This window comes from Gossypium raimondii, chromosome 3, assembly GCF_025698545.1.
Source record: "Gossypium raimondii isolate GPD5lz chromosome 3, ASM2569854v1, whole genome shotgun sequence".
Taxonomy (NCBI): domain Eukaryota; kingdom Viridiplantae; phylum Streptophyta; class Magnoliopsida; order Malvales; family Malvaceae; genus Gossypium; species Gossypium raimondii.
This window is the reverse complement of record NC_068567.1, coordinates 38,875,468-38,947,556: the sequence shown is the minus strand read 5'-3', so window position 1 is coordinate 38,947,556 and position 72,089 is coordinate 38,875,468. Positions and strand designations below refer to the sequence as shown.

Here is a 72,089-nt window from a genome sequence, read left to right as displayed (position 1 = left end):
GTGTTTCCCGTACAGTTCGCATGGCTTCATGGATCCATTGATCTTATACTCCTAGAAAGGAAGGAAGAGCCTAAGAATTATTTTTATACCTTTTGTAAACTAAAGCCTCGTCTATGGTCCTCTAAACCTTTAGGGGATCCAGAAAGTGGTGTGAACCCTCTTATGATAACTAATGGTGTTGATAATACACTTAGTGGTGATGCAGGCTAGTTCACGCTATTGAGGATAGCTCAAGAGAATCCACAAGTTTATCGAGGGAGATTGACTAATAAATGTAAGTTCGATCCGTCATGCAAAATGTGTGAGGTGGTCCCTTTGGTACTTCTTCTGGGAAGGAAGTCCAAACAGTAGAAAAAAATAAAAAAAACTACAGCTGGAGCTGAGAATGTTATTGTAAGTAGCGAAGATGAAGATAGTCATGTAAGTGAGCTTCATCAAAAGAAATAGAATGATTACACTGCAACATCTGGTGATATGGCCAACATTGTTATAGTCCTTGCTGTGATTCCTTCTCCCTTTGGTTCTCTTGTATCTCCACCTCCACCAAGACCACCTACAGGGGATACTTTTGTTGGTCACGGTCCTCTCGGATTTTCAATGAGATTTATGTCCACTGGTGGTGAGACACAAGAATTGTTCCCATGGTGCAAACACCGAAGTATACAGAAATTTTCCTATGGTCCTAGTGAGGCAAGAAAGCAGTTGAGAGATTGCATTCCTCAAGAAGTGAAGGAATGTGTTTTTCATACTGCCTCATCCAACTTTGTGAAGAAACCAACATTAAAAGAGCTAATATTATCTCTTCAAGTGGCTTTGGCAGAAACTGGTATGGTAAGTGTACAGATCATTAAAGGCATTAATGAGGAGAAGGTAAAGAAGGTGGAATTTGAAAATGTTCAGCTATCCACTATGGGGGCTTTGGAGAGGTCTCAAGAGTTGAATAAGTAGCTGGATGAAGAAAATAGGAAACTGGTAGAGCAACATAAGAGGTTACAAGATTGCTTTTCTCTCATTGAAAAACACATTGAGAAATTGCATGGAGAAGTTTCAAGGGAGTGAACTGATAAACTTGTTTTGGATGCGACCATAAAAAGCATGGAAGAGAGGCATAAGCTTGCGATGACTAATTTGGCGAAGAGTAATGAAGATGGTTTGGAAAAGTACAAGGCAAATACCATGCAAAGCTTTCAAGATTATTAGCTAGATTTGAAATCTAACTTGTTTGCATTCTCAAATAGTTGGTGGTCCCTTTGATGCTCGTAGGGTAAAGTTCGATGCCCTCAGTGACCTCATAGGTGCCCAGCTGGATTTCAATGTGTACTTTCCTTATAGACCTTATTGGGAGAAATTTGAAGAAGAATGGAGGAATTCTAACAAGCTTTACTTTGCTGATGATCCTGCTGAAACATGCGTAGCTCCTATTGCTGGGAATGAAGGGGATGGAAATGAAAGAGACGATGAAGAGCTTGCCGACCCCCAAGATTCCAGTGCTAATTTATAATTTCATTACTTTCATTGTACTTGTTTTCTATCTATTTTGAAATGGAAAATCTATGTTTGCTTTTAATTAAAACGACGTGGTGTTTGATTGTTAATTTATTTGAGAAAATTACGTAACCAAGTTGCCACAACAAATGACATAACAAATATTATTTAAGCAATGATTAGGAAATCAAATAACACAAATGAGATCATTCATGATGTCAAATCGAATGAACCTAGGCTGTGATCTTAAATTAGCAAGCTATTTAGAGTAGCGATATTGAATCAGCTAACTCAAAGAAAATTTTTCATGATATCAAATCGAATGAACTTAGGTTGCGATCTTATATCACAGAGCTATTTAGAGTAGCGATATTGATTCAGCTAACTCAAAAAAAATTGTTCATGATATTAAATTTAATGAACATAGGCTGTGATATTAAATCAACGATTCTTAATGATATCTGCTGCGATATTAAATCAACGAGTTGTTTGGAGTAGTGATATTAAATTAGCTATTTCAAAGAAAATTGTTCATTATATTAAATCAAATGAACTTAGACTAAATCAGTGGGCCTTAACATTATTAACCGTGATCTTAAATTAGCAAGCTATTTGGAGTAGTGATATTGAATCAACTATCTCAAAGAAAATTGTTCATGATATTAAATCGAATGAACTTAGGTTGCAATCTTAAATCAGCGAGCTGTATGGCGTAGTGATATTAAATTAGCTAACTCAAAGAAAATTGTTCATGATATTAAATCAAATAAACTTAGGCTGCGATATTAAATCAACGAGCTATTTACAGTAGCGAAATTGAATCAACTAACTCAGAAAATTGTTAATGATATTAAATCGATTAAACTTAGGCTATGATCTTAAATCAACTTGCTGTTTGGAGAACTGATGTTAAATCAACTAACTCAAAGAAAATTTTTCATAATAGATAAACTACATAACATTTCCAAAGAGAATATCTTTATTGAATAAATTAACAGGTAAATATTGAGTATACGGAAGCTTAAAAACAAGTCGATAATGAATAGTGATCAAATTGAATCAAATCAAAAAGTTGAGAAAAATTTGAAAATAGGGGTCACACGGCCGTGTGCAAAAGCTTAGCCTATGTGTGATGAATCAAACGGTCATGTCATTAACCATGTACGAGAGCTCAACCTGTGTGAGATACGCCACACGGCTGTGTCCTTAGACCATGCAATTAACTGTGACTGTATGCACCAAAAGCACCTAAATTTTTACAGACCACACGACTGTACCATGAGCCCATGTATGGGACACGACTGTGTGCCAAGCCGTGAGTACCTGGAAAATGCCTTTTTAAGCAAGATATTCAACCATGACCACTTAAGCCACATTTCAACCTATTTACATAACCTTTAAGGTCAACAAGAATCAAAATGACCATAACAAATATAACACATCCTTTGTACATGCCAAGACCAGAAAGAACAATTCACCAACACTTGAGTTTAGGATTGCCGCTAGATGCTAGATCGATAATCAGTTCTTTGATTATTAAACATAATCATACGCTGAGTAAAAATCACTAGTATTTCTATAATCTGAATATTAAACATAATATGATACATACTAATGCATGAGTTAAATGTAATGAATAATATGCACATTTTACATGTACTTTCACATTTTCATAGCTTCAATTTCTAACCCAAATCAACATTAACATGGATCATCACCCTTTCAACTCAAATTCATTGAAAAATCAACATTAATGTATCATTTCATCTCAAGATTCATTGTATGCAATCTAAAGTTCATATTTAAATTTATTTTAATTCATTTCTAAGTTGTAATCTCGGTTTCCAAGTTTAATTTTCCCTATTAACATGACTCAGACTCGGACGGGTATATGGATCCAACCAATACAGCAATTTGTCACCCATTGTCTGACAGATAAATCAATAATAATGAATTGCGCCCTGTGTTGGCCGATAAAATTGACAATAAATGTACCCAGCACTGGTCGATATAACCGACAAATAGGGTGCCCAGCACTCCTCGACATATAGACGTAAAACTCTAAACTCTTCTTATCCTATGACATGCCAATTATTCTCGACCCTGCCCAAATAATTAATAGGGTAACAACTTCTCACATTTCATTTATAAAAATTTCTTCATTTCAAATTCGTAACCACAGTCAACCAATCCCGTTTTCCACGTATATATAATAGCATGTTTAATCACAACATTAACACAATTTCACATTTCAAATAATATCTAATATTTCTGAATCTATTCAATTCAAACCTTAATAAAAATAACCATTCCAATCACAAAATTTTCAATTCATTGAATTAATTTTAACTCACCTTATGAACTTACCACACAATGCAATGAAACAATTGAGATAGTTCGGATTATAGACACACAAACTATGAACTCTTAACTATTTGTCGACAACCTTGTCTTTCCTTTCTTTTTCAATGAGTCCAGGTCGATGTTAGCTACAGATTAAATCAAATATAATAAATTAACAATACACAACCAAATTCACATTCAATTGCTAAATTATACAAATTTTGCATAATATTCAATTTAGTCCCTAAAATCGAGACTAGCATAACTTTCAAATTTAGCTTCCAATTTTTATATCATTTCCACTCTAGTCCTAATTGAGCCTCCTATTTTTTCATTTTCACAACCAATTTGAAAATTTATTCACTTCAGTCCCTATTAAGTAAAACCATCAATTTAATTTACAATTTAATCCATTTTCAACTCTAAACATAAAATCTATCAAATTAATCCCTAGAAATTCAACTATCCAACAATTTTAACATCCTCAAATTTTAACAATACTTAAAATTATGACATGGGTCGAATAGTTTAAACTATTTGGATTCCGAAAACATAAAATTTACAAGAAAACGACCAAATTTAACTAACCAATTTCAAAACCAAAGATGAAACCCTTGATGGACGAGCTTCTCTTTTTCTTCTTCTTCTAACTTTCATGAGTTTGGAAGATTAAAGAGATTTTAATTCTTCTTCATCCCACTCAATTGTTTTGTTTTTATTTTATTAAATTTCTTATTAAATTTTTTTAATCTTTATCTAATACTTAGTTAAACTAATTTTTTTATTACAAACATAATAAGAAACCGCCACTAATGTCTTAATGGTAAAATTACTATATAAATCCCTTACCTTGAATTTTAATTATAATTCCTTAAGCGAATTTCACTTTTATCACTTATGTGATTTAGTCATTGTACTTAAATTATGCACTAATTCAACGAAATTAGCTAATCAAAATTCAATTTGCTTCTAATATAACTCCATAAATATTTAATACAAATATTTACAAGCCTGGTTTACAAAATTAGGGTTCCAAAACCACACGTTCCAACACCGCTGACATCCAAGTCATTACAAAAAGAGAGTAGAACATTCATACATAAAATTTTTTTTAGATGGCATGCATTCCATGTGCTAGGTAGAACAAGGCCATCCATTTTTTTTCTATTTTATAAGCTTTATAGCCTATTTTTTTAACAACTTTATAGGGTCCCTCCTAATTAGGGGTCATTCTTCCTTATTATGGTGCTAGGAAACTGGCTTTATTGTTCACAAAACAAGATCACCTACTTGAAACTGCTAGTTCTTCACTCTGGAATTATAGTACCAACTGACTTGTTGAGCTCGCATAACATTCCTGATTTCTTTTGTTTCCCTAACCTAATCAATGAGTTCTAAGTTGAATTGGATGGCCTATTGGTTGACATTTTCATCAAAATAAGATGTCATGTGAGATCCCAGGCCTATCTTAGTAGGAATTACTGCTTCTAGTCTACAGATACAAGGATATATTAAATGTAAATAACAACTTTGTACATTGCAATCTTATGTTGAACTTTAGCCAGCTCTTATTTGTTTTGGTGGTGAGTTTTCCCTTGCAAACCTTGTACAATAGGGGTAATCCACTTTCTTCTTGGTTCAGATTGAGCACTTGATGAGTGTCGCAGCTTGGGGTGGCTCTATGCTTGATATACAATAATTTGATATGGCAAATTAGGCTTTCCTAGTATACCTAAGGAGCATATTCTCTAGAAAAGTAGCATTTTTTTCATAGTTTTTGTAATTTTTAAATTTTAAGTTAGTAAGTGTTAATGTATTTTTTTTTACACATTTTGTGACCAAATTTGGCCAATAATGACATTAGGGACCTAATGTGTGGTTGAGGAATGTGTTGGAGGTTGAGAACGAGTGGAAACATCACCAAAGGCAAGGGTATCGCGATACCTCCAACAGTGTGGAAGATTGGAAATCACCCTTCAGTGGCATCGCGATATCCACTTTGGGTATCTCTATACCCACTCTTCAAAGAAGATTTCAAGGCTTGAAACTACCTGAGGTGTTGTGATATCCTCTTCTAGGTATCGTGACACTAACATCATGAGGGGGACAAAATTAGACAAAAAGGGTAGTCTTTGTCGACCTGATCCACCAATCACCCAAGGCCCGTGTAGGGGTAATTTTGGCTACAAAAATCCATCAACATTCAACTTAAAACAACCATTTTTTGTTGAGGAGGATAGAGACACACATTAGCTTAGTTTTCTCTAGGTTTTCTCTTAGTTTTTCTGTAATTTTTCTAGGGTTTTCATTTCTTCTTCTTCCTTCTTAGTTTGAGAGTTTATTTTTTCGTATTTACTTTTTGTTCTTGATGTTCTTAGTGTTAGTTAAGTTAGTTATCATTGTAGCTTAGTTTTATTTACACTTTCAGTCTCTGTACATTGGTTGTAAGATATTTCTAGCTTTAGTTTAATGTATTTCAGTTTCTTTTACTTTCAATCAACTAAAGTTTGTTCCTTTTATATTTATTGTTTTAGATTTTCTTGTTGAATGCCTTTAGTTCCATGAACTTTGGGTTTTCTTGCACAAAAGGTGGTTGGTTGATGGAGATGTGGGTAAGCTGATTTTTGTACGAAGTACTCAATCGAATACACCTAAAAACTTAGGAAGTGATGCCCCTAAGGGAATAATTAGGCAAGTAAGACCAAGAGGTAATCTTTTTGTGCACCCATTCATTAGTCCCAGATTAGTCGGTGTGATCGAGAGATAAATTGGATTAATTCACCTTAGTCGGTAAAATTAAGATCGAAAGATAAAATGGAGCCACTTAGTAATTTAAGCAATTTAAGTCCCTCGTTCGAGAACTGACAAACCACATTGAAATCAACCAACCATCGTTAGTCCTTTATTGGTTAATTTCTTAGTTTTGTAGTCTTTGCAATTTAGTTCCTAAATTAGCATATTTAATTTTTCTTGCAAAATTTTCTTGTTATGATTTGTCATACTATAAAATCATATCAATAGTTGCTTAGACTCTATAGTGTACTGCTATCTATCACTCAATCTCTATGTCCTTTGGGTTCAATCCTTGGAATACTCTGGTGTTCAATTGTAACACTACAAATATTACAACAGGCATGTACGCTTGCAGTAAAACCGTATTTTAAATTTTTTTATAAAAACCGTTTGTTTTATGTGCACGTGCAAATATGGTCAAAGTTGTTGGCGCCATTATAGGGGAGGCGGTGCAAGATTGAGTAATTTTTAGTGTACATTTTAAGTAATGATAAGTAGTAAAAGTATGATTAATATATACGACTTCGTATTTTTATTTTAATGAGCTTTTTAACCTTCTCTTATTGATGATTGATCGGGAGTCATGCTTGATGCTGACTACAGGTAGCTTGAAGGATTTTTTGTGTTTGGTGTGGATAGTTTGATATCGCTTTGCTAGGATTGTAACACCCTAAGCTCGGCCTAGACGTCCAGACCAAGTTTGGAGAGTCACGTCATCCGTACTAAAATTCATATTATCATAACACAGTAGAATTGAACCATTCATTACGTAACATTCATCACAACAATAATTTAAAACATATAACCTTCATAAATTCCATAACATCATAGAACATAAGTCCTTAATAGTAATGCTTAAAAGAAAAGATAATTGTTTAACTGAGCTTCTACGACATTGACCCGATCAAGATTGGAAACCAAATGAAATCTATTCAATAAAAGGGTGAGTTGTGAACTCAGTGCGTAAAAAGGAATGTAATTCAACAATGATTGGTTATAAAGAAATTCTAGTTCAGAGATTTGGTTTGACATAGAAGTATGTTCAGTCTAGATTCAGAGTAGAGATGTTACACATGTACATATATACAATTTTAGTTCAAATATGGTTTAGATCTGATTCAGATGCAATATCCCTATTTCCATCCGCTACACACCATCTTCGACCATCCCAACACACCACTATGGACATTTAATGCCCATCCATCCCTGCACACCTTGAAAGTGTTCATTGACACTTTCATAGAAATGCAACTTAGCTGTTAGATTAATATGCGACAAGCGCTAGAATCAGAGTAATACTCATTGTAGCATAGCCACTATTTCAATACAGACTTCTTCCTTATTCACAACCTCCCAACACATGCCAATGCAGAACACAAATACTCGTAACATATGATCAGTCATTCTAACTCATTATACAATTAACTAACATAGTTCCAAAACATAGTAGATATTTAGCAAAATCAACCCACCGCTAAGATTATGTCAAAAGATTCAACGCAATTCCAACTCAATTCATACACTCACCTCAAACAAAACAGGAGAAATCAGAATAACACAATGGATTAATATCTCTTTCAATATCCTTGCCTAAACAAAGTAACCAATCGGGTGTTGAATAGAACGTCAAGTAAACGAACAAAAATCCTGTTTCGACAGAAAAGTGCTAACACAATGAAAATTGCAAACGAAAGAAAATCACAACGAAACTTACACAATATCGACCTTTCAGGCAACAAGGCTTCCCAATTCACATAAAATAAATTGCAGAAAAGAAGGAAATAAAAAGAAAATGAGCATCAAAAACAAGGAACTTAAAAGTTTTTAGAAAAGAAAAGAACGATAACATTTCCTTTGAAATTTTTAAATTAACCACCACCCCTTTCGAAATTTGCAAAAAATATATTTCCTACCGTATATGATGGGATTCGAACTTGGAACTAGACAAAATACAGACATATGCTTAACTAGTGAACTAGCAGGCTTATTCTTAACACTGATTTGCCTAGAATTGCACTCAACCACCTAACACATGGGTAAGGGTATATTTTTAAAAATAACAAAACTTTTAGCAATGCAACTCGAACTCCAAACCTTAAACCCAGAAGTAGAGCACAGAACCACAGATAGATAAATTAATTACGACAGATTCTCACAATTAAACTCTTAAATTTTTGGGGCGTTACAAGGATGATTATGGCCTTTATGGGGGATGATGATACGATCCTTGTTATGATTCGTATAGTTACACATGTTGGGTAGAAAATGAAAACAAAGAATGGAAAGGTAATTGCTTGACATATGACCCATACGACACTTATCCTTGAATTTCTTACGAAGACAGGAATGCATATTGGAAAGAACCTAAAAACAACCACTATCAACCCAATTGGGGGATTTCTTTTGAAGATGGTATGTCTGAATGGAAGGAAAAGATGCAAGCCATCAAAATCAACTTGACTTGGTGTTAGAGGCCGTCAAACATCGAGTTAAGGGGCAAGCTCTGGAGGACGAGTGTGTCAAACTGGATGTTGCCAAGGTTGAGAAAGAGGGCTCCTATACCATTATAGAAATAACAGCCTTGAAGGTTAATTTTCTGTAATGCCTTCAACTCGACTTGATTCACCGGGTCTAGGTTTCGAGTGTTACATTACTATTACAAACTTATACATGATTAAGACATACAAATTTCCAAAGGAACACATCTTATTTAGTAATACTGGTCGTCAAAGTTACATTTAGGCGTACTCTATGTACAGAACCGACAAATATAATTACACATCACATTGGCTTGTAATGTTTCCCCTTATTCAACCTCTAAATAATACAACTGACTTCATTTATTGACCAACACAATCTATTCACTCTATCAGGCTTTCAAAAAAAAATTGAGACTTGTACAAAAATGTTTCTATTAGACTCGACATGCTCGTGTAATCCCCGCTTTGTATGCATGAGTGCCCACTTCGCCATTCCTTTAGTTAGGCCTTAATGTTGTCCCTCCTAGCACTTCTTTTACCTCAGACATAAAACGTAGAGGGGTAATTTCGATATAACTTAGTGAGAAAATGCTCTTTTACTTGAGCCCTTATTCAAGGATTTCATAATTTGTTTCTCGATCATAACTTTGTCCCTATCGATTGTACAGATTTTTCCATAACCTTCCATATTGGCTTTTCCTTCAAATCTAATCCACACTTGCCAACTCTTATAATACCGTGTACGTCATTCATTCAAAGTCTGCCCATCGGTGTTGTCTTCAGATGATCATCATGAGAGTCGTTCTTCAGATTAAACCACGAAGGCATTCCTTTCCAAAAATAGCCACAGAGGCCTTCCTTTCAGAGTCTCGCCACGAAGGCGTCCTCTTAACAGAACTTGCCACAAAGCATTCATTTAGTTAAGATAGCCACAAGGGCATCCATTTAACATAGATCACTAAAAAGGCTTCCATTTAATAGAGATCTCCACAAAGGCTTTCATTTAATAGAGATCTCCAAAAATACTTTCATTTAATAGAGATCTCCACAAAGGTTTCTATTTAACAGAAATCACTATAAAGCTTTTCATTTAACAAAGATCGCCACAAGGTATTCCATTTAATACAGATCGCCACAAAGACTTCCATTTAACAAAGATCGCCACAAATGCTTTCTTTTAGAAATAGCCACAAAGGCTTACTTTTACTGAAATTGGTGTTTTTCACTATAGGGATTTCCCTAAACTTATTGTCGTGAGGTTTGCCTCTCATCGCTGGTACTCACCCAACTGTCCTTTACATATTCCATATGATTTCATAGCATAGTCATGGTCTTAGACTATATGGTCTTCAGAGTGTCATGACCATGGACTTGTCCTTATCAGAGATTTATGTTTTTAGACCCGTCGAAACCCTTTAGACGACTCTGGAGACAGACACAAACATTTCATGCAAACTCATACTTAACAGACTTATTCCTTTTCGACTTCTTCATAACAGATGCATTCATGCTTACAGATGTAATGCACTTCATTTCAGACTCCTTCAAACCGTGACTAACTCATGATAGACATGTTCAAACTTTCAGATATATATGCATGCATACCATTATTTTCATTCTCAGAGTCATAGAGTCATGCTTTACTAGTTTCAGTTTCATGCTTTAGTCACTTAGCACAAAAATATCTAGACTACAAACATACATGTAAGAGTTAGTCTTAGAGATTCCCCTGGTAACCTTAGTAGCAGCTTGGGCTCTAGTTTTAAGTTTTTCTCAGAGATTGCAGTGAGTACTACCTCGGTAAGAAGAAATCACTAATTAAGCTCAAGATTTCTACTCTAGTTTAAGGAATACTTTCTCTCCATTCTTCGAACTAGATAATAGTAATATTTTATTTTTGAAGAAAGCGTTTATTCTATTTTTCTTTAGGCTCAAACTGAAAATACTTATCAGAGAAGGAAAAGAATAACTCTCTTTTTAGTCCTGGTCACCCAGATTTATATAACCCTCATCCATATGAAAACTTGACACGTGTTACAATCCAAATCAAGTTGTCGTACAGGTGGTTCACAACTGTAAGGAAACGTGCATGACAATCCACCTATATATTCATATAGATATTTGTGATTTCATTTCATGGTTTATTCCTGACTACTTGTTAAAATGTAACCAAGATCATATCAGATAAGTTTAACATGCAATGCCTTTCGATGGTATCCCTAACACTCAAAATTCCATGACAACTTACTAAGTTCCTTTCTTAGAAACCCTTCATTACTCCTAAGCCAACTACTCACCTTACCTTTTTTCGCCAAAAGCATCGTTGGACGGATAGTACCACGCCAACCTATTATCTTCAGAGGCTTTTCCCAATGGCGTACTCGTGAACTTCAACTCTTAGTCGAATCTAACATCTCGCCTTCTTAGGACATGTTTTGAATTTTTTGCAATATTAAAATATCAAGGCTTCAGCCATATCTTAATTACTTCAGTGCACTTTTTATTCTTACTTTTAGCTCATATCTTTGCCCCGCCACGTACTCTGGCATACACTAGCCTTTCTATTCATCTCTTGTAATTATACGGGGTTCGCACTCTATGTGCCATCGAAGCTTTTGGGTGAATCCTTCCTAATCAAACACACTTCTTGACCACTATGTGCCAACCTAGTGCTCGCCAACATCAAGGCGTCATAGGCGTGCTCAAAGGGTTCTTATCTTAGTCTAGTTCTAACACTATACCTTCTTGAAAATTATCTTATCTACCTTATATATCTAAACAGTATCCTGACACTAAGGTTTCACCGGTCAGGGTGTTACAAATACTCACTAATATTGAACTAAATCTTCCACATCTTTTGAAGAAATAAGGAATGTGAGAGAAGGAGAAATAAGAAGGTGAGCCCAATAGATAAAAATGGGTGTGAAAGGAAACAATTTCATGCACCTAACTATTTCTAGTTCTTGAACCATTTTGAGCCATATTTTCTTTAAAATCCTACTGTCCTAAGCTTCACAACATTACAAGCTTAGAAGACCTATGTGACTTAAGCATCCCCTTTGCATGAATTTTCTGGAATTGTTAATAATTAACTTGGTGAATGTTTTTTATTCATATGATTGTATCTACTAAGTATCTGTATGACTTAAATTGATGGTAATATGATTGACCATTTGGTCATTTGGATCACTTCTAAGTTTTTTAGTTATTTAACTTAGTGAAATGGACAATTTTACTTTGAAAGTTTTCAAGTTATCAATTTATCAAGATTAATTTGCATGTGAGATAGATTTGATACAAATTTAGTAGTTGCCTACCATGTTTCTTACTAATTAAAATAATCCAAAGGACATTGTCTGCTTGTTGTGTGTTTAGACTTGGTTTGCTTGAGAACAAGCAAAAAGATAAGTGTAAGGGTATGATCTACCACGACCGATCATGTTATTTGTATCCCTTTTCATATAATTATAGCTTGTTTAATAGCAAGATTAAGTCTATTTAGTAATAATTTATGTTTTTACAGTTTAAGGAGTCAATTTATTACTTTTAATAGTTTTTATAGTATTTGATATCTAAATAAGTTTATATGGATATGTAGCATGTATCAGGAGCTAAAAATACAACTTCTAGATGACACTGCTATCGATGTCGTGACACTAGGCCATGAAAGTCACAACATTGAAGATAGACGGAAGAACAAAATTTTTGGGAGAAATTATCGCAAATGTTGCAACATTGAGACCTAAAAGTCACAACATTAGTTCCACATCGCGACGAGGAAGGTACTCTACGTCGCAATGTTGCAACGATTCTCCGAGTGTGGCAGTTCAAGGTCTTTTCTAAGTTAAAGCCTTAACTGTTATATTAAATGGAGAGGTATTTTAGTCTTCAAATTCTCGCTTATATAATTAACTTTGTAATCATAATTAAAGAGAACTTACTCAAAATCCCTCTATTCTGAAGTTTAGACGTTGCGAGCAAAGAATGTTTCGAACACGTGTTGTTATCTCAATTTATCAATAAGCATTTTTTATTTGTTCTCTTTATTTATATCTCTTTCGTAAATTTAATTAATTGAATGCTTGTATAATAGAAGAATAAAATATGTGCTATTACTAAAATCTTGCATGGTTGTTTGAGTAATTGATTATATAATTAAATGTTTATTTATCTAAAATTGGGTATTTATTCAAGTTTGCTAAATTTCTCAGTATACTAGAATTGACTAGCCTAGTAGAATAATTAGACAGATGAGACCAAAAGCGTATTCTATTGTGTAAGCCTTTAGTAAACTTGAGTTGAGTGGTGGACCAAAAGGGTATCCGTATGGCTGAGGGAGACCAAAAGGGTATCTTAGGTAGTAACTCTTAGCAAGGATGAGACTGAGAGGGTATTCTTAATTAAGATGGTAAATCAATCAACTAAAGTAAACACTGGCTTAATTGATAACTAGTAATTCAACCAACTTTGGCTAAGTAGGTCACATCGTTTAAACAAGGAATAGGAAGTTTCCACTAGTTTTAACCTTAGGTTTAGTTTTTATTTAATTAGTCTTCTTGTAATTTTAATCTTGGATTTGCAATAATAATTTGTAACTTGACTATACTAGTACTTGTTTTCGGATACCTGATTTAGTAATAGCTTTCACCAACTTAGTAATCCCTTGGGTACGATCTTCAAAATACTTCTTGTAACACCCCATACTCAGTCTGGTCATTGGACCCGAGCTATAGGATGCTACAACAAATGACAAAATAGGAGAATGCAAATCATAAATCAAAAGATCAATTTAAACATTTAATAATCTCATACATATACACAAATCATGTTTTACAGATAAAAATGTATCAAAATTGAGCTTATAATCTCTAGAGTTGATTCGAAATCAAACAGGTACAATTTTGAAACTTTTACAAAAAGAATGGTAGATGCGCAAAACAGGGGTCACACGATCGTGTGCTCAGGCCGTGTAACTCACTGTGATTGTGTGGTTTAAATTACCAATTTTACCAGAAGATACACGACTGTGTGGCTAGGCCATGTATCAATTGAGAACCCTATGGCTCAAAACAATCCTGCATTTCAGGGGTCACACGGTCGTGTCACCAGCCCGTATGTGACACACTGTCATTTGCTAGCTCGTGTGGTACAAAATATGCCATTAACTACCTAATTCATGCCAAGACAAGCCAATGGCTCAAATGGTGCATATTTTGCCATTTAAACCTACATAAAACCAACTAATACTTGTACAATACATGCATTTAGCCAACTATAAGCCCATTCAACCATACCACATGAAATGGTCACATTGCCAAGTTTAATAACTTAGGTATTCATCAACTACTCAAACAAAAAACGTCCATCATTTTAACATTTTAGACTTAACCAAAACATGTCATTTATCAAATCCTAATTGTCAAATCCCGAAAACTGAGCTAGTAGAAATGGGCATTAGACTGTGGGCTCAAGAGAAAAATTCGATTTTATGTCATAGAAGCTAAAATAGGATAAAATAGATAATTAGTTAATAATAGTAAAAATAATAATGGTATTAATAATTAGGGCAGTAGTAAAAATTAATAGAGACTAATTTGGAATAGTGGTTAAAGTAAAGGTTAAATGTGTAAATTAAAACTAGTTGTTAAAAAGGGAGTTTTTAGAATAAGGGAGAAATTTGGCTATAAAAACCCAATTTTTTAAAAAATAGTTGGCTATAAAAGCCAATTTCCTTCCCAATTTCTCTCCATGCTTTTTCATTTTAAAAATTTGTTAGATTTAGATTGAAAAATTTTCTCTCAAAAATTTTTGCATCTGTTATATTTTCTTAGCATCCAAACACTCTTTATTCTTTCAATTTTGCAAAATCACTCTTTCTTCTCCAATTTCTCACCTAAACTTAGCTCGTTTTTGTCAATTGTGCAAAATTGTGGAGATTTTTGAACTAAAGGTAAATCTATTGTTTTCTTATGTATTACAGTCCGTTTGGTGCTACATCATAGGCATATTGGGTACGTAGATAATTGTAACCATATACATATAAAATAACAGCAATGGAATGCCAACCCTCATGCTTTATTTGTAAAGTCTCTATCCCTTAGTAATCAAAGCCCAAAGATCTATGAACTAGCCAGTTTTTGACTAGCCAAACAGACAAACGACCCTGTATCTTTTTATCTCTCCCGCACTTTTCTTTTTTATTTTTCATTTTTATAAGATAAGTATTTCGCATTTATGATGAAATTGAATTTATGAAGATTAATTCGTTGTCTGTTTAAAGCTATCTTTAATTTGAATTTCCAAATCTAAGTAATGAAATTAAAGATCTATAGAATCAATTTTCCATAAAAATGGTGAGTCTTATAATAATGAGCTAAGAGATGCTTTAAAAATTTTTAGTATATTTTGAGGACATTAAGAGGTTTGCAAATTCAATTTATCAAAATATTTAAATAATTACATGAATTAAATGGTTTTCTTTTGGGAATGAGGATGAACATTGGTTTTTCAAGAAAAGTAGTGTCTAGTAAAATTGAGTTGAACTATTAGCCTAGATCTATAATTAGGCACAAGTTAGGGATTAGGAGGTAGAAATTAAGGATTTAATTAAGTTAAAAAGAAGAAATTAAGTGAAATAGATTGTACAAAATAAGTCGAATAAGTATGTGTGAGTGGAGAGCCTTTGTATGAACACAAAGAGATAAGTTAGATTGTTTTTGAATGCTTAGTAATATGTATATTTTTGTGCGAAGCTGAAAATGTTCGTGGAGCCTCAAAAAACTGAGATAGAGGCAAGCATAAAGTTGTCTAGTTTGACGAGTCATGGTGAGCTAAAGGTGAGTGCATTTGTATGCCATATTTTAGCAAGAATTACGAGATCTAGAAAGTCGAAGTGAGGCTTGTGAACCCTCCACTTATGGTATGCAAACCTCGAAATTTTCCTAGTTCAAACTCTTGGATATTTTTTTGAATTGTTGAGTATCCATGTTGTGCAAATTTAAAAGGTATGTGTATATATAATATATACTTATAGAGGTTTTGTTATTTATATATAACATATATGGGTTTTGGTGTTATATGTATTTATGTGCATGGGTGTTATATGTGTAATATATTTGCATATGTTTGTTATATACATAGTACATATATATGTATGGTTCTACTATACATAATATATATGTGTGGGTTTTATTATATATAATATATACGGTTATAGGTTTTGTATTATCTAATATATATAAATGTATATGGGACTTTAATGCATGCTAAAGTTAATGTGACAAAGAACACTAAATAAGTATGTATATATATGTAATATATATTCGTATATGGTTATGTAGTACTTGCAATTGGACATAAAATAAATAATATAATGCGGACTTTTATAACATGTGAATTCTGTTGATAGTGCACATCTATGCATGCACATTTATGCATGCACAAATCCATAAGTGATTTATGAGTTTTATGATATGGCAAGTTCTGATTAGTGCAAAATTATATTATTGTGACATGCTAAGTGCGAGTTCAACAGTAGAGGGAGCCAATTATATTTTGAAATAAAATGTGATTAATTAGATATGTTGGCAATGCGAACACTTGAAACTGTTGGATATCATTAGCATGCCATCGGATTAAGAGTACTCACCCTTTTATTATGTGTTTGGAATTATGGTCTGCAGATAGCATTGGAGAGATAAGGGAATGTCGAGCATAGCTTCATTCACCGTAGATAACATGGTGTGTTTGGAGAGTGTGAGCATCCATGCTACACTTACATGGAGATAATGAACGACTTTATAAGTCATGTGTTGTGTTTTGGAGATCCGTTTATCCAATGAGTATATAATTTGACTATGTTTCATATCATGAATTACTAATATATCATCGTGATGAGTATGTAATCTGTGTTATATGTGAATTGTTAAAGTATGTGTAAATCCTAACTTGTCTATTTGTGTTATACATGTGTACTCATTGAGCTTCTCAAATCTCACACTCCTTACTTTACCTTGTAGATAAATAGATTGCGGGTTAGTGAGGAGGGTGACAATTTGGTGATCCATCACAAGGCCTTTTTTTAAAGTATGTTGAGCTTTTAAAATCTGAAGTGCAGGCAATGTGGGTCGTTCCAAGGGTTTAGTACTAGAATTAGACTTAAACATTTTAAATAAAATTTTCAACAGGTTGTAAACGGACATTACGGACTGTTTAAATTTGGGATTTTTGAACTTTATAATTGCTTGCTTGATTGCTAACCTAGATGGCTTAATTACTTGTTTAATGTGATGATAATTAAATGAACTAACAAATTTTTGCAGCTAAGGAGACCACCAAGTATTAAGGTACACCCTATACCTTCTGATTCTGTGAAATAAATGATTAATTTAGAAAAGCATGCACTTAGGTCTAATTTCCTGTATGAAATATTTTGCAAATGCGTGGTATGTACAGTTTGTTGGTGTGGTTTGTAAAGTTTTAAATAGAGAGTCACTTCAATGACTAATGTGATGTTCGAAATTTAAGTCTATTATCCTGGACAGGTTTGGGGTGTCATACTAATCACCGAACCAATATGTCTCATTAGCACCATTTCGCAACAAGTTTATAAGCATAACAAACCGTTCAATTAAATTGTTACAAATCTATACCATTCTAATCAAAATAATCCAACCCTTTTTCACCTTCAAATTAGCTATTAGAGAGTTTCAAATATAACATACCACAATGCCAACAAACATACTTCAAACATCATCATAAGGCATCCAAAATCAACCACTTTCTTTGTTCAAACACGAGCATACTCCAATTAACCACATATATACATATCACATAAACTTCCTAAAATAAACATTTCATACATGGAATCATTTCACCATTTTCCAAAATCAACATTTAACCACATCAAGGCCTATATACATGCCACATAACCAGGTCTATATCAATTTAATAGTCTACCAAGTTAGAAGTTGGATAGTGTGAGCTCTAGAGTGATCTGACACACATGTTCCACAAAATGCCATCTATAAAAGAAAATAGAAAATGAAACAGAGTATGTATTTTATATGATTAGTAAGCTCATAAGTAATTAAAGAAGTAAAGTCACCTCAATTCATCATTAAAATAACAAAATACCTAACAATACAATCTTCTTGTTTCCACATTTAACAGTAATATAAATCAAGCATTTCTTAAACTCTACACTTCAATTTATTCACCATGTTTTATTCTTCCTTCTATTCCATGTTGTTTATAAAAGCCACGAGGAACTAATCCTTCTATAGGGGATTAGCAAGTGGAGGCATGATCTATTAACTGTTTTGTAGGGTTACTCAAAGGATCAGCTGTTTGGGAAAGGAAGAGCATGAAATAAACCCTAAGTCTGACAAACCCGAAAAGTCTTCAAGGTGAGAATTAACCCAAAATTGGTATTGTCCATCCACGAACAGCTGCACCCCAAACCAGTCTAAATTGTGAGGTCGAAAGATGATTAGTCCTTGTTGGCTCGCTATGTTAGTGGAAGATCGGAAGATCTTGCGATGGTAGCGACTAGTTGGTTGATGAGGAACCTAAAATGACAGTTGATTGGGATTGCCAAAGCAAGTTGTCACCCATCATCAGATTGGATTCATTCTAATTTTTCTATCTATTAAAATTTAGTTTTCTTTTATGTTATTTTCTTTTTGTTATCATTACTATAAAAATCCCAGAAACCTATTACTTACGTTTTTGTTCTATAACTTGATTAAAGTATTAATTAGATCTTTCAGTGCGTAGGTTAAAATTGATCTAGCCTTTACCTTCTCGAAGTACTCACCCACCTTGTTGTAAAACTATATTACAACTAAACCTGTATACTTGCAGATACCGTCTCCTAATTCTATATTTTAATGCATTATTCACACTCTAGACATTAGCACGTCCGGAGGCGGTCAAGTTGTGGCGCCGCTGCCGAGGAGGCAACGTCACTAGGTTAATTTTAATTTTTGCACCTTAAAAGAATAATTAGGAAATTTTTAGGTTATAGATATGATTTTATTTTAGTAATTGTTACTAATATCTTCTTTCTAGGTTTATTGTATTACTCGTAGTAAGGGCACACCTATTATAGCAACCACCATTTCAAAAAGAAAAATCTGAAGAAATTACCAACAGCAACAACAGTAGTAGGTACGAAATCCACTACCACCAACTGCAAGTAACGTACCCCGTAAAAATCCACTATTTAGTGACACTGACAATAACGCCTTAGGAAACCCACCAACACCACAGCTTCCTGCAAACATTCATATGGCTTGGATCGAAAGAAATTTAAGCGATTATACCTTACCAAGTCTGGACATGGTTCAAGAAAGTATAGCAAGACCGACGATTACAGGTAATAATATAGAGATAAAACCAGGTATGATTCAGATGATCTAGAACAATCTGCAGTTTAGGGGCACTATGACAGAGGACCCTAATCAACATTTAAAATAGTTTCTTCAACTCTATGATACTTTTAAATATAGTGGGGCCACTGATGATGCTATTCGTCTTCGGTTGTTCCCCTTCTACTTGATTGATAACGCATTTTCTTGGTTAGATTCGCAGGCACCAAGATCTATCACAATATGGGATGAACTCATTGTAAAATTCTTACAGAAGTTATTCCCGATTAGCAAAGTAGTTCAGCTGAGACAAGAGATTTTTGTCTTTAGGTAGATGGAGGGAGAAAGGTTCTATGAGGTGTGGGAACATTTCAAAATTTTGATTCAAAAAGGCCCGCACCACGGATTTCCTGAGTGGATGTGACTACAAGTATTCTATAATGGGTTGGATGCAAGTGCACGATATGGATTAGATGGAGAGGCAGCAGGAGCCCGTATGAACATTGAGAACATGGCACTAAAATCCTGCCAGTAGCCAATTGAACGATTCATATATGGTTAGAAACCCACTACGATAAAAGCTATCCAAGAGGATGATAAGTATCAACAGTTAGTGGAAAGACTCAACCGTATCGAATCTATTTCTACACCGTCTATGCATAGGGGAGACAAACTGCGTTTCCACTATATCAACAATCTAGCTAAGGATGTAAATTACATCAAGAATAAGGGTGGAAACCCTTATTCGAATACATATAATCCCACCTAAAGAGATCGTCCGAATCTAAGATAGGGGAAACCAATGAGCAAGTAATAATTTAAATCAAGTTAAAAACACTAATTACCAACCTCCTTATTGTAGAAACCCTAGGATAGGGTCAAGCCAAATAATTGTATTTCATGTAGTCAACGATTGGATAGAATTAAAGGAGAGATGCAGTCAATGAGAATGGATGTCAAGCAGGTGTTGTCTGAGTGCACCAACTCAAACAGAACATTGATGTAGCTCGAAGATCAAATGATCCAATTAATGAGCATGATGGGTGATATCAAAAGAAAAATTGGCACAGCTATTCCTAGCAATATAGAAGGCAATCCACGAAGGGGAGGTAAGGAGCATGTGAAGGCGATAGCACTTCAATTGGGAAAAGTACTGAGTAGCCCAGAGAACCCTACTCCGGAGGGAGTTATGGAGAATATTGATGATCCTCGAGAGGCAAAGGCACCATCGGTTGAACTAGAAAAAGTAACACCTAAAGATGCCAAAATCACAAAAATCTCAATCCCTTCAAAACTAGAAGAAAAACAAAAGCGGGATGAGGATGAATTTGTAAGTTTCCTAAACTTGTTTAAAACATTAAATGTTAACCTAACTTTAATTTATTTAATTGAAAAGGTTCCCAAGTACACTAAGTGTTAAAAGGAGATGATGGCTAAGCGTAAGAAAATTAAGGTAGGAGAGCAAGTTAATTTAAATGCTTCCTATAGCGTGATTATTTCAAGACAGGTACCTCGAAAATTTAAAGACCCATGAAGTTTTTCTATTCCCATAAAGATAGGAAGCATTCATTTTAATAGAGCTCTATGATGTAGGACCTAGTATTAATTTAACGCCTCTATCAATTTTTGAAAAACTCTACTTGGGGGATCTAAAAACTACTCAAATAACATTACAGTTGGTTGACAGGTCTTCGGTACATCCATAAGGGGTATTGGAAGATATGTTAATTAAAGTACGAAGTTTCATTATCCCTGTATATTTTGTGGTGCTTGAGTTTGAAGAAGATCGTGAGGTACCAATCTTATTAGGAAGACCCTTTTTAGCCACTTCTAGATCTACCATTGATTTAGAAAATAATGAATTAACGATGAAAATTAATGGTGAGATTGAAACTTTTAAATGTGGCCATCAATCGAGCGAGGAAGATAAGAGGAAGTTAGGGGAACAATGTAAAAAATAATTTCTTTCTAACTTGCCCGAGTCAAGGGACACCCTTCCTTTTATGCATGCAAAAAGAATAAACAGGTTTAAGGGAAGGGACAAATGGGCACATGTGGAATGACACGATGGACGATGGACCAATACCGACAAAATAGGAAAATCATATATCGGTTAATTGATGACACTATCATATGAATCCGGTAGTAAAAATTAAAATTAGTAGAATTGTTGCTTAAATTCTATAAATTATTGTATATTTAACTAATTACCTAGTTTAGATTTTAACTTTTATTTAATGTAGGTTCATCTCTAAATCGAAACATCCTTAAAAATAGATTTTTGAGCCGAAACAAAGTGTCATGACATCACCCAACGATTCACGACATAGCAGACAGTTTCCTTCAGGCCTACAAACTGAGAGACGTGTCGTGACACGGACCCTCTGTGTCACGACATCGCTACAATTTTATACAGGGTTGACCCAACCCAATTGCATAACATGGTGGTTTAAACATTAATTTACCTAGTTTTAACACTTTAAAACACCTATTTTCTAACCTAAAAACACCTTAGCTCTTTTACTAAACCTAGACTAACCTCTTTTACATTCATATTTTGAAAATGCCCTCTCAAAACCTTAAAAACTAAACCCCCAATCTCTCAAATATTTTTCTTCTTCAACAAAATTTTCAATCATCATTAGAGCAACAAGGAATGGGAATACCATGTGAAAGCAAGGAATCCAAACAACCTCCAAGCATATAACTAAGGTTAAAGGTTCCTACATTCAATTTTTTTATTGATTCATTGAATTGTTTGTTTATTGAAATATCATGCCTCCTAGGAAATTTAGGCGAACTATGGAAACGAAACCATCAACGGGTCTAAACACCCCTAATTTTGAAAACCCAAATATTGGAAAATATTTTACTAAAATTCAAGGAAAAACCTTTATCCAAGAGAAGGGATTCAATCTGTTATTGGTTTTGTGTAAGGAAATACGACCGTTAGTCTGATAGCATAGGTGGGAATTTTTTTGGACGATCCCTGAAGATAATGTCGTGGTCCCTATGGTTTAGGAATTTTATGCATCTTTAGAGGACCACGAGACTAGGAATACTAAAGGTCATATGTGGGAATCGATACTTGTGCAAAGGAAAGAAATGAGAGTAACCCCTCGAATTATTTGTGACTTTTACAATGCTCCATAATATGAAAATGATTTTATTGACGAAAATTATTTAAAATATTTTTGAGACATAGATACGGATAATGTTATAAAGTATTTAACTGAAGGAAGGGGTGAATAGAAATATCGTTCAGGTACCAACGTTCCTGTATCCTTTCATTAAGCTATTATGTTTTCAGAGGCTAAGATGTGAATTCAATTTGTGTGCATGAGAATAGTACTTGCTCTAAATGTTTCTAACATTAATACCTTTAGGGAAGTATTGCTTTATGCTATTTTATAGAAAAAATAGGTCTGTATCAGTAAATGGATCCACCAGTACATGAAAAGATGGATCAATGGCCCAAAAAGGGGGCATTTTCTTTCATCATCTAGTGACGGCTTTATGCAAAAAGGCGGGTATACCTATGACATCCATAGAGCAATCGATAAAACCGTCCCAAATAATTATAGATGACACCTTGTTCCAACAGTACGTAGAGCTGCGAGCCAAACAAATAAAAGGTTGGAACAAGCGACAACAATACACGACTACTGTAATGGCCTAAATTCAAGGTTATCGGAACAGTGGTTTCGGGACCACAAATCCGATGAAGAAAAATTTATTTTTCTTATATTTTTATGGTCTACGATTTCACAAAATGATTTTGTGAAAATTTCGTTCGAAAATTTCGACGTTTGGGCACTCAATTTAGTCAAAAGGACTAAATTGTAAAAAAGTGCAAAAGTTGAGTTCTACATGTTAGAGGTGTCCAATTATTATGAAACTTTAAATTGGAGGTCTTTATATGGTAATTAGACCATTGGTTAAGTTGGTAGACAAAAATGGACATGAGATAAGTGAAATAGGAAATTTTTAAGTTAGGGGCAATTTGGTAATCTAGTAATTAAAATGAATTAAAAGGGAAAAAGATGGCAAATTGTGCTCATCTTCCTCATTTGGACGAAATCAGCAAGGATTGAAGCCATAGTTAGGGTTTTCAAACTTCCAAGCTTCATAGTAAGTGATCCCAAGCCCCGTTTTTAATGTTCTTTACGTTTTTGTAGTCCCGGTAGCTTAATTTAGCTTATTCTAGCAATAATTTAACCTAGGGTTTATATTTGGAAAAATACCCATAGGTCAAAAGTGTTTAGTTTGATGTTTTATGATAGAATATGAAGCTAGAAATTATGTTAAACAACTTTTGCTAGCCGATTTTAAGCGAAAACGAGTAAAACGACATAATCGGTAAAAAATACCTAATGTTCATAAGTACATGTTAGAGTGGGAATTTGATGTTGGCATAGAAGGGAGAATTGTTCAGCATGTCATAAAAAATAAGAATAAGGGATGAAGTTTAATTTCTGAGCCTTGGGATAAAAATGCAATTATGTAAAAGTTTAGGGGGAAAATCATAATTTTCACAAAGTTAGAGTCGAGGGCTGTTTTGATAAATGTGAGTATTAAATAAGTTAAATTTGCTATTTTAGATCAAGAAGAACGTAACTCGAGGTTAGACAAAGGGAAGAATAAAGTTGAAGACTAAGTTGGCGAATTGGGCTATATTTGGTACTGAGGTAAGTTTACAGTAAATAAATGCAATATTTCAAAAATTATTATTAATGCTGCTATTTTCCAGCAACAATGAATTTATTTCATGAATTTATTTGATGATGATCCAAGCATGAAATTATAGAGAATTAAAATTAAAAAGTCTCGTTGATATATAAGGATGGTATTGGATATGAATGTCATGACATTGGGGTAAAGAGGTCCCATGTAAGACCATGTATGGGACATGGCATTGGCACCTAAATGAGAGGTCCCATGTAAGACCATGTCTGGGACATGGCATTGGCACCGAGATGAGAGGTCCCCCGTAAGACCATGTTTGGGACATGGCATGGGAACCGACATGAGTACATCCCATGTAAGATCATGTATGGGACATGGCTTTGGCATGTTATTATCAGAAGAGACCCGAGTATCCTTATTATTCCAATGTAGCTCAACGGGCTAGTAAACGAATCATGTGCACGAAAGTTCAGTTAAAAGTAAAAATTGCAAGCTCAGGTGAGTTATAAGATTTAAGAATTTATCATATTAACAATTGATATTTAATGATGTAGCAAGAGAAGAGTAAGTTATAAACACAAGTATACGAAGTAAACAAGTAGAAGAACTAGAATGAGACTAACTAAAGAGTAAACTAGAGATAAAGTTACTTAAGTTTAATTAATTGTGTTAAATGTTGTTATTTATTTGCTAGTAAACTTACTAAGCTTAATGCTTACTTCTTTTATTTTTTTTCTCTTATAGTATTGCAAAGCTGCTTCAGGGATCTTAAAGAAGTCGGAGATCGTCTACACTATCAAGAACAATTGCTCGGTATTTTATGATGAAACACGTTTGAGTTATGGCATGTATAGGGACTTAGTTATTTTGCATCTTTGTAATTATGATTTTGCTAAAGAATGGTGTGTGAGTATCTGATGATGAATGGTTATTAAAATGGTTAAGTATGAAGATGTTTGTTGTTATAAAAGTCTAGGTGATAAATTATGCATGGAAATCATGAAAGGGTAAAATCTTGTAAAGAAACAGAATTCAGGCAACATAGTGATGTAACTTTGAAAAATCACCTAAGATGGTATAAAATTAATTATAGGGTGAATGATATATGGAATGAAATCTTGTTGAGTCTATTTTCATGGAAAAATAACGGTTTAGCAAAAGAAAATTTCTATTTTAAGATTTGTGAATTTTAGTGAGACATGGTCAGAACTATTTTTGGAGTCCCCTATTCTGAGTTTATAAAATCACTAAAAATGGTAAAAAAATATTTATGAGTTTTATTTTATATGTATAGAATCCTTATTGAGTCTATTTTCTTTAGAAACAAGCGGTAACACTATATGAAAATTTCATAATGAGAAATTTTATTTTTAGCGACAAGAGGTCAGGGCAGTCAATTGGCGAAACAGAGGAGATTTTAAATAATAAACTGTACTAATTGGCTAAGCCAAAAATTCTAAAAATTTTATAGAAAAAATATATGTGAGTCTAGTTTCAGATAAAATTTATGAAGTTAAATTTTGAGTTTCGTAGCTCGAGTTATAATCAATTTAGTAACTGTTGCACTATTGGACAGGTTTGCTGTAAATAGTGAAATTAATTTTCAAAGTAAATTTTTATGCTCCGAATAAGTAAGATAAGATAAGTAATGTCTTGTGCTCGACTCCGAAAACGGTCTCGAGTAAGCGGTGTTACAACTACTACACCAATTTTGTCACAAATGTTGACACAAGCTCAACAAGACATCGGTGAAAATAGTCATCCAAAGCTTGATTAGATAATACAATGGATGCAAAAGTCGAGACCAATTTTCCAAGAATTTGCAAGGCAAAACAACATCCAGGTCCTCAACTATACACTTGACATGTTCAGGCCAGTAGATATGGAGCAAGGAGAAGAAGTGCATAACAACGAAAAGGATAAGAAAGATGATGGAAGTGAGGAAATGGATTTTGAAAAGGATGATTGAAAATTTTTTATTTTTTTAAAACTTTTATTAATTTTTGGATGATTTAAAATATGTAGGAGTAGGATTAATAAGTAGATTTTTAGTATGTCGTATTTTGTTTAAGTTTTCTATTTAGAAACCCAACACGAAGGAGACACAAACAATTCAAGCTTTACACGAACAAAATAGGAAGCTCCCACCAATAGGAGCTACAGCAATCACAATCAATCGGGTAACTTCTCTCATTATCTTTTTATGTGTTACACATTGAGGACAATGTGCCAACTAGAGTGTGGGGGGGTAACATAGAAAATTTGCTTTAAATTTTTACATGTTCTTTGATTTTTCTTGTCTTTTGTGTGCTTAAGCTTGTAGAAATACAAGTGATTGGTTAGGAGCTTGTACTTAGGTTACTTGTGTGATGCATAAATTTGGCATGATGATAGGTGATTTTAAATTTTTTACTATTAGACTACTAAGTTCTATACGTTACACTGTAAATAGGCATTAAGCAATCGATTGTACCAAGTGATATAGAAAATACAAGGAAACGAGCATGTTATTACGAATGATAAATGGTTGAATTTGTATTTGTTTGGTTAATTAATTTGTGCATGTTGAGATATTTAGGGATGACCTAAGGCATTGTTTGGAACACAGTCAGAGCCAAAAAGCTATCCTAGTTATATTTCACCTTTAGTACCAATTTTTGAGCATGTTGACACTTCTAGATGAACCCCATTACAATCCCCGATCTTGAAAATGTTAAATTCTATTTGCCCTTTTTCTTTGGTCCTGCGCTGCACAATTATAGACGTCTGGCCATATGTATTGAGGGTTAAGTAAATACATCATGGCAGAGTTTGTAAAAATAGAGTGAAAAAGAAAAGATTAGTGTGATATGGGAACTATATGTTAGCTTGAAAGTGCAAAACAAGAGAAGAACACAAAAAAATCAATACGAGTAGAATAAGCACTTGAAAAGCTAAAAAGCATTCTTGAGTGAGATGTATTGCAAAAGAGAAAAGTGATAAAGTCACAAAAGAAAGAAAAACTCGTTCATTAGTGCACAAAAAACTTGTAGGCTAGCCGTAGTTACTATGTCATGCTATGATTTCCTATGTGGAGAGATAATGAAGGTGAGAGAAGGAGAAATAAGGTGATGAGCGGGTAAGGGTCACTAAGGGGGAAGAATAGGAGCCAATACGATGTGCCAAACTATTTTTGTATTTGTAACCATTTTTTACACTTACTATTTTTGAATTTCATACTTGTCCTAAGCCTCAGAACGTTACAAGTCAAAAAGTCCTATGTGACCTTAAATACCCTTATACATGAATGGACATCACACTGAACATATGCATAAATGACTATTTGTATTTTACTCGGATAATCAATGTACTTGTATGATTTATTGATGGATTCCTATAGGTGAGACCTTTAATACTTGTATACTGTGTAACATATTGAACTTAGGTGTTTGTGGTCAAAAGTTGTAAGTCAACTGCTCATCATGTTAAGATTGTTTGTAATTATGCTCCAAAATCAATACTTGTATCATATTTGCTCAAGGGTCATCATTTTATTGTCTTTTTTTATGTTGGTTGAGGACAAACAATGACTTAAATGTGGGGGAGTTTGGTCTGTCGTAATTCGGTGTACCAGATTAAACTATTTTTTGCACTTAAGAAGCCTAAATACAAGCATTTTCGTTATATTTGAGTTAAGTTTCTTTAGTTTTACTTAGATCTAATAAAATGTGTGAATTGAGTCTTTTATTGACCTTAAGGGCCTAATGAGGCCTGAGGGAGAGCTAGCGTACTTCATAAGTGTGTAAGAGACCATTAGAAGACATTTTAGGTCGATACTGGACATTATGTCACAACACAGGAAGTCCGATGTCAAAACATAGAGAGTAGAATGGAGAAATGATGAAACTGCCTTCCATGTTGTGACACTGACTAAGGGTGTTGCGACATACCCCTGAAGACATTGACTTCTACATTGTGACACAGGTCTTGTTGTGTCGCAACATCGACTCTAAGATGAAAAATAAATACGAAGCAGGGGTGTTTCGGTCTGCACAATTGAACTTAAAGCTCAGGAATGTCAGCTAACCTAGGTTAAGGATGACAGCCACCTGAATGCTATAAATAGGCTCCTTTGGCACATGTTATGGACATGGTTCCATTAACCTATATTCTCTCTTTAGATTTAGCTTAATTTTCTTTCTTTCTTAGGTTTTTTAGAGTTTAGTTTATTTGTTCGTTGATTTCCTTCAAAAGATCTAATTTCTAAAGACGACTAACTTCTAGGGATTCGCGTTATTATTTATATAAATTAGGCCTTTTTTAAAATCTACACTACAATTCATTCACCATGTTTTATTCTTCCATCTATTCCATGTTGTTTATAAAAGCTATGAGGAACTAATCCTTCTATAGGGGATTAGGGAGTGGATGCATGATCTATTAACTATTTTGTAGGGTTACTCAACGGATCAGCTATTTGGGAAAGGAAGAACGTGAAACAAACCCTAGTCTTGATAACCCCAGGAAGTTATCAAGGTAGGAATTAACCAAAAATTGGTATTGCACATCCATGAACACCTTCGTCCTAAGCCAGTCTAGACTGTGAGGTTAGAAGATAAGTAGTCATTGTTGACTCGTTATGTTAGTGAAAGATCAGAAGATCTTGCTAGGGTAGAGACTAGTTGGTTGATGAGGAACCCGAAATGACAGTTGATTGGGATTATCGAAGAAAGTTAATCACTTATCATCAGATTTGATTCCTTTTACTTTTTCTATCTCTTGAAATTTAATTTTCTTTTATGTTATTTTCTTTTTGTTATTATTACTATAAAAATAAAAAAATCTCTTACGTTTTCGTACTATCTTGATTAAAGTATTAATTAGATATTTTAATGTATAGGTTAAAATTTATCTAGCCTTTGCCTCCCTTGGGTACGATCCTCGGAGTACTCACCCACTCTATTGTAAAACTATATTACAACTAGACTCCTATTCTTGCAAATATCGCCTCATAATTCTATATTTTACTGTTGTATTCACACTCTGGACATTAGTACGTCTAGAGGCAGTCAAATGCAAAGCTTACTAGTAGGTCCTTAATTCATTCCTCACCTTTAGTACTAAATTACTAACATTGTAATATTACAATCCAACATTATAGATATATTCTCAATTCAACCAAAATAAATACATAAAAGTACTTAACCATATCCTATGAACTTACCTAATAAAAATCAACTAGCAAATTGAATCGTAAGGACTATTCAACAATTTTTCCCCTTTTCCTGATTATTCTCCGATCAATACAAATATTGATCTATATAATAGTTAATTCCAAATTATCAATTCCAAATACCTTATAATACTCAAGTACATATATATAACCTTTTAATTTTATTTTACACAATTTTCATAAATTTTCACATTTTATTCAATTTAGTCCTTAAAACTGAAACCATCATATCTTTCACATTTACACCCCGTTTTACAATCCAATTTCAATTTCATCCTTCTACAGCCTTCTAGATCCAAAAATTATAGAAATTTCATGTTAATTTTGAAATATTTTCATTTTAATCCTGTAACACCCCTAACCCCTCTCCATCACGAATTAGGGCTATGAGCATTATCCTACAATTGTAACATTTATAATTAATTTCATTCAAAAATCAAAAAAATAACTTAAACCATTCCTACATACACATATCGTCCCTAAATCGAGCCCTTGATGCCCTAAAAATACTTTAGAAACAAATCGAGGCCAATTTGAAATCATTTGGAAAACCTATGAAAAATTCACAAAAATTGAAAATAGGGGTCACACGGCCGTGAGTGTGCCAGGCCATGTAACTAACTGACTTTCACCCTAAGCATCCAACATGTGAAACACGACCGTGTCGCCAAGTCGTGTGTCTCACACAGCCGAGTCACACGCCCGTGTCTCTGGCCGTGTAGACCTAAAATGTACCTTAAACAACAAGCTTACCATTTCAAGCTTACTTGGGTCTTAAGCAATTCAAATACGAATCATTTAACCTATTCAAAATACGATTAAACATACTCAAAACATGTCAAAACAATCATCCTAAGTGCCTAACCAATGTACCCTTGCTGGTACCACATTTTATATCGTCAAAACACATCAACAATGCATCATCCAAATCCAAGTTTAAAGAATGCCAAAATCACTCAATTTAGCCTAACATAAAGGTACTTAAGACATCAAGCTTTAAGTTTCATACACATGTCAAGCTTTTGGTCAAAACACACACTAACATTAGCTTCAAAGATAAACATATACTTATAACTCAATTTACATCACATTCACAAAACAACTAACAACCAAAGACATCCTAGGTACACTCCATTACAAAATTAAACATCACCACACTTAAGATCAGGATTATTTTTGGATGCTAAATCGATGATCAAAATAGAGCACCTAACCTGCGCATAGAAAACAAAACCACACGTTGAGTAAAACTCAGAGATATTTCTATAATCCGAACTTTTTAAGACATGATATGATACATTGAATGCTTAAATTGAATTATATCATCATACTACTATCTAAACATACAATTACAAGATATCATCATTTCAATTTCATGCATTTCATCACATTATTTCATGCTATACTCAATTTTCACAAGTATTCAAATTTAGTTGGTTTGAACATATATCTCAATTCACATCACTTGCTATATAAATAGCTTTGCTATAACACCCCAAAAATTTAATTTTGGGTATTGTGAATGTGTGACACAAATGTTTGTCTGCTTTAGTGGTTATGTGTTCTGGGTGTGTTTGGGAGGTCCCAAGTTCAAGCCAGGACTTGTGCAAATTTTGGTATTTTTATGAATAGGCTCTATCTTTGGTCAGTAGGCTTTTAAGTAAAAGTTGGCAAATAATTAACAGTATGGGCCTGCTGGTCTAATGGATAAGTGGAGTGTTGGTGTGAAGGAGGTCTTGTGTTTGAATCTTAGCGTGGGCATTATTTTTGCTCGTGCGTCCTGGAGAGTTTGAGATGGACTAAAAATCTGAGTAGTGGATTTAGTGGGGAGTTTGACGGAGAGAAATAAGGAATTGGGGTGGTTATTAAATATTTTGTTCATATTTTTTTCTTTTCATTTTTTTACTTTCCCCAAAATCCCTCCACCCTCTTGTCATTTTTCTCTTCATTGCAACCAAATTCTGCTCTCTTTCACCCTTCATCTTCTTGATTTTTCTTTTCCCACTCTACCTCGTGTCGCTCCACGTTTGTCTACGATCGTTCGGTAAGTTTTAGATAAGTGGTTTGTCTCCATTTGTTAACTTTCTTCTAATTTTTTTGTTTATGCCAATTAGGGGAGGATTCAAGGGCGCGTAATCACCAATCGGAGTCTTAGTTTGTGTGGGAATTACTGTTCATCAGTTGAAGGTAAGGTTTAGTCGCTTATGGGTTAAAACCTCGATATGAGTTCGATTTGGGATCACATTATGTGAGATTAAATTAGTGTTATTTGTTCAATTATAGGCTTTGGAGTGCTCGGGGACTGTTTTAGCATAAAAAAACCACGTGTGTACCCAAAACGCAGAAAATGGGATTCGACGGAAAGCCAAAATTGCTTGCTATTTGGACAGCAGCAGTAGGCTAACTTTGAAAAGTCACCATAAATTATGGAAATCAAATTAGAGGATGAAAACAATATGGAATTAAATATTATGTAGTCTAGTTTCTCACAAAAGAAACGGTGTAAGTAATAAAATTGTAAATCGTGAGATATAATAAGTTTTATGAGACAAGGTCAGAATGAATTCGGGTTCCCCTATTTTGGCTTTGGAAAATCATCAAAAATTGGAGAAATAATTAGGGGTTAAAATTTACATGTTTAAATTATTAATGAGTCTAGTTTCAATAGAAACAAATGGTAACATCATCCAAATTTTGTACTACGTGATGATTAATTTTTAGCAAAGAAAGGTCAAAGCCGTCAGACAGCAGAACAGGGGTAAGGTTGAAGATTTTATTGTACTTATTAGCTAAACCAAAAATTTTGAAAATTTTATGGTAGAAAGGTATTCGAGTCTAGTTTCAAAAAAATCAAGCGGACCTTGATTTGAAATTCTGTAGCTCAAGATATAAATAATTTAGTAATAGTGACTCAAGTAGATAGCTTTGAAGGAACATATAAGTAAATAGTGAAAACATATATGAATATTTAGCTAGCACGGGTTACATTAAATATGGATCACGCGGCCAAGGCCAATTTGGGCCGAGTGGGTCACACGGGCGTGTGAGCCCATTTTTTTGAAAAGTTCTGTAAGGTTGCACGGGTCACCCAAGTTGACTATGGACCTACTGTAGGGTCGGTAACACTACACCAAAACAGGCTTTTAGCGGCATTTTTAGCGGCGTTTGGATAAAAAACGCCACTAAAAATCAAGCATTAGCGGCGTTTGTAGAAAAGTGCCACTAAAGGTCGAGCATTAGCGGCGCTTTTTGGAAAACGCCGCTAAAAATAAGCATTAGCGGCGTTTTTTGAAAAGCGCCACAAAAAGCCTAAGCCCAACGACGCCGTTTATTGAGTTTTTGGGGCCTTTAGCGACGTTTTTGAAGAAGCGCCGCTAATGCTCGGGCCTTTAGCGGCGTTTTTGAAGAAGCGCCGCTAATGCTCGGGCCTTTAGCGGCGTTTTTGAAGAAGCGCCGCTAATGCTCGAGCCTTTAGCGGCGTTTTTGAAGAAGCGCCACTAATGCTCGGGCCTTTAGCAGCGCTTTTTAAAAAACGCCGCTAATGCTTGGGCCTTTAGCGGCGTTTTTGAAGAAGCGCCGCTAATGCTCAGACCTTTAGCGGCATTTTTGAAGAAGTGTCGCTAATGCTCAGACCTTTAGCGGCGTTTTTGAAGAAGCGCCGCTAGTGCTCGGGCCTTTAGCGGCATTTTTTAAAAAGCGCCGCTAATGCCCGTTTTTGATATATTCTCAATTATCTCATTCTTTGATATATTCTCAAGTAATGTTTCAATTATATTTTTTATTATAAGTTGAAAAAATTGATATTTTGTTGTATTTATTATATATTGGTCAAATTTACATTTAAATTATAACAAATAATATTGTTTAATACAAAATGTTTTTATTAAAGAGAATTCCTAATTCCTAACTCCTAACTATTTATTATTATTTTTCAATCACAGTTTATTTAAACTACTTTACTAGAAAAATATATTAAATTATGAGTAAAATAAAATACCATAAAACTTAAATTGTAAAAGATACGATAGTATTAATTTTAAAATATTTAATTAATTATCATTATAGTTTAGGGTTTAATATATATGGTTTAGGGTATATGATTTAGGGTATATGGTTAATTTAGGATTTAAGGCCGGTTTAGGAGTTACAATTTTAAGGTTTATAGATTATGGAATTAGGGATTACGGATTCTGGTTTAAGGGTTGTAATTTAGGGGTTAGGGGTTAGAGATTAAGAGTTAGTGTTTTAAGGTTTATGAATTCAGTGTCAGGTTAGAGTTTAGGGTTTAGATTAATTAGTGTGTTCTAATTTATATTGAATAAGGTTTAGGGGTTAGGGGTTAGGGATTTGGGTTAGGGTTTAGGATTTAGGATTTAGGGTCTAGATTAATTAGTGTTTTTTAATTTATATATTAAATAAGATTTAGGGGTTAGGGGTTAGGGGTTAGGGGTTAGAGGTTAAGAGTTAGTGATTTAGGGTTTAAAGATTTGAGGTCGGGTTAGGGTTTAAGGTTTAGATTAATTAGTATTTTTTTAATTCCTATATTAATTAAGTTTTTATATAATTGTAAAAGAGGGGTTAGGGGTTTAGGGTTTATGTTTTATGATTCAGGGTTTTGGAGATAGGGATTAAGGGTTTAGATTAATTGGTGTTTTTAATTTATATATTAAATAATTTCTTATATAATTGTAAAAGAGATAATATTAATTTTAATATATTAAAATTATGATTCTGATTTAAATTATATAAGAGATAGATCAATTTTATACATATTAAATGGTTTAGGATTTAAGGTTTACTTTAGATTTGTTAAATGATAAAATTTTATACAATTAATTAATGTTTTTATATTTAAAAATATTTAATCTAAATTTAGATTAAATGGTTTAAATCATTTGATATATTTAAATATTAGATTTTAAAAAATTGATAAATAAATAAATTAATATAACAAATTAATGTAATAGATTGACAATAAAATATATAATATGAATTTTAATTTATTAAAATTATCATTAATATAGTTTTTTTCATATTTTAAAATTTTTGTTTTTGTTTTCTTACATAAAAATTATATAAAAATTTTAAAATTTATCTAATTCTTTTAAATATTACTTAAATTTTCAAAATTTATTTATTTAAATTTGATATGAATTATATAATAATTAAATATAAAATTGTAAAAAAAAGTCAATCATTAGTAGCGTTTATGAGAAAAACGCCACAAAAGGTAAGCAATAGTGGTGTTTTTTTATGAAAAATAACGTAAAGTTTCACGATAGAAATTTTATTTTATTTTTAGTGACGTTTTTTATAAAAAACGCCACAAAATTCATTTTACTTAAAAAAAATTCGCTCTGCTTTTTTCCCAAATTTCCCCCTTAAAACCCAAAAACGAAAAAACGCCAAATTTCCCCCCAAATTTTTTCTTAGTTCTCTCATCCAAAAGCACAAATTTTGAAGACCAAATGGCAACAATTTCAGCATTTTCAACTCCTTTGCATTTAATCTCCAAAACCCATTTTAAATCTCCCAAAAACCTCTTCTTTTATCCAAATTCTATCTATTTTCAGACCAAAGTTTCCACCTTTTCTTCCAACAACTTGACCTTATCCTTCAAAAACAGCAAAACTCTTTACGGTACTTGGAAACTCAAGTCTGCAGAAGAAGAAGAAACAGTTGTTGTTGAACAAGAACGAGAAGAAACAACTGTCGCCAAACAAGAGTCTGTTTCCCCCTAATTTCCCCAAATCGACAGTCCTTTTATTTTTCCCAAACCATTTCTCCCCTACCCCGATTCCCTTTATTTTTGAATTTGCAACAATATGGGAAGTCATCCAAGCTATCACACAATGCTTTTGAATTTGTTTTTTTTAGGGAAAAAGTTCAATGCTTTTTTAATCTTTTCATAACTTTAAAACCCGCCAAAAGAAAATCTTGCCATAGCTGTAAGTTTAACCTCGTATCAATCCGCTCTGGAACATGCGTATCTCCGCCACGATTAACTCATTCAAGTCCTCCAATCTCATCTCATGGAAAACGGTACCTTCCCTCACTCCCAAAACATCCTAACCTGATCTCCATTTCTGTTAACTTCTACTGTGATCCCAGACCGGTAAGCTTCAACAAACCCCAGCGGGATGCATCGAACTGTCGGGAAAAACACTTCAGTCGGGGAAGGTTTCGAAGGTAAAGATATGGCCGGGATTCACCGGCCAAGGAAGGTACTTTGAGTTTCACTCAAATTTGATTCTTGCATCCATCGATTTTGTTCGAGAATAGCTGTTGTGTACCTCTCTTTGCAAAGACGGATACAAGATTCGGACCGTCGAGCATTTGCTTTCGGCTTTGGAAGCTAAAGGCATTGACAATTGTAGAATTCAGATTCAAAGTCTCGATTCTGAGGATACTGAGGTCGAGGTTAGTGCCATAATTTTTGTTTGGATATCAAAATTGATTTTTAATTTGCTTAAAATTGTAAGTTTTGTTATTCATTTGGTTGTTACTTTTGTCACATTCTTTCCTTTTAGCAAGAAAAGCGACTTTTCCTGTAAGGTATTGTTGGATAATAAAATGCATGATTTTACATTTTACATGGAACAAATATATATTCAATTGTTCGTTCACTTCAAGACAACTTTGGAGCAAGCTAAAAGCATGAAGCTGCAATCTAACAGCCGGAAAGAACCTTTGAAGGCCATATTGTAGGATATGCATTCTGGATTGAGGGATGAGCGAGGAGATTTAAACATAGTCAATGAATTTGTAGAGAGAACTGTTTAATGTAACATATAATGTACAAACACTGTAATAATTTAGCTGAGTCTCTTTTTTCATACAATTTTATAGATGGTGATGATTGGAATTTTAACTAACACAGGTTCCTATTTTTGATGGGTCTGCAAATGCTTGGGTAGAGGCAATAGAACAAGTTGGCAGAAAAGAGGCCTTGGATCGGTGTGGCAACAATGTTGAGAAATTGGCACCATATTTGAGTGAACCATTTTATGTTTTGAGAAATGATTCTTTTATGGTTGCCTTCCCTGCTTCAAAGGTTCACATATCTTGTGGAATTGACTTTCCAAAGGTAAGTTCTTTTGTTCTCTGGTATGCTGATTGTTAACCGCATTGAATTCAAATGGTAATTGTCTCGTTAGTCTTGCTTTACCTTTTCTTCTCTTTTTCAGGGGAAATAGGAAAACAGTTTAAGAGCTTATCCTTTTTAACTTTTAATCGGCTTGGATGTGGGTAATGTGCAACTTTTTAATCACTTGGTTATAAAGACATCACAAGAGATCAGTTTTGTGCATAATCTATTTTTTTTTACACTTTTAGCTCAGTCGAAATGTTTCTAATATGTGCTTGAAGTTGCTATGTATTCTAGGGGCTTTGGGATGTAGAAAACGACAATGATGGCCAACAAGAAGGCTGCGTTTTGCGGGTTATATCCCAGTTTTAGCCATTCTATCTAAAATGTTCTTTGCAGGTAAGTCTTTTTGGTGTTCTTAATAGATGTTTAGTAGTTAACTGTTGAGTAACTTTGGTGCTTTGTTGATGTACCATGATTCAGGATAATCACTTAGTTTAGATGCTTTATAAATGTTAATCCTGTTGTAATTTGTCCATTGCATTTCAATAAATTTAGGTTGGTAATTTTCTTGAGCCAAATCTTTTGAAATTCATTGTGGAAATGCTTAATGATACTGTTTAGTTAATCTTTTTTTTTTCATTTGAGGTTTTTATTGCATTTATGCCTATATACATGTAGCTTCTGTCCCAATTAAAACATTGTTTGGTTTTTAATTACAAGCTTTTCCATGCATATTGACTGAGAATGTATGTATGCCTATATACATGCATATTGTGGAAATGTTCTTCTTTATCATTCTTGTTTTGGGTTTTCATTTTTTTTTCTAAATGACTGACATCTTCGATGCACCATTTTTTGAACTATTTTTTTGCTGCGATTGGGTTTAATGTAGAGGTTGTACAATACAACAACATCAAGTTTCAAGTATGGGATTTAGGTAAGTTAACGTTAACAAATCTGAAATAGCAGCTGATGTAGTTTATACAAATGGAGTTCAATTTAATTTATCGAATCATTGAAATTTGCCTTAATCCTTTTACTTAAAATTGAATCATTTAATTGGTTTAATTTATTTAACACGTTAACTGTTGTGGTATGTCTTCTAACTAATGGAGATGCAACCTTTTAAGTTACTTTGCTTCCTCTATTTATTTAATTCTGATATGCGGATATCTTGTGGGTTTTTCTGGCTGCTCTTTAGCTGGACATACATACAATCAGTATATGTCCAGCTGCTCTTTAGCTGGTTACATAATTTTTTATTCAGTATATGTCATATTCATGTTAGGACATGTTTTGATGTTTATTTTACAGCAGTAGGCGACTGTTTAAAGGTAAAATTTTAATTTACCCCTGTTCAAGAAAATTATGTTAGCTAAAACAATAAGCTCGCTGATTTTCTGACTTGCTTAATATAGATTAGTTGTTTCATGTTTGGAAACTTTTGATGCTCTTGGTCTTATGTCCTGCAGTCATTGACAAAAATTTGGTTCTTATTCTTCACTTAACAAGTCCAGTGGCACATACATATGTAAACTAGGAAATTGAAACAAGAAAGAAACGCAAAGCCAAAGCACATTGATACTCTTGAATGATAGTTATAAATGAATAATATGCCTGACTTGGCATTTATAAAACTCACATGCTTGAAAGATAGAACAGAAATTGCTGTTAGAATTGGATTGTCAGCTTTAAGTGTCTATGACATGTTTGATATTGGTTTCATTGGAAGAATTCATTGGTTTCATTGGTTTCTCTGCTGATATCAATTTAATTTGTAAAAGCTTCCTGAAAATTAAGCATGTGCTTTGCTGAAGGAATTTGTATTTTTAAAATTTCATAATTCTATTTTGTAAACCATGGTAATAAACTTTACGGTTCATGGATATAGATATATATAGAGAGAGAGAGAGAAGTGCAATAGGGACTGTAATTCTTTCTTAATTATTAGCTACTATTTGAGACCATCCAAGGTTAAGCTTATTCCATGTTTCTTATCTTGTGCATTCTTTTTTGTGTTTTTTCATTGAGGGTTTCATAGGGTCTTTAGTAGTTTTTCTCTTCTTCATGTTTGATTATTTATCATCAACCGAATTGACAAAAATGCAAAGAAAAAGAAGCATGTATTTTGTATATTTAACTTATTCACCCTCTTTCATGTGCTTCATATAACATTTATGTTATTCATATTTAAAATCACTGAAGGACATGTTCGGTCTCTTTTTTTAAAATTAAAAAACTCACTTCTCTTAACATCCGTGTATTATGTTCTTTGCAGAAATTCATATGTTGGCAATCTTTCTCTTTTCTATGAAATAGAGGAGAAGCTTAAGCAGGTGACTATGCTCAGTTTTCTTTTTCCTTTTACTTGATTCCTCTAAACAAGACCGAGTTTTGCTCCAGCATCTTTTTCACTAAGATGTCCTTGTCATTATTTACATTTTGAACAAACATACTGTTAAAGATCATAACATGATTTATCCATCATAGAGCTGCTTGGTAGTAAGTTGATGAAATTTTTTATTCGGCATGCTACAATACTTGCATATTCTTTGATTAATAACTAACAAGAACGTGCATCTGAGGAAGAAATAAAATAACAGGTTTGTATGTTAAATTTGTGTCCATTTTATTTTAATTTCTTAATTTTCATCAGCTTTAGATCATGTCAATTTATATTTTTTTTATGCAAGCAAGGCTAAAGTTATATATTAGTATTCAGAAGGAAAGTTTAATGGTGTTTTCCTTTCAATTTTGTATTGGCATAAGCTAAACGTGGTCATATTAAGTTTTCAACATTCGGGAAACTTTTACGTGCAACTGGGACTTAGGAAGCTTGCAATATTGGCTGAATCTTTCATGTTTAAACTGGCTTTTTTATGGATCTAATTGTCAGACAATTGGGTGCAGGGTCACAACGTTGTACTTATATCAAACCATCATACTGAAGCTGACCCAATCATCATCTCATTGTTGCTTGAGAAAGCAAATTCGCACATTGCCGAGAACATGGTGATTCTCTCTTGAATTAATTTCTCATTCTGAGCCAGCTGTAGTAGCCTTCATCTATGCCCTTGAGGCCTTGACTGTACTTGGGTTCTGTGGTTGCAATAGCTGCCGGGATGGTACATAGCATGGCTATTACTGAAGATGGAGCATTATTTTATTGGGTTTCCTCAGATCCTCATCTTAGATGCCAACAGGTTCTATTCCATTGTCTTTGTTGATTTTAACTTCCCCTGGAGTGAAGCTTTTATTTACTTCATTTGGATGAATTTGTACAGCTATATTCCCTTTGTGAGAAAACAATCGTAAGCATTTCTGCTGGTAAGTACTGGGCTGCTACTGCTACTGCTACATGTGGGATGGCAAGAAAAGTATGGAAAAACCACATTTTGCAACTCGGTTACACCGAGTTAAGGGAAAAAAGATCCCTTAAAGAGTTGATTTTGAGAGTTGGTCATGAGAGAATGTAACTTGTAAACAATTTTCTAATATAGAATGTAACTTGTAAACAGAACTTATGTAATTCTAATGTAATTCTAATATAGAATGTAAACAATTTTCTTATGTAATTCTAATATAGAATGTAACTTGTTTTAATTTTCTTAATTTAAATTCATTAATTTTTATATTTAGCTTTAAAGTTAAAATTTTAATAGAAATCTTAATTTAATATTTTTCATCCTTAAAAGTATATAGTTTAAAATTTAAAATTTAAAAATAAAACATAATATAATATTTATGATAGAAATATATATTATTTAATTAAAATATTTTTAAGTCATGTTTTTAGCGGCGTTTGTGGTAAAAGCGCCGCTAAAGGTCCTGGTCTTTAGCGGCGTTTGTGAGAAAAGTGCCGCTAAAGGTCCTAGTCTTTAATGGCGTTTGTGGGAAAAGCGTCGCTAAAGGTCCTGGTCTTTAGTGGCGTTTGTGGGAAAAGCGCCGCTAAAGTTAGCGACGCGTTCATTAGCGGCGTTTTTTTTTGGCGCTTCTAAAAGAGCCGCAAATACTTTTAGTGGTGCTAAAAAGCACCGCTAAAGACCTAAAAAAGCGCCGCTAAAAGCCTGTTTTGGTGTAGTGTAAGCTTTACTTAGACCCCTATATGTGTGATCTGTCTGTCTAATTTCTATACCGAGCATGACTTATAATATCTAAATATATGTACTATTAATTGCATAATGGCATGACATATTTTGCATGTTGCATTGCATCGGGGTGGGTTGATGATATTTAGGGGAAGTGTCTGAAAGGCTATTAAGCCTGTTATCTGGCAGCTCAGCTGCAATCTTCTGCATATGTTTCGCATTTTGGTACAGCATGCTGTGTAGAGATGGGTGGGTTGATTTAATCCCCACATGATGTGTAGGGTTGGACGAAGATGGTGAGTAGAGGCTGGTGGGTAGGATTCTGATTTACTGTATCTGATATGGGCCAAGGCCCTAATGTATTTCTGAGACTGCATCTGAACGGACTAAGGCCCAAACTGATTCTATGATGGGCCCAGGCCCCAGACTGTATCTAACTGAATGCTATTGGATATCAATATGCATGTTTTCTGTGGGGATTACACACTGAGCTTGTGAAAACTCATCCTTTTTCTATTTAATCTATACAGGCAATTCCCAGACTTGATAGGTCGATGCAGCGAAGGACTCGACGGTGGCCACACGTAAATTTTAGACTTTTTTCCGTTAATGTCTAGAATTTATTACTTATTTGAGATTTTTTATTTAACTTTTGGACTATGGACTGGTTGGCTTTAAATTTGGGACTTTATACTGTTTTTTTGGATTTTTTTTAAACTGCAACTCAATAAAACACGGTTTTTCTAAAAACTAAGGTTTTCGTAAATAGAAACGATTCTCCCTAAATTAACTGGTTACAAAAGCTTCCACTAGGAGACATGTTTTAAAGCAAATCAACTAGTACTTTTTTTTCCGAATTAAATAAAAGCTAACTAACTATAACGATTTTAACTCAACAATTTTGTCTTCAAATCCCATTCCATGTGACATCGCCAGATTCGGTCATAACGTCTAGGTCGGGTTTGGGGTGTTACATTTGCATAGATCAATCAACAAGTTGCTTATATTATTGCACAAACCAATCCACAATAAGCAACTTCACTTATTCGAAAAACCACAAGTATATCTAAAGCATTTGAATTTATTTCACAACTTTAATAATCTAACTCAAGAATATATCATATCTTCTAATGAATAAATGTATATACATAAGTAAATATAATCTTCTTTAGTAATGCCTATAACCATCCTTCTTAGATGATTCATAAAACCTTATTGTATAGTCCAATTGATACACGACACCTGGTGCCTAGTGAATAATCCGTGAAAGAGTTTGCGCCCAGTGCTAGTTAGATAAACCGATAAATGTGTGTCCAGCAATAGTTAGACAAACTGACGGAAGTTGCACCCAGCGCTAGTCGGATAAACCGACGAATGTGTGCCTAGCACTGTCAGATAAACTGACGGAAATTGCGCCCAACGCTAGTTGGATAAACCGACGAAATGATTAGTGAACCCAACTCTAGTTGGATAAACCAACGACATTTGTGCCTAGTGCTAGTCGGATAAACCGACGATATTAAATGTGAGCCCAGCTCTAGTTGGTTTAACCAACAAATTGTCACTATTTCATTCCACAATTTCCTCATTCATTAAATATCATCTTCATTCAAATATAGACAAAATATTGTATATCAAGTATTCAAATAACATTTAATAATAGTCAAATAAATAGACAAAAGGTTAAGTTCAAGACTATGAACTTACGAAAATATGATGGATGTTATGAATCGAAGACGTCTACTCAGTGATCTTTATGAATGAAGACGTCTACTCAGTGATCTTTTCCTTTCCACAGTTGATACCCGTTCTATTCTTCTCTTGATAAAATTAACAAATTAATTCCCTTACTTAATTTGAATACCATACTTGCTTTTAATTACATCAATTAACCTTAGATCATAATTTATACTTTTACCCTCAACAATTGACATTTACTCAACTAAATCATTACCATCAAAATTAGCTTGATTGCATTTTCATCTAATTTCCATAACTAACCACATATACATATAATTTATTAACAATCCCTAAATTCTTAAATTTTATAACTTAACACCATGCTAGTTTAATTTATAGCATTTAACTCCTTGAATGCTAATACTAATAAAACTCATAATACAGAATATTTTACTTGCTCATTAAACTTAGTAATTCAACATAAAATTTCCAGCACAAAGAACAATCCACCAAAACAGTCCCTAGACTTCACAAAATTAACAATTTAACCCTAATTCTATCAAAACAACTTCAAACATTAGAGTTTTTTAATAATAGCAACTTCCACAAATATCATAATTTCTCTAAATTTCCACATGGATAATCTACTACATGATTTTGAGGTTCCAAAAATATAAAGTTTAATTGAAAATTATCAAATCATACCAATAAAATTAAGCTTCAAAAATGAAACTTAAAGGCCGAATGGTGCTAACCTTTTTCTTCTCCAAATCGGCATGCAAAAGAGATGAAGCTTTAATTTTGTTTCTCTTTCCTTTTTCTTTCCCCGCTACTCTATTTGTTTCTTTTATTGTATTCATATTTTCATTTCATTTTCATTTTTATTATAACTTAACATAATTACTAATTTAAGCATTATTATACAATTAACATATATTACATATATATATATATAGTTCCTCGTAATTATCCACTAATCATAACTCATCAAATTAATGGATTAATTGTTTAAATAGTCCCTTATTCTAATCTCACTGTAAAATTTAATACTAATTACTAATTTATCACCCACTTATTTTAATTTAACCCTTTAAACAAATTTCACATCTTTGCATTCAATATATATACCATTAAATCCTTAATCCAAAACCTCCAAATTTTAGTTTTCCGAATCAATTCCCATCAAACCAATTTATATTATTGTCCAACATTCCTTAATCACTACAAATCACGATTTAAACCATTCTACCATTTAATTACATTTTTACTTATTTGCACTCAACATTTACCCTCAATACAATTAAATTCTCAATTATAAATCATATTGTTTAATTAAAATCAAGAAAATCTCATTTCAACCAATTATTCCACAAGGTCCAAAACAACTCATACTTTCAATTAATTCACAATTTAATTCTTAAATTTACCATTTTCATAATTAAGCCCTAAACTTTAAAATCATCAACAATCATTTAATAAAAATGCCTATTTAACTACCAAACTTAATATCCAACAAAATAACATCAAGAACTTAAATTCCCTACAATGGCAATACTCGCAAACTTTACTAAATCTAAAAAGTTGAACATGGGCACATTAACTCATGAGATTAAGACTTCAAAAACATAAATTTCATGTAAAAGTAACCAACATATACTAACCAAATTAGTCATGCAATATTAGCTCTTGGCCGTGCGTGACTTCTCCCCTTTCCTTTTGTTTCGGAAAGAAGAAAATTAAAAGAAAAATATGCTTGGCTTGCTTCTCTCCACTCACTAATATCTAACATTATTATTAACATTATATTTTTTTCTAACATAATTATAATTTAAGTATTATAATAACTTAACATATAATACTTATTACTATAACCGTCCACTATCACATACCTATATAAATAATGGCTCATTTACTTAATAAGTCCTTTAACCTAAATCCACCTTATAATTTGGTATTAATTCCTACTTTTATCACTTATTTGATTTAGTCCCTGTACTCAAATTACACACTAAATCAACGAAATTATTTAACTGAAATTCAATTCATTTCTAAAATAACTCCGTAAATATTTAATAAAAATATTTACAAATTTAGTTTACGAAAACAAGGTCTCGATACCTCAATTTTTTTAAACCATCGACTTCAGGATCGTTACACTTGTACCCTATCTAACTTCCAAATAACCAAAATTATTAGACCAAACTTCAATATAATACTATAATATCCTCGTAAATATTAATAAATAATATTCACTGACTCTATCCTCAGAAAACAGTATTCCAAAACCATCGTTTCTGACTCCAATGACTTTCGAGTCGTTACAAACCCTTAAACTCAAAACTAACCAATTTCACTTTACAAATTAGTCCTTAATCGTATCTAAGCTTACAATAAAACCATTTAACGCTAAAAGCTTCAAAAATCATCAATAGAAGCATTTTAAAAACTTTAACAGTTTTACGATTTATTACCCGGGTTAACTAGTTCGAGTTACAACGATCTCAAAAATATAAAATTTATTAAAAACAACTTTGAAAATCTTACCATGCAATGGCCGAAGAAATTGAAGCAAAAAATCATGGCTTCTCTTTTTTGTTTTAAGCATTCGGTGAAGATAAATGAGAAAGTGAAGATGTCCACTTTCATTTTCTTATGTTTTATTATATTTTATCAAAATTTTAATTTAATTAAAGCATATATTTTGCTTAAATAAAGACACTAATCGTCCATTAATATTAAAAAGTGGTAAATTGCCACTTAAAACCTTAAACAGTTACTAGTTTGACAATTTAGTCATTATACCTTAATTAACCACTAATTTGACAAAATTATCCAACCAAAATTCAATTCACTTATGCAATAACTCGTAAATATTTACTAAAAATATTTATTGGTTCGATTTACAAAATGAGGTCTCGATACCTCATTTTCTAAAATCACTGACTTTAGGATCAATACACTTGTACCTACAATAACTGTCCACTTAACAAATTCCTCAGACCAAAATTCATTATAATAATATGATTAACTCGTAAATATTAATAAATAATATTTACTGACTCGATCATAGGAATACGGGGTTCCAAAACTGCCATTTCCAACACCACTGAAAACTGGGCGATGACACTTTTGGTATTTCGTTGGAAAATTAACTATATTATGATTTAACATGTACACTTGCAAACACCGCACTTCACTTGTACATATTTAATTGTATATTTCTAAGCTTTAGTTCACTTACACCGAGATGCTGTCAGTTGGCATGTGATTAGCTATGACATTATGTGCCAAGGATAGCCAAATTGTATAGCAAAATTATTGGTAGTTAGCATACTATTAAGTGATCAAGGTAAGCATAGTATTTACATTTGAATTTACTAAGCATTTGTATGCTTGCTCTAGTTTCCTCTCTACTTGTAGATCATCACCTTGCGGAACTCACTGAGTCAGATTAGCATGAAGCACATACTATCAAAAGACGATAAAATTATGTTCATTTTGAGTCCAAATGTTGTGGCATGTATATAAGGGCACCTTAGTGTGCATATGATCATTTTGAGTTAATAGTTATGTGATAAATGTGGTAATGGTTGATCTTGTATATTAAGTATTGCATGTGACTTAGTTGATGCATGGTTGGCAAAGTTTGATTCTATTAAAAATGATGATCTTGAACTTCCTTGAGCTTAGTATGTTTAAGGTTGCAAATTGAAATGGTTAAGATACATAAGTTGGTGAATGAATTGAAAATGGTAAGCTTGACTGTTAAGCATGATATATATATATATATATAGCTTAGTATATCCATGGTTAGATTCATGTAAAGACCATTTAGGTGTTTGGTTTCCATATTGCACAAGTTCAATATATTTGAATCAGAAGATGAAGTTAGCTAGTATAGTTAGTTTAATAAATGAGTTGGTTATGCTTAAATGATGAATACTTGGTGGTATTATATGGATTTTTGGTTTTTAATGATCATAAGCATGAATTGGTTTAAATTGGTATGAAATGATGGTATTGGGTTGTGGAAAGATGTATGAAAGCATTTGGGTGATTGTTTGAAAGCTTGGAATATGTACCAAAGTGTTAAGTTGCCAAAGCAGGGGCAACATTGCGACCTCGAGTCCTCAACGTCGTGACATGAGCCAGCAATGAGTTACGTCGCGACGTCAAGATGTTTGAAGTTGCGACGTGACTCACTGATTGACGATGTCGTGACGTGGAAGTCAGGATGTCGCAATGTTGATTCAAAACTTTAAAAACTTTACATTTTGGTCCTAGTTCAATCTCGAGTTAGCAAAAGAGCTTTTGTAAGCTCGTATGAGACTCGAAAATGTTTATATAGCATAGAATGAATGTGAAATACATTAAATTGCGTGTGTGAATGGTTGTATGATGTATATGTGACTATAATTGCTCTGGCAACGGTAGTAACAATCCGTAACTTGGACCCGACGACCAAGTCGTGTATGGAGTGTTACATAACCATTTTGATAAGACAATCATCACATCACAGCTCCAATAATATCATCCCCTTTTTCACCCAACCTCCATCACCTAGATCACACGGCTCTTCGCTTGTACAAGGTGAAGTTTCACTTATTTTGATATGAAAAACTGATTTGATTAAAAACAAAAACATATTTACAAGGAACTTAAATAGCTCATTTATTTAGACTGTGTAGCTCTTAACTACAAAATAGGAGGTTTTAAGCCAGTCTATGTAGCGCGATTATGGCCTTGTAGGGGAATACATGAAAATGTAAAAAAGTCAGCGGCTGTTGTGGTGGAGCTCTTTGCATCCCCCACTCCACCGAAATCATTTCAACCTAAGCAATTTAAATGGTTTGCCTAGGCATTAATTTCATGTTTGGCATTATTATTTATTGGAGCAGCATGTCCTTCCAATGGAAATCATGGCGTTCGATTCCGCTGGCCGTATCGTATTTCTGACTTCCTCTCTGGTTTCTTCAATTCATAACCTATTAATTTTATTACATTACATTTTAATTTTAATACCACCGTATTTTAGTGCAAATATATATTTTTTCAAAATTTTACATCATCTGGAAAAATGAAAAATAAACAGCTTTTCTCTGCAAGAGAGTTGAATTACTCGTATTAAAAGAAAAATTTGAACAAAATTATGCCTACTGCATCAAATTTCTGCATAGCAGCCTGATTGGACAAACCCAGAGAACTCATCAGGGACATTGAGTTTCTCCAATTTACTATGTTGCCCTTCCTTCATTTCCACCATGTAATACCCATGAGGTCCACCTTGATACCCCGACCCCGTAACCAAAACCCGCCCTCCAAGCGAGATCCCACATGCTCCGACCCGAACCGCTGGGCTCAACTCTGCCCAATTCACCAATTTCCCATCTTTCCCCATCCCCACGCACGATCTCGGGCACCGACCAGGTTCCCAAACCCCTTCGACTCGCCTCCACTGCCCCGATTTTAACCCGTAGACGTCGGCACTCCCATCAAATTGACCTTGGCTCTCCGTTCTGTACCCACTCACGACCCAGAACTCGTCTTCCTCAATCACCACTCCTTCACACTCGTCTCGCTCTTCACTCATCTCCCCCAACTGACTCCACTCGTCCTTTCTCAAATCATAAACCCACGCGCTTCTTAACGCGTTCTTGTTCTCGTCGTGCCCGCCCGCTATAAAAACCCCACCTAAACATGCTCCGATTGCAAAGAAGGATCTTTTTGACGGCATATCCTTCCCTTGTCTCCATTGCTGAGTCATGAAGTCGTAGATAAAAACGTCAGTAACCGGATCGTAACTCACCGGGTCCCACCCGCCCATCACCACAAGCTTCCCCTCACAGCTTGCTAAATGACAAAACAAAGGCAACCCATTTGGGTACCTGTAAACCGGGAGTCTATCCCATCTCTGACTCACCGAGTCAAACACAGCAATCCCGTAATTCGGTGATACACCCGGTTTTTTAGGTCCATTCACTGTTCCACCATTAAAACTTAAAACCAAGCAAGCGACTTTTTGGGTGTAGCCTAGTTTCTTGCGATGGTAATAGAAATCAGGGCTTTGGAGCAAATCCCGCCATCGATGACAAACTCGGGAGGCAAGTCTGTGAGCTGTGCAAGGTAGCCGAGATAAGCACTCAAGACCGAGTTCTTCAGGCAAACCCGGAAGCAATTCGGTTGAAAACTCAAAATTTTCCATTTCTTGAAACATTCTCGAAGGTTTTGGTTATTTATAACAAACGATGGCCGAAAAGGGCATACCTCTATGGATGAGTGACACATGTACGTTTCGCTAAATTAAATTCATACTGAAGGAGATATTTTGACTGGTTGTAATGGCAGAGAGGATAAGTGCAAATTATGGGACCACATGTGGCAGTTGTCTGCTTATGATTAGTATTAGTGGGACCCATTTTTATCAGATCTGGAGGTTCTGATTTGATCAGGTAAATGAGAAATGGAAACCTTGTTGATGATGGTCTCTCGCCTCTACTGACGTGATTCCAATTTGCGCAACGTGATCACAACACTTTAAAAAAAAAAAAATTACAATATATCATTATTAGTTGCAAATAAATTTTATAGGAATAATTCACAAAATAATATAAAAAAATTCAACAAAATCTTAACCTTTTTCTTTTTTGTTTTGTCCCTACAATTGTTGAATTTTCTCTAAAAATTGATACTTTTCAACCCGTTCTCAATTATTGACAAAAATTATAATTGAGAACAATACGATTAGATGCCGACCATACGTAAAACCTTCTAGAATACCAGTTAGGGATAGCAAAGAAACGACAATTTGCCAGACTTGAAGGCAATGACACTGATTGGACCAATTTAATTTCTCTTTTACTTCTTTACTTTTTTTAAATATATGCATTTATCACATATTTAAACAAATAGACTTTTCTAATAGTATGCTGATGTCAACAATACTATAAATAAAAATATTAGTCAAATTTCTCTACTTAAATTAATAATTTAGATATTGATTTATTTGTGACACGACTCGATCCATAATTAAATTATTATATTTAATTTCTTTCAAATGTATAATTAATTTAAAATAATATATATTATTTACTTAAAAATATTTATTATTATAATAAATTAGTTACATGTTATTATCAAATTTTATTTTCAGTATTATATCTAAAAGATATTTTTAATTTGGATAAGAGTAATTATTAGTATTCTTGAGGTTTCAGGATTGTATTTTATGGAATAGTTTGTAGATAAGTTCTATGCAACTCTTTTCTTATTGTCAAATCAATCAATTTAACAGTTGCTCACAGGAAGCAAAGTAACACTCCAACTTTGAATCTGACGTGTTTGTATTTTATTCACCGTTTATCATGCTTCCTACCTATTTTCTATCAAACATTTTAAGAGCCTTCTTTATGATTGTAGTGTTGACCAATATTTTGATACATGCTCTAACACTTACCGATGCCGAATGGTAATTTTTAATATTATTTTTCATAATATCATAAAATTACCATTTTGCTTTCATTTTAACCCTCAAGTTGTCAAATTATCGTTGTTTTACAGAAAAGGTTAATTCGACCATTAAAATTTTAGTGACATTCACGTTATGTGTATTTTATTACTGATGTGAATAATTTTTTAAAAATAATGAACATTTTGATTTTTGAAAAGATTAATATTCTTAATAACTTTTTTTAATTTTTATAAAATACACATGTACAACAACACGAGCTGTCAAGTCATTGTTATTGAAATTTTAATGGGTCAATCAACTTTTCAATCAAAAACAACAATTTGACTAAATTTAAGTGAATGATGGTCAAACTGATTATAAAAAATTAAGACCAAAGCGACAAAAGAGGTAAATATTAAAAGTTAAATTTATCATTATATTTTTTGGTTTAAGGGTGTAAAAAAGTTAAACTTTTAAAAAAGAAGCAATTATGTCTCTTTTTTTGTACTAACTTGGGTACCTAAACTTTCACAATACATTAAAAAAACCCCTCAAATTTAAAAAAAAAACAATTAAGCTCCTACTTATTGCACGCAATTGGATACTTGAACTTCCAAAATGCATCAAAAAGACCCTCAAACTTTTTCAAAAAAGCAATTAAGCCATTGCTCTTTTTTTTTTTTGCACTCAATTGGGTACTTGAACCAACCTAATTTTTTTTAGTTAAAATCATCACGTGTTACAACCACAGCATGACATGTGGCAAATAATTATAAAAAGAAAAATAAAAGTTATAAAATAATTAAAATTTAATAAAAATATTTAAATATTTAAATATTATTAAAAATTATAAAATTTTATATAAATCTTAAAAAATTATAAAATATATAGAAATATAGCAAAAAAATTATAAAATCTTATAAAGTTGTAACAATATCATAAAAAACGTAAAGAAATATAAAATATGTAAAAAAATTATAAAAATGTTCATACTAAAAGAAGCATTTTAAAATTTTTCTATAACTTTTATTAATTTTTATTTTTTATCATTTTTCGCCACAAGTCACACTGTGTTGCGACACATGATGGCTTTAACTGGAAAAAATGGGGTCGTTAACTTTAACGGTCAATGGTTAAAAGGTAATGGTTAAAGGGTCGTTTCGATGTATTTTATAATTTTTTATGATTTTTATATTTTTATTAAAATTTAATAATTTCAATAACTTTTATTTATTTTTATTTTTTTAATATTTTTTGCCATATGTCGCGCGCTTTAACCGAATAAAATTAGGGCAATTAATGTTAACAGTCAACTGTTAAAATTAACGATCAAAAAGCCTTTTCAATTTTTAGTAAGTTTCAAGGTGTGCTTGAGTGAGTGGAAAAGTGGAAGGATGAGAGGAGGGAGTAAAAAAGTAGAAAGAAAATAAATTTTGAGTGTGCATGGTAGGAAAGAAAAATGAAAAAAATGAAAAAAGAAAAAGAAGAGAAAATGAGAAAGATGTGTATCAAAATTAAGCATTTTCCAAATGTTTTATTTTTTTTCTTTCATTTTTCAACTCAATAATGCAAAGGAGGGAAAGAAAATTACTTTTTTCTTTCAATTTCTTCATCTTTCCTACCACGCGTGCTTATGAAGAGAAAACTTATGTTTTCCATCCTTCTAGTTTTCTACCCCTTCAACTTTTTATCTTTCCAATTTTCTTTCTACTCTATCAGGCAAAACTCTTTTTAGTCTCTTGTTTGCTTACTTTAAGTATTTTATGCTTAATGAATATATATTAATATAGGTATTTTTTGTGTGAAAGATGATAAAGCATTTTTTCTATTTTTCCTTTGCAAATGTTCTTATTTTATCCTTTTGTTTATGTATCTTTATTCAAAAGAAACCTGAAAAGAAAAGTGAAAGCACTTATGTTATCATTGAGAAATCAAAAGTGAGATGCTTTATTGTTTCATTAGTTAATATTCTTTTATTTAGTTTTTTTCTTTTGAAATTTTATTTTAATTGATTCTTTTTATATATCCTACTTTGTTTTGAGGGGTAGAGAGAGAAAGAGGTGAGCAAAATATAGTGGAGTCGAGTGCTTAATCTACTTTTAGCTAATATTTGATCTATAAGTAACTATTGCATGGGGTTTGGCCTAAACTGACTTTTTATCTATACTTTAACCTTAGCCAACATTACAAACGAATAAAGTCCTATTAAACTTTGGCAAAATTTTGTCTTACATTAGTGAGGAAATAGATATGAGACCTTTTCGATAATGTTTACCTCAAAGGAATTTTATTTAACTCGATTGCTTAGATTTGAAATATTCCATGGGGTATCATTGTAGGAGGAAACTAAATTTTAAGTTTGTAACTTGATTTTGATTCCAATGCTGAGGCGATTTTTTAGAATATTTAGACTAACAAAATTGTGTTGGGTAGGTAGGTAGGTAGGTAGTTGTTTTTCTTTTTGATAGGGACTAGCAAAACTCTAAACTTGGGTTGTGATAACTTTGTCTTTTATTTATTAGGATTTTAAATTTTTTCCAGGTTGTTTTAGTAGATTATATGAATTTTCTTTTCTTTATATTTAATTTTTATTTTTGATTAATTATATATTATTAGTGTTACTTCAAACTTATTTTTAAATGTATTGATGTAGGTTCGATGAGGCATGGAGAAGGGAAAGCATAATGCAAGAAAGACATTTGTTTCGCTCTAGCGAAGGCTACCTCCATTAAAGTGTGCACATCACCTAAATAATTGTAGATGGTTTTCCACTACAGCGAAAGATTGATCTGCTAGAGCGATGAGACTAAAAGATAATCTTTTAAGGCTACGAAACTTTAAAGACGTTAAAAGAGAGAGACAAAAAAAACCTCAAGAAGTGTGTGTGGATAAAGAAAAAAAGTCACCCAAGCCTTCAAGCATCAATAATTGACGGAAACCAATAAAAAGACTAAATTTCTTCATATTTTTTCTTCATTATTTCTTTTTCCATGATTAATTTTTGTTTGTCCCTAGAGATGCTTCTCAATAAATTTCTTTTCTAGGATTGCAATGGATTTCATGTTTAGTTAATTGAATATATTCTATTTTCATCCCCTTTTATTTTGGATAGAGATTTGAAACCTAGCCCAAAAAAATAAAAAAACAGAAACCCTAAAAGCCTCCCTAGACTTCACCAGACGCCCTGACAGTTAGCTTCTCCTTGTGCTCCAGATTACGCCGCCAGCAGCGCCTCCATCGCAAAGACGTCGCTTCCCACGTTGTTGCGTTAAATGCAGACACGCATACCATCATGAAAACCACGAGCCATGAACAGTAAAGATAACAAGAAATATAACAAAAAATTAGATTTTTGTTATTTTTTATTTTTTATTTTCTTCTCTAAGATTCGGTTATAAAAACCGATTTGAAACACTTTGTAAAGGGGGGAAATCGATAGAAAAGACGGATATTAAACTTGTTTTTCAAAGGTGATTTTGTTTTTTTTTTTGTTTCGCAGTGTTTGTATTTCACAAATTTTTCTTGTTTTTTTCCTCTTATTTTCATCATTATTTTGTATAAAATAACAAAGAAAATAAAAAAAAGGGAAACTTACCTGAGAACGTCGTACATCGCCATCTCCGTCATGATCGGAGCTTTGGTAAGGAGGCCGATTTAACATGGCATAATGACGCTAGGGACGGAACCCTAGCAGAGCGAAAGAGGATTTTTTTTATTTTTTTTTCATTCGGGCAAATGATTTTTAGAGGAAAATTTTTGTTTTAAATAACAGATCAAAACGGCGCCGTTTAGTCCAGGCCTCGACCCTCGCGGTCACCCGACCCGAAGGGGAGGATCCGCGCGTTTGGCTTTTAAAGGGTAAATTTCGCAATTGGCCCCCCTTAGTTGCGACACGCTTCAATCAAGCCCATTTTGCTATTTTTTAAATTAAGCAGCATTTTTCGTTTTTGTTTTAATTTGGCCCTTGCTGTGCGCAGTGTTTCGGAAGGAGGGAATAATTTCCCTTTTGGTCCTCTACTGTTACGCGCGCACTCAAGTTGGTCCTTTTTTAATTTCTTTTAAATCCCCCCCATTTTTCGTTTTTAATTCAATTTAACCCATTTTTTAGTTTTTATCACAATCACGCCATACTATTATTTTGTTTTATTTTATTTGTTACTATAATATTATATATTATTATTATTATGCCTACATACATGCGCATGCTCTCTGTATAATATATATGCATGTTTTAATATATTTTCTAAGTTTTCTACGCATATATTACGTATATACATACTCTTTATGTTTTTTTTTTATTTTACTTTCCTATTTTTTTATACTTTATACTATATATACATATACACTTCATGGCATGGGCACATTTTAAATATATTTACGTTCCCATTTTAAAAATCATTATAAATTTTTTATTATTTCACATATTCTATTATCTTTTGTATATTGTACATATTTGTATTTAAATAGATATACGAGTGTGTATTTTCATGTTTTACCAATACATGTATACTTATACCTTTTTTCTGTAAATATATACATATGCATTTTTATGCTTTTATTTTATTTTTAATACATGTGTTTAATTTGTTTTATTTGATATATTTCATTCCTTCCATTTACATGTATACTAGTATATGTGTGTTAGATATGTTTGCAAATTCTTTGGTATATTGTATTTGTATATCTATATTTGTAAATATTTATTCGTATATGTTGTAAATTAAAGTATCTGTATCATATTGTACATTAAATTTTTAACATACCCTTTTTGAAAATATAGTTTGGTTTTAACCATACATCAAAGTTATTTTCTTGATTCAAAGGTTTTTTTTGAATAAAAGCAATATTCGAAGTTTGGGATTTTCGAGGGAAATTGAGCCCTAACGTATTGGGTTCTGATTTTCTTTGTTGATCTTAAATAACCGAGGATATTCTTTATTCAAAATGCATGGGTATAAAAATAATTTTTGGGAACTTAACTTGTTGTGTCCTAACGCATTGGGTGTGGCATGTTACTTTCTCAAAATGAAGATTTTCACATAAAATAAAAGTGATATTCAAAGTTCGGGGATTATGAGGAATTGTACCCTAACGTATTGGGACTCGATTTCTTTACATGACTTGAACAATTGATTATCCTTTTTCAAATTTCATCATTTGAGTTGATTTTAAAATCTTTTTAACCTTCGACACTAAGACATTAAATGATCAATTTGGTACCGATTTTGGGCGTTACGAGGGTGCTAACCCTTCCTCGTGCGTAACTGACTCCCGAACTCGTTTTCTCAAAATTCATACACCAAAGTAATTTTTAAGGTAAGCCGATCACACCTTAATAAAGGATCGGTGGCGACTCCAGCTTTGTTTTTAAAGTCGACAACTAAAATTTTTGTTTTCAAAAAATGGTTTCGACAGCTTGGCGACTCCACTGGGGACTAAGAGAGTCGAGCCATGACTTGGTTATATTTTGCCTTTGTGTCGAAAATTAAAAGTTTTTTAAATCATGATTTCCTTTCTCATTTTTTGGTTTTCATCGTGGTTCATTCCCATGGTTGAACCAAGTTGGTTTATCTATATTTGCATTTTGCATTTTGCATTACATGGTTCGTTTTACCCCTTTAAGTGGGAGCGAGAAACTAGTCCTTCGTGAGGTTTTCACCTCCGTGCAGGGTAGTGGACCACTTCCGGGATACATCCGTACCTATGTCTTCGTGAGATTTTCATCTCCTTGCAGTCATAGAGAAATGTATCCCCCTGAACTGAACTCGATTCATATGAGCCTATAATGGATGAGGATCGAGGAATCTACTGGTTCGGGTACCCTTACTCTAGAAACTAACCCTCATATAGTAAACCTTAGGTAGAGCTATACCAAACCCTAGAGGATTTTTGAATAGGTGCTTTTATTATTTCCTGTGTACATTGAATTATGATTTTATGCATGATATTAACTTGTGTGTTTTGTTTTGGCTGCATGACATTTTTGACTGCATGGCATTTCATCATAGAAAAGAGGTGTTGATTCACGTTTGGTTGTTAATAGAGAACTTGCCACAGAAAATGGATTTCTTGATAAGGTGGAAGATAATACAGTTATCTAAGTATAGTCTAAGGAAACGTGACACGAAAAGCCTAACAAGAGGAGTATACGACTTTGCTGCGTGACCTGAGGATTCAAATTGGCAAAGATTATTCAAAAGTCATCAAAGGTCCCAACCTCTTAAAGAAGCTAATGAACGTGAGTGAGCAAGGAGTTACACTTGGATCAAATAAAGAGGAGTTCAAATTCGCAAGATGCATCTTAATATTTGAATGGTCGATGTCTTTGCTTGGAGTACGAGGGCGAGGCCGTATATATATATCCGCTTTGTGTAAAGAGATTTGTTATCTAGCGAAGTTTTTCTAGTAAATAATTGAACCAGAATCAATGTCTCTTTTTGCATTCATTTCACGCATTTGCATTACATTACATTATATGCATCAAACACCTCTAAATGATCCTAATTAATTAAAATCACTGCTCAGTTAACTTGGAAACCAACCAGCCAACCAAACACCGTTACGGCACTCGAGTAAGGGTTAAAGATATGGACCAGAGATTGGAAAAGCTCGAACATCACCAGAAAGAGATGCAAGACCAACTCTAGTTACAGGTGCAGGAGCGGTTAGACAAGATGCAACAGGATATGTCTAAGAAGATACGGGAATCCCAAGATGATATGATGGCAAAGCTAACCCGACTGTGGACTGGAGGAGGTGATAAGGGAAAGGGTCTCATGGCTGATGTCGAAGAGGTAATGAGGATGAACCACTCTATCCTCCAGGCTTTACTCCTCCACATGTTCGAACTCAAGTTGAATATCTGCACAAACCTACTGTCACAATCAGGCCTCAGCAGTCCCAGGCCGGTGCTTCAAACTTTCAAGCTAGATTGAGTTCTAACCCCGAAAACTACCCTGTTAACTCTGCTATTCCTGACTTCGATGAAGTGGCTGAAAAGGAAAGAATAAAGGAGGAGTTACCAAAGTAGCTAGAGGAAAGGTGCAAATGGCTCGAGGAAAAATTCAGGGCGATGGAAGTCACTAAAAGCTATCGTGGGATTGACGCTAAAGAGCTGAGCTTAGTTCCGGATTTGGTACTCCCTCACAAGTTTAAGATGCCAGAATTTGAAAAGTACAATGAGACAAGTTGCCCAGAAGCACATATCACCATGTTCTGCAGGAGAATGGCAGGATATGTTAACAATGACCAGCTACTGATTCATTGTTTCCAGGATAGCCTCACAGGGACAACATCTAAATGGTACAATCAACTAAGCCGTAGCATGATTGGTTCATGGAGGGATTTAGCACAAGCGTTCATGAAGCAGTATAGTCATGTAACAGACATGGTTCCTGACAGAATCACCCTTCAAAATATGGAAAAGAAGTTGAACGAGAGCTTTAGGCAATATGCACAAAGGTGGAGGAAGTGGCCGTTCAAGTTCAACCACCACTATTAGAAAGAGAAACAACAATGCTCTTTGTCAATACGCTGAAACCTCCATTCATTATGCATATGTTAGGAAGTGCTACAAAAAGCTTTTCTGACATAGTTATGAATGGTGAAATGATCGAAAATGCAATAAAAAACGGGAAAATTGATACAGAGGAGAGTAACAAGAGGTCAGTCTCAAAAAGAAGAGAAAATGAGGTGAACAACACGGGTTACTCTAAATCAGTTACTGTGAGTCGGCCAAGAAAGGTGGTTGGTAATCAACAAAATTCATCGAGGCAAGTTTCTGGCATAAAGACAGAAAAGTTCCAGTTTACACCAATCCCAGTACCGTATAAGGAACTGTATCAAAATTTGTTTGATGCACATGTTGTTCCCCCTTTTCATGTGAAGCCTCTACAACCTCCGTATCCCGAATGGTATGATGCGAACGCACAATGTGAATACCATGCGGGAATTACGGGACACTCGATTGAGAATTGCACTGCCTTCAAGAAGCAAGTTGAAAGACTTATCAACATGGGTATTGTCAAGTTTGGTGACTCGTCTAGCGTAGGAAATTCGCTACCCAATAATGATTGAGGATGGAGCGACTGCAATGTATGAGGAAGTGGTGAGAAATTTTCACATCGATGCCACATATGCAGACACAATTAAAAGGGTCCGTGTTAGATATTCGCCTTAGAGGTGTTCTAAATAATGGGATTGCAGAGGAAACCCCTGAAGTATTTAGAGTCTGTTAGAGTAATATTCAGAACACACTTGTTGCTTTTAGCCTATAAGCAATAAGAACTTCTTTGTGAAATAGGCTCATGTCTAAACATTATTATTTTAATGAAATACATTATTGCAATCATCTTTGACCAAATGTTCTTTCATTCTTTACGATTCTTTCATTCTTTTGGATTTCTTTTGCCAAACCATTCTTTCATTCATTCATAATCATATTATCTATAAATTCATACATTATTTTTATATTCTCTAGCACCTACAATAGGTCTTTGGATATCAATGACATGAGTGACGCTGCTACAGACGTAAAATTTCCTTTTGAGTAAGACAGGTGTTTAGAGGGATCTCATGACTTTGAAGACGATATAGATTGTAACTTATCTCCTAACTTGTTGAGGATGGTAGAGTAATAAGAGAATAAATTTACCTCATGAGGAGACAATGGAGACTATGACCTTGAGGGAATATGCAGGACTGAAGAAACAAAGCAAGATGTTGTTGAGTTACTTCAAGAATTCAAAAATGTCTTTGCATGGTCATACCAGGATATGCTCGGGTTAAACACTGTCATTGCAATCTGAACAACAGCACGATATGAGAAATTTGCAGTACGTTCAAGATCAATATCATGAATGATGTAGTGGAAACTATACCAGAGCAATGCCTCTCTTTTTAGTTTATCACGGTTTCTTTTTTCAATTAAAGTCGAAATTCTTTCTCTTCGGGTATTGGCTGAGCAAGTTGGATGAAGCAAAGCGGATCCAATCGCGATGTGATCAATTGAACTTGATAGAAGGAAAAAGGCTAAAAGCTATTTCATTACAATCAGTTGTACCATAAATGAACGATGCGAGCCAATAACAAAAGGTTCATCCTAGAGAATTTCACGAGGGTGACCAAATGTTGAATATCCTCCCTCTACAAAAAAATATTTTGGAGGGAAACGGATGCCAAATTGGGAAGAACCTTATGTTATAGAGAAGATTTTTTCCAAATGAGCTTTGATTTTGAGCGAGATGGATGATAAACATTCAAAGTTCTGTAAACTCAGATTCAGTCAGGAAATACTCCGCTTAAATAAGGAGATGACCAAGGTAAAAAACCCGTCAAGGGCACTTTGAGTCGTAAAAAAATGAAAAGTGAAAATGAAAAATGAAGAATGAAAAAGTAAAATAGAGAGGCTAAGGTGAAAACCTGCAAAGGGCGCCTTAGACCAAAGGGGATTTGAGTTGAAAACCTGAAAAGGGCAGCTCAAATATTGATCAGAATGGGGCATGAAGTAATCAGAGCAGCTCAAATACTGATCAGAATAGGATATGCAGTGGTCTTGCTATACCAGAATCAACAGGAAAGGGTAGGCGACATCTTGGGGCATCGACAAAGTACTGCAGATCTCCTAAACACATGTTAAACTCAAAATGGTCTTCAGAAAGTCTGTACAGAGAAGTTCAAGCTGCGATATCTGGGGCACCTAATCCTTATAGCATTTTTTTATTCTTGGAACATTTCGTTCATTTCCAAGATGTGCATTCCTAAATCAATTTCTTTGCTATCTATCTTTATTATCTTTGATAATTTATTCGTTTCGAGCTATGCTCAGAACCAACTCTATTCTTATCCATTATTATGATCTTTTTGCAAGCATGTTGCATTAGAATAATGATAAATGGACTAACAAAACTTTCACAAAGGAAGTTTTGCATATTACTCTAGAAGCTTCTAAATAATATAGGAACCTCAAACAGGACTATTGTTTAGAACGCACCAGGTTCAAAGGTTGGAAAACTAATAAGGAAGAGTCTAAATTAAGACTATCCCTTTGAATTTTGTTGTCTAAAACATTGATTGAAAAATGGCAAGATGTCGTGTTGGTGACAAAGCTTAAATGAACAAGTAAGCAATCATCACCGAATAATAAGAAGAGGTTGTTCTTGGAGAAGAAAATTCTTCATTTGTGCATGAGCATTTGGTATGACTCCCTAGGAATGGTGAAAATGACAAAAGAGCTTTACATTCTGCATCCTTGAATTGTGATAGTGGAGGATTGAGAAAAGGCCAAAACTTTTTACTCTTGGGGTACAACTAGAGGAAGATGGTACAAATTTTTGCATCCTAGTGGATCAAACTTGGAGGTTTACAGTGGGGGGCAATCTGGTCAAGTGTTTCTTTGGAGATGCCAGCCGAGCAAAAAGGCGCTATAGCACATTTGCGATAAAACCTTAATAAATTTGGAGTAATAATAACTCAAGCGTTAAAATATCATTTTCATGACATTCTGCATTCATTCAAATGTCATTCATACATGTCTAGTTAGGAGCATTTGATTCATTCTGATCATGACATCCTAATCACTAGGCATAATTAGGTTCATAAAGTGAATTATACAGGTCATGTTCCCCAGAGCACAGATCGGTGAAATTATAAAGCCTTATCTCCCTGAGCAACAGTGGAGCAGATTAAAAAGAAGCAGATCTTATCTTCATGTAGTGGCGTGAAGTAGATCAAAGATACCAGATCTTGTCTTCCCATACTGGTGGTGAAGTAGATCGAAGAAAGCAGATATTTACTTCATGTATTGGTGTGAAGTAGATCAAAGAAAGCAGATCTTGTCTTCATGTATTGGCGTGAAATAGATCAAAGAAAGCAGATCTTGTCTTCATGTATTGGCGTGAAATAGATCGAAGATAGCAGATATTGTCTTCCCATACTGGTGGTGAAGTAGATCGAAGAAAGCAGATCTTGTCTTCATGTATTGGCGTGAAGTAGATCGAAGAAAACAAATCTTGTCTTCATGTATTGGCGTGAAGTAGATCAAAGACAACAGATCTTGTCTTCATGTATTGGCGTGAAGTAGATCGAAGAAAGCAGATCTTGTCTTCCCATACTGGTGGCGAAGTAGATCGATGAAAGTAGATCTTGTCTTAATGTATTGGCGTGAAGTAGATCGAAGATAGCAGATCTTGTCTTCCTATATTGGTAGCGAAGCGGATCGAAGATACAGATCTTGTCTTCCCATACTGTGGCGAAGTAGATCGAAGAAAGTAGATCTTGTCTTCATGTATTGGCGTGAAATAGATCGAAGATAGCAAATCCTGTCTTCCTATATTGGTAGCGAAGTGGATCGAAGATGCAGATCTTGTCTTCCCATACTGGTGGCGAAGTAGATCAAAGAAAGCAGATCTTGTCTTCATGTATTGGCGTGAAGTAGATAGAAGATAGCAGATCTTATCTTCCTGTACTGGCAGTGAAATAGATCAAAGATAGCAGATCTTGTCTTCCCATATCGGTGGCGAAGTAGATCGAAGATACAAGTCTTATCTCCCTGAAGTTGCAGTGAAGCAGACAGAAGTATACCAATTCTATCTCCTTGAAGTTGCAATGGAGTGGATTAAAACCGCAGATCTCATCACTCTGAAGTTACAGTAGAGCAGATAGCATCAGATTTATCTTTAAGTTGTAGCAGAACAAATTGAAACTACAAGTCTTATCTTCCTAGAGTTGCAGTGGAGCAGATTAAAGATAGCAAATTGAGAAGCTACAGCATACGAATCTTATCTCCCTGACATTGTAGTGGAGTAGATTGAAACCCTAGTTCCTATACCTCTAAAGATGCAGTAGGAAGGAATGAGGCTACTTGAAAAACAAAAGCATTGAAGAAGTCGAGGCTCAGTAAGACAGGGCATAATTGGGCATTCTAGTCTTTGCTTTGTTCCCGTTACACGACAACAAGGAAAGAGGGGCAGCTGTAATACCCAATTTCTCTGCCCGGGCCCGCAAAATATTTTAAGGTCCAAACCCAACAAATTAAACCTAGCCCCAAAAAATAAAAAACAGAAACCCTAAGAGCCTCCCTAGACTTCAGCCGCATGCCCAGCAGCAGTTCTCCTTGCGCTCAGCAGATCACGCCGCTCGCGCACCTCCATCACAGTACGTCACTTCCCACGTTGCTGCAGTCGTCGCACATGCATACCTGTCATGAAAACCACGAGCCATGAACAGTAGAGATAACAAGAAATATAACAAAAAAATTAGATTTTTGTTATTTTTTATTTTTTATTTTCTTCTCTAAGATTCGGTTATAAAAACCGATTTGAAACACTTGGTAAAGGGGGGAAATCGATAGAAAAGACGGATATTAAACTTGTTTTTCAAAGGTGATTTTGTTTTTTTTTATTTCGCAGTGTTTGTATTTCACAAATTTTTCTTGTTTTTTTCCTCTTATTTTCATCATTATTTTGTATAAAATAACAGAGAAAATAAAAAAAGGGAAACTTACCTGAGAACGTCGTGCCATCGCCATCTCCGTCGCGATCGGAGCTTTGGTGAGGAGGCCGACGAACGGCGGCACAATGACGCTAGGGACGGAACCCTAGCAGAGCGAAAGAGGATTTTTTTTATTTTTTTTCATTGGGGCAAATGATTTTTAGAGGAAAATTTTTGTTTTAAATAACAGATCAAAACGGCGCCGTTTAGTCTAGGCCTCGACCCGCGCGGTGACCCGACCCGAAGGGGAGGATCCGCGCGTTTGGCTTTTAAAGGGTAAATTTCGCAATTGACCCCCTTAGTTGCGACACGCTTCAATCAAGCCCATTTTGCTATTTTTTAAATTAAGCCGCATTTTTCGTTTTTGTTTTAATTTGGCCCTTAACTGCTTGATGTTTGGAAGGAGGAATAATTTCCTTTGGTCCTCTCTTATTCTGCAGCACTCAAGTTGGTCCTTTTTTAATTTCTTTTAAATCCCCCCATTTTTCGTTTTTAATTCAATTTAACCCATTTTTTAGTTTTTATCACAATCACGCCATACTATTATTTTGTTTTATTTTATTTATTACTATAATATTATATATTATTATTATTATGCCTACATACATGCGCATGCTCTCTGTATAATATATATGCATGTTTTAATATATTTTCTAAGTTTTCTACGCATATATTACGTATATACATACTCTTTATGTTTTTTTTTTATTTTACTTTCCTATTTTTTATACTTTATACTATATATACATAGACACTTTATGGCATGGGCACATTTTAAATATATTTACGTTCCCATTTTAAAAATCATTATAAATTTTTTATTATTTCACATATTCTATTATCTTTTGTATATTGTACATATTTGTATTTAAATAGATATACTGAGTGTGTATTTTCATGTTTTACCAATACATGTATACTTATACCTTTTTTTCCTGTAAATATATGCATATGCATTTTTATGCTTTTATTTTATTTTTAATACATGTGTTTAATTTGTTTAATTTGATATATTTCATTCCTTCCATTTACATGTATACTAGTATATGTGTGTTAGATATGTTTGCAAATTCTTGGTATATTGTATTTGTATATCTATATTTGTAAATATTTATTCGTATATGTTGTAAATTAAAGTATCTCAGATCATATTGTACATTAATTTTTTAACATACCCTTTTTGAAAATATAGTTTGGTTTTAACCATACATCAAAGTTATTTTCTTGATTCAAAGGTTTTTGTTGAATAAAAGCAATATTCGAAGTTTGAAATTTTCGAGGGAAATTGAGCCCTAACGTATTGGGTTCTGATTTTTTTTGTTGATCTTAAATAACCGAGGATATTCTTTATTCAAAATGCATGGGTATAAAAATCATTTTTGGGAACTTAACTTGTTGTGTCCTAACACATTGGGTGTGGCATGTTACTTTCTCAAAATGAAGATTTTCACATAAAATAAAAGTGATATTCAAAGTTCGGGGATTGTGAGGAATTGTACCCTAACGTATTGGAACTCAATTTCTTTATATGACTTGAACAATTGATTATCCTTTTTCAAAATTCATCATTTGAGTTGATTTTAAAATCTTTTTAACCTTCGACACTAAGACATTAAATGATCAATTTGGTACCGATTTTAGGCGTTACGAGGGTGCTAACCCTTCCTCGTGCGTAACTGACTCCTGAACTCGTTTTCTCAAAATTCGTAGACCAAAGTAATTTTTAAGGTGAGCCGATCACACCTTAATAAAGGATTGGTGGCGACTCCAACTTTATTTTTAAAGTCGACAACTAAAATTTTTGTTTTCAAAAAATGGTTTCAACAGTCTAAACAACTATTAATCTGACAAAACCTAAAGAAATTGGAAAATGACTTTTCATTTTAGGTCTAGAATGAATAACTCTTAGTCTAAATTAGATGGGTCAAATATTTATTTATAATTAGGATAGGGATATACCTGATTACCTTGGATACTCATAATTGAGTTTGTTCTTTATCAATTTAGTCTAAATTATTGGCATAAGAATATAGCACAATAATTAGTTTAAGTTAGTTCTTTGATTCCTTGGAAGAGAATTAAGGGAAATTTATTACCCCATGTTAGTAATCTTGTAATGACCCGAAAGTTAGTGGTGCCGAAAAATACGATTTTTGAATCCCATTATTGATGATTGGCTCCATAGATATTATTAATTAACGTTTACGAGTCTAGTATTATATATCTTAATGAATTTTAATTTAAAAATTCTATCGAAAGAATAATTAATTAAGGTATAAGGACTAAGTCATAAAAGTGGTAAAAGTTTTTAAAATGTACCTTAATTGAAAGTATGTTAGATTTGGCATGGACTTCTTGCAAAATTTCAATACTTGGGAGTTGTTTAGGGATGATAATGAATTCAAAAATATGGTTTTAGTCTTAATTATGAAAAATAAGTTTGTTTCATTGTAGGGACTAAATTGAATAAAATGCAAAACTTTAAGGAAATTTTAAAAATGTTAATAGGAAGTCATATGCATCAAATTGGATGTTATAATGAAATTGATACTGATAAATATAAATAAAATTATTGCATAGATCAAGAACCGGTAGGTAATCATGGAAAAGAGAAAATTGCAAATTAGTCCTTGATATTGCTATCTTTGCTATTTGGCCCTGGTAAGTTCATAAGATATTGTCTTGTGTATTTTAGTAATGTATTTATTGAATTCTGTATTTTGTGAATATTGAATGTAAACTTAAATGTTACGATTGATAGAATGAGAAAATGGATTGAAATGGAAAGTGTTATATGATTATATATATCGAGCTCAGATAAACATAGGATAAGATACAATTGGCATGCCAATAGGTTATTTTGCACACTGTACGGGGTTTATATGTGATGAGATGATGATATATGACATGATATTATACATTGAATGTACAGAAATCCAACATTTGTTGTGGATTTTTGAGTTATATTTACAGTGATCTTGGCGTGTTTCTAGGGGAGGATGTAAAGCCTACGAGCTTGGCACTTGGTTCCCAGGCATGTTTTTGGAGGTTTGTTAGCCTTTGAGCTAGGCACTCAGTGCCTAGGCATGTTCTTGGGTGGATTACCTCGATTGAGCATTTTGGTGTGTCTTGGGTGGATAACCGAGTATCAATATTTGTCTATATTAGTTCATCAGGCAAAATCGTGATTGTTATACTACCTAATGACTCGTATTGATGCTTGGTAATAATGTTTTGGTAAATGACTTGAAAATATGTGCTCATGCGTATAGATATTATATCTTTACTTGGTATTTAGTGATCTTGTATAGCTTGAATGGTTATATGACTTGTATATATTAAATTCACCTGCTGAAATGGTTATGATGATAAGATTAAATGTAGTTATTTGTTTTGTTATTTTAAACCTTGATTATAAGGTATGTTACATTGTTTCCGCCTATGAACTTACTAAGTTCAATTGAAGCTTACTCTATGTCATTTCCCTATTTTTTGTAGATATCATTTTGCGAAACTCAGAGATTGGATCAACTTAAATATCACGCTATCTAGTCATCTATTGGTAGACTTTGAAATCACTATAATTTTATTTTATGGCATGTAATAGGTGTATTTGGTATATGTACTTATGTGTTCATGAAAGTATATATGTTTTGTGTTTGTAAAAATTATATATGTTTGATAGCAAAATGGTAAGGTTGTTCAAGGTTTATTATGGAAATCTTAAATGTGGATTATGGATGGTATATGATTGAATGAGATGAAATGTTAATAAGTTGTAACTTGTATGGAAAGAATTATTGGGTGATAACTTGATTGGATGTTGTGGTAATATGATTGGATATGGGATTTGGATGTCATGAAATGATATGTGCATTGGCTTTTTTTCTATGGTAAATGTATTAATGATTATGATTTGGTAAATGGAAGTTAATTGATGAATGAAACTATGGCATTTTGACACTTTACATGACATTGTTTAGTTAAGTTTGATAGACAATGAAGTTCAATTTTAGATTTGAATGTTGTTTATGATGACACCCTATCACATATTGGTTAGAACTAGAGAAATGACATGTATTGGTATGTTTTTGGTGTGTTTTGAATAGGTTGAATGAATGGTTAATGGCATGCTTATAGCCTAAGTAAGCACCTACATTTATGACTTACAATTTAAGATTCAATTTAGCACACACGGGTTGTCACACGGTTGTGTGTCACACATGGGCAAGTGACACGATCTTGTGTTCTATTTATTTAGGATGGTTATGGTTCCACACAGCCACAGTTAGTTACATGGCCATGTGACTCAGACATATATGACATCAGCCTGTTACACGATTTGGGGACACGACTGTGTGATATTGCACCACACGGCCTCAACCTGCCACACGACCTTGTGACCCCTATTTAGCCTTTTTATCTATTATTTTGTAAAATTTTCAAATTAGTCCTGAATAATTTTCGAGTTGGTTTAAAAGCTTCATAAACTCTATTATGGCTTGGTTTTGATTGTGAATCATAATAAACCTATGATATTGAATGCTTTTTTTAATTGCATATTTAATATGTATTTTTGCATGTTAAAAGTTGTTAATGGTCGTAGCATCTTATAGCTCAGGTTTGATGATCGAACCTGATGTAGGATGTTATATTTAATGGTATCAGAGCTATGATTTAGTCAATTCTTGGACTGAATGTAGCATATTTGGAGTTAAGAAATTACATGCCACATAAACCTATGATAATGTGATGTTATTTGAGCATATCGGACCTTTGTTTTTATAGATTCATAGAATGTTGGCAGAATTCAATCGTTTTATCACAGATGCAGTAGACAGTAATGTCCCAGCTTTCGAACAGGAAGTGAGTCAAAGTCTGTTGGTTCCGTAAATGTCTGAAAATAAAGTTAAAAATACCTTTTTCGGCATGATAAGTTAATGGTTCTTGGAATTTATGAGAGCCAAGCCTGCATCTCAGTAACCTCTACCCCTTGTTATGCCTCCTGTGGCATCCCCGTGTCCTCAAACTACTTAAACTGTTCGACGACCCCTGATTGATAAAATTAGAGAGCGTGGTGCCGAAGAATTTAAAGGCAAGATCGATGATGACCTAGATAAGGTTGAGTATTGGCTTTAGAATATTCAGATGGTTTTCAATGAGATGGTCTATTTACTTGATGATTATCTCAAATGTGTTGTATCTTTTCTTAAAGACGAAGCTTATAATTGGAGGACAACATTAACAACTGTGGTATTGAAAGACAAGGTTAACTGATATTTCTTCATATATGAGTTTAGAAAGAAATATGTTAGCAAATGATACCTGGACAGAAAAAAGAAAAAATTCTTGAATTGAAATAGGGAAATAAATCTATAGCAGAATACGAGCGAGAGTTCATGAAACTTAGTAAAAATTCTCGTGAAATTGTGCCAATTGAAGAAGAAATGTGTATCCATTTCGGAGATGGGTTAAATAATGAAATTAAAATGCTAGCAGGCGTGATGGAATTGCGAGAATTTGTAGTGTTATTTGACCAAGCACAAGAGATGGAAGAAATTTGAAACAATATGAAACAGGATGAAAGAAAAGCTCAGGATTTTGGTAAACGGAGTTCATCTAGACTGTTTTCTACTCCTCTATTAAAAAAATTAAGGGAAGCTTTCAGTCGATTTACTTCACTATCTGGGTTTTTGGAAAGAAATAAATTGAGGCAGAAAGATTCCAGATTTCAGTCTGTGCCTGCAGATAGTGTCAAAAAAGTCCGTAATGCCCCTAGACATATCTGTGAACATTATGGGAAATTACATGCTAGTGAATGCATGACCGAATTGGGTGCATGTTTCATATACGGTTCAACTGAGCATTTCATGAGAAATTGTATGAGAAAAGCGCGAGACATTGATGATCAGAGTGTAAAATTGATACCTGCGTCTCAGAAAGGTAGACGTCCTGGTCAGAGTAGTAATACTAGAGTTAATAGCAGTGGGACCAAAGATACAAGTTTCAGATCTGAAGCTAGAGCGCCTGCTAGAGCATATGCCATACGAGCTACGGAGGAAGCTACCACATGCGATGTTATTGTTGGTACATTTTATCTCTTTGATGTTACTGTGTATGCACTGATTGACCCTGGGTTAACTTATTCATATATTTGCACTGCATTAGTAACGGATAAGAATTTACCTGTTGAGTCAACCATCTTTGATGTCTGAGTTACAAATCCACTAGGTCACAGTGTGATAGTTAACTTAATATGTCGAAAATGTCTGCTGAGAATTCAGGGCTATGACTTTCCTTCTGATCTGATGTTGTTACCATTTCACAAATTTGATATCATTCTAGGAACAGATTGGTTGATGTTACACGATGCTGTGGTGAACTGTAGAATGGAACAGATTGATCTGAGATGTCAAATTGGTGAAATAATTACAGTTGAGTCTGATAGATCAGATTGTGCTACTAAAGTTATTTTAGAAATATCCGCTCAGAAATTTATTCGTAAAGGTTGTGAGGCATTTCTGACATATATACTTGATACTCGAGAACCAGGATCGAAGATTGATCAGGTACCGATTATTAGCGAGTTTATTGATGTATTTCTTGAAGAGTTGTCAGGATTACCACCTGAGCATGAAGTTGAGTTTTTGATTGACTTAATGCCTGACACTGCTCTGATATTAATCACACCATATCGAATGGAACTAGCTGAACTAAAAGAACTTAAAGCACAGTTGCAAGAGTTGTCAAGCAGAGGTTTTATTCGACCGAGTGTATCTCCTTGAGGTGCACCTGTGTTGTTTTTGAAAAAGACAGATGGGTCGATAAGACTGTGTATTGATTATAGGCAATTAAATAAAGTTACTAAAAAGAATAAATATCCCTTGCCATGTATCGATGATTTGTTTGACTAGTAGAAACTCACTACAATATTTTTGAAAATAGACCTCACATCTGATTATTATTAATTGTGAGGTAAAGATATCGACGTGCCGAAAACTGCTTTCCGAACTCGTTACGACCACTATGAATTTCTGGTAATGTCATTTGGATTAATTAATGGCCCTGTTGCGTTTATGGATTTGATGAATTAGGTTTTTCAACCTCACCTGGATAGGTTTGTTTTGGTGTTTATCGATGATATACTAATCTATTCCAAAACTGAATCTGAACATGCTCAACATTTGAAAATTGTGCTACAAACTTTGCGCAAGAAACAATTGTACACAAAATTCAGTAAATGTAAGTTTTAAAGCTTAGAGAGGTCGGATTTATTGGCCATGTGATTTATGCAGATGGGATTTGTGTTGATCCAAGTAAGATTTCTTCTATTTTGAATTGGAAAGCTCCGAAGAATTTTTCAAAGGTATGTATTTTTCTAGTCTTAGTTGGTTATTACAGACAGTTTGTTAAAAATTTCTCGATAATTAATTTACTGATGAAAAATCTATTACAAAAAAAATGTTGATTTTGTTTGGTCGGATAAGTGTTAACAGAGTTTTGACCAGCTGAAAGCATTATTTACAGAAGCTCTTATACTAACTTAGCCTAAATACGAGAAATAATATGTTGTTTATAGTGATGCATCACTTATTAGGTTAAGTTGTGTATTGATGTAGGATGAAAAGGTTATAGCTTATGCTTCTCGACAGTTAAAACCACATGAGAGAAATTACCCGACTCACAATCTAGAACTAGTCGCAATTGTTTTTGCTCTGAAAATTTGGCGACATTACTTGTACGATGAGAAATGTCACATTTATACCGATAATAAAAGCCTAAAATATTTGATGACTAAAAAAGAATTGAATTTGAGAAACGAAGATGACTCGAGTTGCTAAAATATTATGATCTAGTAATTGACTATCACCCGGGAAAAGCTAATGTTGTAGCTGATACTTTAAGTCAGAAATCTCTGTTTGCGTTGAGAGTGTTAAACACTCAATAGACCTTAAATCGTGACAGCTATGTTTTAGCCGAATTGAAAGCTAGAGCGTTGTTTCTTCAGAAATTTCGAGAGTTGCAAGATGATGACTTGAAATTGCTAGCTAAACTAGAGCATATTCAAAATAGAATTCATTGTTGGTAGCGATGATACCTTATATTTCCCTAATTGAATGTGCATTTCGAATGATCTAGAATTAAAACGAGACATACTGTTTGAGGCTCATAGTAGTACGTTCTCAATCTATCCCAGTGGTATTAAAATGTTTTACAACTTGAAATAGATGTATTGGTGGCTAGGAATGAAATAAGAAATTTTCGAATTCGTAGCTAAAATGTTTGGTCTGTCAATAGGTAAAAGCTGAACATCATACGAGTCATAATGGATTTCCTATCTGGACTACCTTTGATGCTGAGAAAGAAAGACTCGATATGGGTTATTGTGATAGACTGACAAAATGTTCTCATTTTATTTAGGTCAAAACAGAATATTTGCTTGAAAAGTTGGTTGAGTTATATGTATCTAAGATTACCAGACTGCACGGATTGCCATTGTTTATCATTTCTGATTGAGACCCGAGATTCACCTCTTGATTTTAGGGTAAACTTCACGAGGCTTTGGATACTAAACTTAATTTTAATAAAACGTTTCATTCGTAGTCAGACAGTCGAAGCGGGTAATACAAATTTTGGAGAATATGTTACAATGTTGTATCATCGAGTTTAAAGGTAGCTTAGAAAAAATATTTATTGTTGGTCGAATCCGCTTATAATAACAACTATCAGTCCAGTATTAAAATGACACCATTTGAAGCTCTATACAGAAGGAAATGAAGAACTCAATTATACTGGTCAAAATTGAGTGAAAATAAGTTAGTTGAGACAGACTTGATTCGAGAAACTGAAGAAAAAGTTTATGTTGTCCAAGATTATTTGAAAGCTGCCTTTGATTATTAGAAATCATATGAAGACTTGAAAAGAAAGGATATAGAGCTTTCTTTTGGCGACAAAGTGCTTTTGAAAGTTTCTATGTGGAGAAAAGTGTTAAGGTTCGACAGAAAAGGGAAACTTAGTCCGAGGTTTATCGGGCAGTATGAGGTTGTTGAAAGAATCAACCATGTCACTTATAAATTGGCTTTACATCCTGAACTCAAAAATATACACAAATTTTTTCACGTTTCAATGCTAAGACAGTATAGGTCAAATCCTTCACATGTGATTTGTCCCAACGAGATTGAATTAGCCTAATTTGTCATATTCAGAGGTGCCAGTAGAGATTTTAGCTCATGAAGTAAAAGAACTTTGGAATAAAAGGGTATCATTAGAAAAATTTCTGTGGTATTGACATGGTATCAAGAAAGCTATATGGGAAACCAAGGTATTGATGAAGTTGCAATACCCGAACCTATTCTCAGGTAAAAATTTCGAGGATGAAATTTTTTAAGGGGAGAGAGTTGCAACAACCCGTTTTTATTGGTGTTTAAAATAGTGGTTTTGAGACCACAATTCGACATGTGAGTCTATAAATATTATTTATTTAATATTCCCGAGGTCGTTATAGCGTCCTATTGAAAGTTGGTCCAATAATTTTGTTGTTTAGTTAGTTAATTAAGGAAAAAAGACTAAATTCATGCATGATTAATCTCTATTGATTTCTATTAGCTAAAATGCATGATTAATGTTTGTTTAAGGATCTAAATGGTAATTATACCTTTTTTAAGGTTATTGGATGGTTGGTGGACGAAATTAAATAACAAATATGTGTTTTATAGTTTTAATTTTAAATTAAACAAAAGTTAAAATAGTAAAACAATGTCTCCATCTTCATTATTTGTTCTTCCACCGAAAAACCAAACATATAACACCATGGATAAGGCTTAAGGTTCGGCCAAGCTAATATTCATGCATGTAAGTGAATTTCTAACCCGTTTTTCGTAAATTTTATGTTTTTGAGATCATTGTAAATTAGTCTAGCTAGCCCA

The 72,089-nt window shown here is 33.6% G+C and overlaps 3 protein-coding genes and 1 non-coding gene across 4 annotated transcripts; 2 read left to right on the top strand and 2 right to left on the bottom strand.

Moving 5' to 3' along the window:
- Positions 1-19,773: 19,773 nt before the first annotated feature.
- On the bottom strand, positions 19,774-19,879 carry LOC128040184 (small nucleolar RNA R71). Its single transcript, XR_008194842.1, has one exon. It is a non-coding gene; the product is annotated as a small nucleolar RNA R71 (small nucleolar RNA).
- A 14,883-nt stretch (positions 19,880-34,762) lies between these two features.
- Positions 34,763-40,062, top strand: LOC105794238 (probable UDP-3-O-acyl-N-acetylglucosamine deacetylase 1, mitochondrial). The gene is given in 8 exon segments (XM_052628329.1): positions 34,763-35,411; positions 35,481-35,789; positions 36,250-36,456; positions 36,754-36,855; positions 37,352-37,396; positions 38,738-38,795; positions 39,370-39,662; positions 39,744-40,062. Coding segments are annotated over 4 exon segments (651 nt in total). The 5' UTR covers positions 34,763-35,351; the 3' UTR covers positions 36,829-36,855; positions 37,352-37,396; positions 38,738-38,795; positions 39,370-39,662; positions 39,744-40,062.
- Positions 38,064-39,935, top strand: LOC128032002 (glycerol-3-phosphate acyltransferase, chloroplastic-like). The gene is made up of 4 exons (XM_052628892.1): positions 38,064-38,167; positions 38,738-38,795; positions 39,370-39,471; positions 39,744-39,935. Exons 1-4 carry the CDS (start codon positions 38,064-38,066, stop codon positions 39,933-39,935), a joined length of 456 nt encoding a protein of 151 aa, XP_052484852.1.
- A 7,172-nt stretch (positions 40,063-47,234) lies between the features above and the next one.
- LOC105794237 (F-box/kelch-repeat protein At2g44130) lies at positions 47,235-48,503 on the bottom strand. The gene has a single exon (XM_012623306.2). The coding sequence runs from the start codon at positions 48,439-48,441 to the stop codon at positions 47,389-47,391; it is 1,053 nt and encodes a 350-aa protein (XP_012478760.1). The 5' UTR covers positions 48,442-48,503; the 3' UTR covers positions 47,235-47,388.
- Between the last annotated feature and the right edge of the window lie 23,586 nt (positions 48,504-72,089).

Bases quoted from the DNA above. Each gene is read 5' to 3' on its own strand.
- LOC128032002 (XM_052628892.1), top strand. From the start codon at position 38,064: ATGAATAATATGCCTGACTTGGCATTTATAAAACTCACATGCTTGAAA. The intron at 38,168-38,737 runs GTTTGATATTGG...TGTTCTTTGCAG, and splicing joins GCTTTAAGTGTCTATGACAT to AAATTCATATGTTGGCAATC. The intron at 38,796-39,369 runs GTGACTATGCTC...AATTGGGTGCAG, and splicing joins TAGAGGAGAAGCTTAAGCAG to GGTCACAACGTTGTACTTAT.
- LOC105794237 (XM_012623306.2), bottom strand. From the start codon at position 48,441: ATGTTTCAAGAAATGGAAAATTTTGAGTTTTCAACCGAATTGCTTCCG.